At 37.6% G+C, this 69,475-nt stretch overlaps 8 protein-coding genes across 22 annotated transcripts in view; 5 read left to right on the plus strand and 3 right to left on the minus strand.

Annotated features, from left to right (window-relative positions):
- Positions 1-2,002, plus strand: part of LOC112274327 (uncharacterized) — a 2,418-nt gene extending 416 nt beyond the window's left edge. For 2 of the 6 annotated variants that reach the window (XM_090245629.1, XM_090245628.1), the window contains 3 exons: positions 91-344; positions 828-940; positions 1,137-1,389. In XM_090245629.1, the coding sequence (XP_090101755.1) occupies positions 91-344; positions 828-940 (367 nt within the window). In that variant the 3' untranslated portion in view covers positions 1,137-1,389. Of the gene's footprint in view, positions 1-90; positions 345-827; positions 941-1,136; positions 1,390-1,454 lie in introns of those variants that run through there. The other 4 variants (XM_073530002.2, XM_090245627.1, XR_016499654.1 and 1 more) reach the window with 3 other exon arrangements.
- A 59-nt stretch (positions 2,003-2,061) lies between these two features.
- LOC112274324 (uncharacterized) lies at positions 2,062-5,217 on the minus strand. Of its 4 annotated transcripts, none has more exons than XM_090245626.1 (5): positions 4,865-5,217; positions 4,265-4,664; positions 3,333-4,059; positions 2,658-3,206; positions 2,062-2,445 (listed from the first exon to the last, which is right to left on the minus strand). In XM_090245626.1, the coding sequence occupies exons 1-4, from the start codon at positions 5,215-5,217 to the stop codon at positions 2,719-2,721; spliced, it is 1,968 nt and encodes a 655-aa protein (XP_090101752.1). In that variant the 3' UTR covers positions 2,062-2,445; positions 2,658-2,718. The 4 variants fall into 4 exon arrangements, with proteins under 4 accessions (XP_090101752.1, XP_024359491.1, XP_090101751.1 ...); XM_024503723.3 differs by having other exon boundaries at positions 2,552-3,206; XM_090245625.1 differs by having other exon boundaries at positions 4,265-4,667.
- A 274-nt stretch (positions 5,218-5,491) lies between these two features.
- LOC112274325 (protein CONSERVED IN THE GREEN LINEAGE AND DIATOMS 27, chloroplastic) lies at positions 5,492-8,370 on the plus strand. 5 transcript variants are annotated; one of them, XM_024503724.3, is made up of 7 exons: positions 5,492-5,687; positions 5,841-5,886; positions 6,328-6,541; positions 6,669-7,012; positions 7,183-7,211; positions 7,386-7,442; positions 7,745-8,370. In XM_024503724.3, the coding sequence occupies exons 3-7, from the start codon at positions 6,342-6,344 to the stop codon at positions 8,012-8,014; spliced, it is 900 nt and encodes a 299-aa protein (XP_024359492.1). In that variant the 5' UTR covers positions 5,492-5,687; positions 5,841-5,886; positions 6,328-6,341; the 3' UTR covers positions 8,015-8,370. The 5 variants fall into 5 exon arrangements, with proteins under 5 accessions (XP_024359492.1, XP_024359495.1, XP_024359494.1 ...); XM_024503725.3 differs by having other exon boundaries at positions 5,503-5,649; XM_024503727.3 differs by lacking the exon at positions 5,841-5,886 and having other exon boundaries at positions 5,501-5,798.
- Positions 8,371-11,661: 3,291 nt separating this feature from the next.
- LOC112274419 (uncharacterized) lies at positions 11,662-15,058 on the plus strand. Its single transcript, XM_024503906.3, has 6 exons — positions 11,662-12,207; positions 12,428-13,312; positions 13,466-13,585; positions 13,696-13,896; positions 14,110-14,305; positions 14,423-15,058. The coding sequence occupies exons 1-6, from the start codon at positions 12,025-12,027 to the stop codon at positions 14,614-14,616; spliced, it is 1,779 nt and encodes a 592-aa protein (XP_024359674.1). The 5' UTR covers positions 11,662-12,024; the 3' UTR covers positions 14,617-15,058.
- A 3,480-nt stretch (positions 15,059-18,538) lies between these two features.
- Positions 18,539-27,726, minus strand: LOC112274034 (uncharacterized). Of its 3 annotated transcripts, none has more exons than XM_024503169.3 (12): positions 26,668-27,726; positions 26,143-26,343; positions 25,679-25,790; positions 25,505-25,550; positions 25,156-25,208; positions 24,970-25,025; positions 24,623-24,775; positions 23,016-24,376; positions 21,784-22,262; positions 19,647-21,477; positions 19,396-19,482; positions 18,539-19,109 (listed from the first exon to the last, which is right to left on the minus strand). In XM_024503169.3, exons 1-12 carry the CDS (start codon positions 26,724-26,726, stop codon positions 19,057-19,059), a joined length of 4,491 nt encoding a protein of 1,496 aa, XP_024358937.1. In that variant the 5' UTR covers positions 26,727-27,726; the 3' UTR covers positions 18,539-19,056. The 3 variants fall into 3 exon arrangements, with proteins under 3 accessions (XP_024358937.1, XP_024358936.1, XP_024358935.1); XM_024503168.3 differs by having other exon boundaries at positions 24,623-24,778; positions 26,668-27,687; XM_024503167.3 differs by having other exon boundaries at positions 24,623-24,793; positions 26,668-27,687.
- Positions 27,727-31,263: 3,537 nt separating this feature from the next.
- Positions 31,264-35,010, minus strand: LOC112273945 (5'-deoxynucleotidase hdd1). The gene is made up of 8 exons (XM_024503027.3): positions 34,737-35,010; positions 33,786-33,910; positions 33,164-33,201; positions 32,883-32,993; positions 32,603-32,682; positions 32,369-32,405; positions 32,133-32,174; positions 31,264-31,769 (listed from the first exon to the last, which is right to left on the minus strand). Exons 1-8 carry the CDS (start codon positions 34,857-34,859, stop codon positions 31,699-31,701), a joined length of 627 nt encoding a protein of 208 aa, XP_024358795.3. The 5' UTR covers positions 34,860-35,010; the 3' UTR covers positions 31,264-31,698.
- Positions 35,011-41,341: 6,331 nt separating this feature from the next.
- Positions 41,342-45,190, plus strand: LOC112274149 (vacuolar protein sorting-associated protein 26A). Its single transcript, XM_024503386.3, has 10 exons — positions 41,342-41,587; positions 41,853-42,002; positions 42,193-42,265; positions 42,467-42,511; positions 42,653-42,764; positions 42,992-43,058; positions 43,363-43,407; positions 43,739-43,794; positions 44,022-44,197; positions 44,407-45,190. The coding sequence occupies exons 1-10, from the start codon at positions 41,357-41,359 to the stop codon at positions 44,574-44,576; spliced, it is 1,125 nt and encodes a 374-aa protein (XP_024359154.1). The 5' UTR covers positions 41,342-41,356; the 3' UTR covers positions 44,577-45,190.
- Positions 45,191-45,614: 424 nt separating this feature from the next.
- LOC112274148 (aspartokinase 2, chloroplastic) lies at positions 45,615-50,318 on the plus strand. Its single transcript, XM_024503385.3, has 13 exons — positions 45,615-46,181; positions 46,475-46,557; positions 46,857-46,897; positions 47,132-47,286; positions 47,409-47,570; positions 47,756-47,851; positions 48,293-48,409; positions 48,523-48,642; positions 48,987-49,079; positions 49,240-49,356; positions 49,608-49,724; positions 49,868-49,930; positions 50,089-50,318. Exons 1-13 carry the CDS (start codon positions 45,723-45,725, stop codon positions 50,200-50,202), a joined length of 1,737 nt encoding a protein of 578 aa, XP_024359153.1. The 5' UTR covers positions 45,615-45,722; the 3' UTR covers positions 50,203-50,318.
- The last annotated feature ends 19,157 nt before the right edge of the window (positions 50,319-69,475 follow it).

Raw genomic sequence — 69,475 nt, forward strand, 5'->3', positions numbered from 1 at the left:
TCTAGCTTCTTCCGAGCAACGGTTTTGAATTACCTTCTCATGAATTGGATGAAAATCAAACTGCTGAAACGATGTTTTTTCTTGCAACAGCCGCATTTCTGGGTGTGGAAAGTTGGGGAACGATCTAGCAGTGGCGGGCAATCAGTATACAGAAGCACGCAATCGGGCAGGGGCAGACACTGAGCTGATGTTGAACCCCCCAATGCTGATTACGGTTATGAGGAGGCATCCTTTGGCTCTAATTCTGTGGATTGGCGTGCTTGCATTTATGACTTACCTCTTCGTGGATGCCATCAAGACTAACTCAATCGGATACGCCACAGTTCGCATTGGCTTCGTTTATGGTAAGGCCTTTTTCTTGCTCGGTCTTGAATGGGACACAGTGCTGGTGGGGGCATCCGTGTCTGTGTCGGCATGTCAGGCTCGATCTGGCTACCATCATCTATGAATGGCGCTGCTAATTCTATTATCAACTCGCGAGTTTGATGTCCTCGTCTTCCTCTTTTTTTGCTTCTCCGCCTTGTCTGTCGATATTATCATTGGTAGGCTCTTATTGTTTTTTTTTTCCCATCCCCTTCTTTCTCTCATTATTGCTGAATCAAAACAAACTAGGATGGAGGGAGAGATAGATTAAGTAGATCGAATGATGGATTGTGTATATCGAATTGGTAAACCTCTTGCTCTATTTTGCCGATTGTCCTGTTCATTCTCCGTGTCTCTGTTGCATTATCGTTGGAAATCTCGTGATAATTTTATACCTCTTGATACTCCTGTGCGTGCATGGGAGGTTATAGCGTTGACCTCACGTCGTGATTGTGTCTGCACAGGGATTTTGATGATATTTTGGTTGGGCACGATTTTGAGGTGGGTGTTGAAGTATTGTCAAGAACGTCGTCTCTGGGAAATGGATATGTCGCCTGAGGCTGAGAATCCGACGTAGGTATTCATCACACCCATTATTTTATGTTGTCCAAGTTTGCGTTCAAGTCTTATTATCTGTCCTCTTGACAGATGAGGTTGCATCCCTTCAACACTTGACTCAGCCCTGGGCGGATTCTTTGTTTCTTCACATACAAGGCTGTCTCTGATGTCGGCCCCCTACTGTTGGCTGTTAATCTTCACTCATTCTGTGGCAGAATGGATTGTTTCACGCGCAAGTTTCACAAACCGACGGAGGTAACAACGGGAGCCCCCGTCTTGTAGAAGTTCGCCACTTCTACTTCAACTACGTTGATTTCTGCTGAAGTGGCTGTAGTCTACAATTCCTTCGCTCAATTTTGCTGATTCTCAGATTGTTGATTAGCTGACAGGTATGAAATTCAATGACCTTCTACATGTTTCGTCAAGCATGGCTTGACTGTCCTATGTATCAATTTGTTTTCACATTGAGACTTAAAGGAGTCTGTTGACCCGTGGTGACCATCACTGCTGTCACCGCATGAGTATGTCCACAGAGCCTACGATTCCCTAGTTGGTGGTCAGGAAAAGTGAACCGCATCAATTCTGGCAACGACTGTTTCTAGGTTACTTTGGATCCAGTTTCTTATCTTAACGAAATCGTCGTCGCTGAGCCCTTCAGAGTACTGCACTCCACAACTTCTACACAAGCTCATTGTGGGCAGGCAGATGGATGAATTGGTATACCAGGGAAAACTTGTCACCAATCTCCATGGTGCGCATCTCCCTTTCACAATGTTTCGAGGGGTACGCAAATCGTCAAGAATTACTTTGAACCTTGAAGAAAGACCATCACCTATTTGTAGGATAAATCTGTAAATTAGATGTCTTTCTCAAGTTGAAATATAAGTACGAACGCCAAATTTTCATTAAAAAATGACAATACAGAACTTCGTATACATCGTTGAGTTCAAATCTTCTTAGTAAGTTCTTTTCTTACTTAGAGAGAAGAATATGCCTATTAGTGATACCAAGGTCTTCAGCCTCAGAAAAGGTTGCATATTTCGAAAGTTCAATTAAAAAAAATGTTGCTTCAGGAAAAAAACTATTCTTCTTTTAAATTTCAAATATTTAAAACCTTCATAACCCGAGAGATACCTTTGATACTTTTGACACATTTGACATGTTTCGTAATGCAAAATTTGATACCACCAAACATAAGCAGCAGAAATGGCCATTCTTCCGATCAAACTTCATCAGTCCATTGTCAAAAACCCATTAGTCACTATGAACAAACTATCAATCACGTCAATTTCGAGCGTGTCATATTCCCTCTAATGTTGCTCTTTTAACTTTTCTCGACCATCTGAAAACTTTACACATGCCACGTAAACCAGAGGGCTTAGAAGTCACAACCTTGACGATGAGTTGAATACTTTTAGCATGTCAAAACAAGACAATCTGATTACTGACCCAATCTCATGCGTTGCTCTGAACTCTGGCAGGCTCCCAGATCTCAGTGTGCAGTGAGGTCTTCAGAGACTGCTCCTGCAGGTGACAAATAACGTGTCAAAATGGTCTAAGATAGCTCTACAAAAGTAGAAGACTACACAGAGAACAGAGGCAATTCACAAAGAAAGAGTTCTGCATGCACCTGAACTGTGGGAGAACTGACAGCATAACCTTTTCCACGTTAAAATCTCAATCCCATCCTTTGCCACAAAAACGTGATGTAGGACTAATAGGTTCCAATATGTGACCTGCACTAACATGTCATGACACCGCATCTGTCATTGGGGTCACGGGAAGGATGAAGTGATGTCAAGTTTTCGATTTCATTTGAAGAAGTTGCATCGCCCAGGAAATTTCAGAGGATCTAAAAAGCAAAAGTGGCGCAAAGAATGACGCAAATCCAAAACTTGTCGCCAAACCAAGAGCCAAGAAATTCGACATCCCAGAGTTGATGAATGAAGACAGGAGCAGAAAGATCTGGTCGTATGCAGCTTCCGTCACAACGGCTGTATAGATACCGCAACCCATTAGCACTAGTAGTGGCGGGTGCCACGCCATTCGGAATCCCTCAAGCCTCTTTGAAAGTATGGAAAGAAGCAATCCTGCAGAGGCAAAATTTACGGTCATAGTAGCTATAACCAATCCAGCAGCTCCGAAACCTGAGCAACGAACCAGAAGCCAGTCGAAAATGCCGTTGGCAACGACACCAGCCAAGGTGATGTAAAGGGGTGTGCGTCCGTCACCCAAGGCATAGAAAACTTGAACTAGCACATCCCTCATTAAGTAAAACGTCGACCCTGAGACAAACCCAAGCAAGGTGTCACTACAGCGCAAGGACATGCAAATGACGCCAATGTAGCTGACACAAGTTTCTCCTAACTGTGACAAAGAGTTAATCTGCAAACTGATGACAATTGTAGCACCTGAAACATAGCAAGTGAGGAGCGATGACACCATGCTGGTGGCTGAAGCATCAAACGTCCTTCTCTGAAACGCAAATCGAACTGTGGGCCGCGCTAAAGGAATCATGACAGCTGTCAGGGACAACGTAAGTGCCATCGATAGCAAGAGTCCTTGTTGTACACAGTCTCTCAGGGCTGGTCTCTGCTCATCGCGAGTGAGCCGGGAGTAGATAGGGAGTAGAGAAAGAAGAACTGGGCTGGAGAGGATCCCTAACGGTGCCATAACTAACAGGTTAGCATACCCAAGTGCCGCAGCTGCACCAGGTATATAAGAGGCAAAGTGAAGATCCGTGAATGTTGCTACTTGCGTCATCCCAGAATTTAGTGCAGCAGGTACCATAACTGCCAGAACTTCATAAATCCCCGTTTCTTTGAAAGGGTTGATCCAGGAGAGATGTAATCCATGAATACCTACTTTTTGCTGGGCAAAGACTTGCACCCCCCACTGTAGGAAGGCGCCACATGTGGACCCGATCGCCAAGCTAATGCCGCCAGCTAGAGCTTGTTGTGCAGGCGTGGCATTTAAATGACTGAAAATTGAAACATGGAGAGCGACTGCAGCGAGGATGGAGATACTTGACAAGGCTGGACTCAGCGATGGAATCCCAAATATGCCATTCGCACTCAAGGTGCCAAAACCTAATCCAATTAGGGCTGCAAGCAATGCGCATGGAGCCATCATTTTTAGCTGGAAATGATCATGTCCATGCGCATCAACATCACCACAACAATAATTATCACGTGCACAGACATACATGAGATGCAACAAAGAGTAGTTTGACACAATAGAATCCCTTCAATTGTTTGCTGACACGAAAGAAGTGCTTCTTTCTACCAGTGGGTCTGCAAAATGTGGTATAAGATTGATAATGGTACTAGGAAAGCGGAAGCACCTGTATAATGGCAATTCTCCTTGTGAGAATTCCGTCAGCTGCCACCAACAGGCCGGGGGCTAGTGTATCAATAAGAAGGCCAGCGTTTAAGAAGATCAATATACTGAAGCCAGTACACGCCAACCCAGAGAGCAATGATACGCTAGTGAGAAGCTTCTGCCCATCCTCCTTCCGGCGCTTACTGAGAGCGGCAGTCATAGCAGAGTGAAAGGGTCCATTGATTCCTCCGAGCATCGTCAGGAAAAAACCCGGCACTATTGATGCATAATTGAATGCATTCATCACTGGACCCACTCCGTAAACAGCTGCAAGCGCTGCTTCCCGTGCTAACCCTATCACCTTGCTTACAAGCGTGGCCGCCCCGATGAGCCCCGCAATCTGGAACAAACCTCTCTCTGAACTGCTGAATGAAGGAGGACGTAGTCAAAGCGTAGAACAGATGATTCAGCATGCAGAATTTAGAATGTGGCTGAACACGACCCAATTTCTGATTGTAGGGTTTCCCCTCACATTCATAGCGCTGGAGCAACAAAAAAAAGAATTAAAAATGCCGAATCTTAACACTTCAATAGAGCAGCAAAGATTTAGTTTGTGATTTACCTTGCCAGGCACTCGCTCGTTGTAGACTCCGAATCGGTCAGAACGACTTGCGCGCACCGCACAGGATTCTTCTTAACAAAATGTCTATCTGAATCACGTCCCGGTGCATGCAGAGCTCTCCAATCACATGCACAGCAATGATGTTCCCAGCGACCCGCCGGCCCATCCCATTTCCGACCAATCTCCAAATGAAATTCCATCCGCCGCATCCTGCAACCATATTTCGAAATTCCTGATGACCTCGCAAGTTCTCCATTACGGTGAGCGAAAACTCGCCCACGAATTGGGTTACAGAGCACCTCAGATTGACCACCATGCGGTACAAGGCTCATCACCTGCGACAGGCAATTCATTTCCTCGCCCCTTAATTCACGACACCTCTAGTTAATTTTGTGACTCCTTGTGCATCATCGTCGCTGCAACACCAAAAATCTAGGGGAACGTGTGAAATGCAGCATTCATGTTACACCCGCTATCGATTCCATCTTGTGTTCGCGGGTCGGGGACTTGGTACCGCCACGAGTTCAAAAGTGGTTGATATTGATATCCTTTCCTTTATCGTTGTACCCACCAACCGGGTTTGTGCGCGGAGTGTTTCACTCTGTCTGGACTCCAGTGCTCCACCATACCCATAGCTTTTCTCTTTTGGCAAACTTCTGCCCGCTTCCGGAGATCTCCTAGTTCCGATTCGTGCCGATTTCTGGTACTCTCAGAAATTTGCTCACCTGGATACTGTATCATTGGGAATTTGAAGCCGCTGGCGACGCCGAACATTCCGTTCAGAGGTGATTTGAATGCTGCTTTGAGTATTATAAACTTGGGGGTAAGCAGCTCATGAGGTTGTTGGTGAGTTGAGTTGGATTTTCATTGATCAAGTCATGACTCCTCCATGACCTTACCAATTCACTGAAGATGGAGATAATTTTGTGACGAGGTTCGTGACGGTTTTGTTGAATTTAGAACTGCTCTGTTACAGGTTGGGAGGACGGAAGTTTGTAACGTCAAATTTTGTGGAGTCTCTGGTAGTTTCTTTTGCCAAAGATGTTTGGATTTTTGTGGGAATTCTGGTTCGAATCCTAGCAGTTTGGTTTGGTTTGGTTTTGAAATTGAAATATGTGAGTTGATTTGTATTTTCACAGTTTTATTTCTTTTTAAAGGACGGTGTGCTGTGCCTGTCTTCTGTAGGCTTGATTCGCCGTACTGGCTGTTATGAGAGAGAGAGAGAGAGAGAGAGAGAGAGAGCTGAAAATCTGAAGCAAGTGTTCAATTATTCACCAGATTATTTTGACGAATAGGCATTTCGAAATAGAATTGCAGTGATTGCTTCTGGATCATATTCCCGGCTTCAGTACAGATTTCTTCGTAAATCGAGTACTTAGACGTAATCATGTCTCAATTTATTTATTCCTGCATACTTTTCCCAAATACTTCCGCAGCTGAGAGTGAAAATTTTCTGTTTGCAGTATAATTTCTGGACATGGCGACTGCTCAGCTCGGGAACCGGAATGCAAGCACGGCTTATTCCTCGCTTTTTACCCTGAAGCTTACGTCAGGACTTTTTGAGCCTTTAGGAAGAATTAGGGTGTCAGGCCCAGTAAAAGATGTACTTACAAGTCAGAGAAGTCCTCAACTTGTGAAAGCGAAAAAAGGTGGAAACTCTGGAGACAAAGCTCCAAGGTATGTGCAACCAGTCGATGTTAGTCTCTTCGCTTCAACTCACGTTGCACGATGAAGTTTTTTGTGGTTCAGGGTTACATTTGCATAATCACGTAGTGCTCATTTACATGAAAATTGTGAGTTGCAGATATGACCCATTGTTCGCAAGGGACGGGAGTACTGTAGACTGCCCTGTTCCATGGGAGCAGCAACCTGTGAATGAGTACCAGATGCTGAACGAGACAGGGCTATTTGCATGGGCAACTGATGACATCCTATCCTTTACAATACGACTTTCAGCTGTTATAGCCGGCATTTCTGCTCTAGTTGGCTACCCTGTCGCTTCTCTGAGTATCAACGCTCAGCAGGAGTTTTTGAAGTGCGTATTGGGAGCTTCTTGTGGCGGAGTAATAGCTGCCACCGTAGTGACCCTTCGCCTTTATCTTGGTTGGGCCTACATCGGCAATCGCCTCCTAAGCGCAACAGTAGAATGTGCACTTCTCCCTTCATTCTATTGCCTGTCCTTGTCATCGTATTGCTATTTTGTGCATATTTTGAGAAATCAATGATTTTGATTCAGTGTCTCAACGAATTAATCATCTGAGCGACAAGTATTGCCCACCTACTAACTTTATTTCGATGTGATATAACTTGACTTGTAGATGAAGAGACTGGATGGTATGATGGTCGGGTGAGTGCTCCTACACGACTTGCATACATTTTTCAAGGAAATTGATAAAGAATTGCAATGTTGCGTGTGTTTATTTAAAGTAGCTGTGTTCTATTTTACACGGATTGGCACATTTGCACATTTTAACAATACGATTTCTGTTCTGATGCTGCCATTATTCACTTGTGTGTGTAGGTATGGGTTAAACCTGCAGAAGTGTTGGCTCGGGACCGGTTACTGGGCTCCTTCAAGGTTAGAGTTGGTCAGGATGCAACTACTGTCGTTTCATTTATGAAATCAATCACTACTTTCTTAGGACACACTGTACTCGATCGTGGTATTATGGAATACTTGTTCATGCATGGTACTCTGCCATGAAAGTGCCAATGGCATTGGACGCTTTTAGGTGTCAACTGGCTTGAACTAGTGTCCACGTTGCAGTTGTTTTTATTTATGCTCTCCCTGTCAAGGTACATAGTTTAGAATTTCAGATGTGCTGCATACTGAAACTAGAGTTGTGTTACTTCTGGTAATCGATGTGTACATGTCTGCAGGTTAAGCCTGCATTATTTAGAATGAAGGTCACAATGGTGGGACTCGCCATCTGCTTGGCTACCCTTGTGGGAGTAATTTTTGTGTTGCCTGGACCTCCACTACCCATTGAACCTGCGGAGGACATTGGAGATACCCTGCGAATAACCTCCAAACTCTCATACAGTGAGGCAGCAGCCCGACGTTACGAACCCCAAGCATTTGCTGAAGAGGACGATGTTTCAGACACCAACACCCACACACCTTCAACTCTGTTTGATGTCTGCCTCTGAACCTGACATTTGATCTCTTCACAGAATTTGACGACAATTCATTCTCTCCTTGTGGGAATGTAATCCACCGCCTGCTGGACTCCCCTTTTTGTGTTCACGCATCCTGGACAAGTTGTTCTCAATACTAATGATTCAATGGCAGTGTTGCCTGATCAGCATCATCTCTTTGGCCCCAGTTATCGTCTTCACACATTACATCTGCTACTTGACATTTGGTAGTTTGAAAGTTATATGTAAACTAGTAAGCATCTAAAATCTTTTTACTGGTTCTAATGTCGCAATAGACATTACAAGCCTATGTATCGCAAATCCTATGTTCAGATAAGGTAGAACTGATGTTTATTTGTTTGTCTTTATTTTCTTTCTTTCTCCTTTTACACAAAGGGGTGTACCAAACGTATTGATTAGTTTGAGTGGTGACAAAAAAGTATTTTACATCCTCTGATAGGCACACATTAAAGCATAACAAATTACTTATTGTACAACGACTACTAGTACAACTATTAGTTAGTGTGTTTATTTCAACTCACGTATCAACATTTCTTAATGTCAATTTTTTTTTTATAGCAAGTTCTAAGTCATCTCAGTCTTATTTCAACAAGTAATAACAAACCTTAGAAACAAACTATAAGATTATGGCGATATCATAGCATTAAGGATCATTTCTGTCTTCTTTTTTGTTTTCGTTTATTTAAATATCCAATCAATTTTCATAAGACCAAATCTCAAATTTTTCCAATCTTCTATTTTCTTTGTATAAACTTCTAAAAAATAATCAATAAACGTCTCCACTTGGCTCTTGTAAACATAATCTATTCCCAATTCTTTCTTATACTTTGTATTAATCATTTTTGTTAATATTAGTAATTACTTATTTATTATTTTGACTTGAAATAAAATTTTAAGTATTATACTAAAATATTTTAATGCTTTTATATGTTTGTGTTGTTAAGTTTGTTATTTTTTATTTTTTAGTATTTATTTAATTTTACATTATAAAATATAAAAATAAATATATATTAATGAAAAGTATGATTTTTAATTTAAATTAAATTAAATCTATTACTTTATTAAATTATTAGTATAATAATTTTGTATATATTTAAATTATATATATATATATATATCACTTTAAATGTATATTTTTCATGATAGTTAGGATGGATGGATCAATTAAGTAAAAAAATTGGATCTATGTAATATTTTTCTATATATATTTATATTTATATATTTTTATATAAAATATATATATATATAGATATATACATTTACACCTACATATGTATACTTATATTTATCTAAATATGCATGTATATAAATTGTAATTTAAGATTTACTATAAATTAAGAATAGTAAATATTTCTTTTAAAAAATATATTTAAAATATGATAGGTTATCCACTTCAATAAATTTTAACTTTTAAATTACTCAAATAATAATCTAATGTCTAAAAGATTTTTAAAAGTTAAAAATTAAAAAGTAATTTTTAACTTTTAAAAATCTTATAGACATTAGAATTTCGTAAGATGCAAATATTACAGCTATGGCCAAAGATTTTGATTGCAAATTATACTTAAGAGCGGTAAGAACATCTTTTATACTCAACCATCAACTTAAAATATCTAATAATATATTATGACTAGATTTTAAATAAAAGATAACTTTTTATTAGAGTCTCTTCTTTTAAAATTGCATCTTTATTACTTTTTGGTGGAAAAACAACTCATTTCACTTTCATGGTTTTTTTTGGTCTATATAAAAAAATAAACTTTTTGAATACAAACTCAAAATAAGAAGGATTACTTAAAGTTGCTAAGATATATTTATTAGACATGGAGCACCATTAACTAAGAAGGCAATGTTTAAAGTTGTAAAAGGTTGTTATTTGATATTATAAGTATTTAATAAGGAAAAATTAGTGGAAAATTATTTGTTGAGGTCAAAACATTTTTTTTATTTTTTGTTGATTCTTTGTTGTAGAACAAAAATAAAAGTTGTGATTACAAATTTAAATTACTCTTGTTTATGGCTATTTATACAAAAAAAATGATTATCACAATCAACATGAGATTGTACCAAGCTAATAATACTAAAAGGATATGACAATAGAAACTTTGTATAATGTATGTTTAGCATTGATAATAGAATAAAGACTATTTATGTTCAAAATTTTAAAAATGTAGTTAAAATCCTTAATGAAGTTGATATGCATAGATTAGTAAATTAATTAAGAAAAAAAAATCTATGGAAATATCATTAATTATATAAAAAATAAACAATATATCAAAAATTGTGTAATTTTATTTGCTACTAATATATGCATTGATGAGTTGAATCTTCTTGTTTTGTAATTTTTTTCTCAATAAAGGAGCAATTTTTTTTTTTCTATAGATTCAAATTAAGTTTATAATGAAAGTAATTATATCATCCATCTAATTGAGTTTCTAAATATTTTTTCTATGAATGGATGTTTTATCATGATGTTATGGAATTTGGCACATGTTTACACAATATAATATATCTAATTGTAAAAGATTTTATACCAAATATAATTAATATTGAAATTATAATTGGAGCCCAACTTTATATATAGGTCTTTATTTTACCAATTAAGTTAAATTTCTTAAATTTTGAAAAAAAAAAAAACAAAAATAAATTACAACAAGCACAATTTCTATTAAAGATTATTTTTTACATATCAATTAATAAATCTCAAGGACAAGAAAAATCTATTTTAAGGCTATATTTACCAATACTATTTTTGTTTTTTGTTTTTTATTATTTTCTTTTTCTATCAATTACATGTTGTTTTATTACAAGTTGAATCTACACATAATATTACTATATCATTTTATTTTAGATATTATGGACTTAATAAAATAATTTTTCTTATCAAAATATATTTATAGACTAAAATTTATGTTTAATATTTAAGATCAAAACAAAGAATCTTCTAAAATAAAGTAAGATATATATATATATATATATATATATATACAATTTTGTTTCTCTATCCATATTTCTATCCAAACTATATTATACTTTATTACACATCAATTACTAAATATAATATATTACTTCTAAAACAAAGCAAAGAACTCCAATGTCAGTTAAATATTTAACTAGCATTTGTAATTGAAATATTTAACAAGTATATCTTCTTAAGAGAAGAAATAGGAGGAAAATCCAAAATATTTTTTACAATTAAAAATAATAATAAATAATCTGGAATTTAATATTTAAATTACTGTTTAATTTTCACTTTTTAAAGTGAATTGTTGATGGTGTCCAAGAAAGTCCAATAAGTTTCATCATTTAGGTGCATGATAATGTCTTATAATTTCAGTTTTTATCATAAAGTTGATAGCACTATGGTTTCAAGAAAGCAGGATTTTCACAAGAGTACAAATTTGAGACTATTGTTACATACAAGAAAGATGGACGTTAAAATGTTGGGATTGTGACATCACCATCTGCGAACTGGTAACGAGAGATTGGTTGAAGGCTGGGGCGATCAGACCAGAGAGGAGGATTGATGCTTGGGTCAAGGCAGGGTCTGATCGAAAGGAAGGATTGAGGACTGGGTGTGGGGAGGGGGGTTTGAAGGGAGGGTATGGGGGGGTTGCGATCGATCGCAATGCGTGCGTGCGCTACGCTACGCTAGTGTCTCGTGCACCATACCTTACCTGTTCCTCCTCCTCCTCCGGCGCGATTGCCCGCCCGCTATGCCTTTGCCTTTGCCTTGACGAGCAATTGCTCCTTTATTTCTTAATTGCTTCATTGCTCTGCTTTGCGTCCCCTTCCTCTTCCTCCCTTCCTCTCTGGCTCTTCTTCACTTCTATTTGCTCTCCTCATCTTCCTTCTCCTTCTCTTTCTATTTTGTGTTCTTTTTCTGCTGTTTTCTTGCGATGAATCTCGTGTATCGCCTCGCGCGTCCTTTCCCTTCCTCCTCTTCTTAGCCCCTCTCCTCTGCCTCTCCTCTGGGTGAATTTTCTGCACTGATCTGTTGGATGGATACCCCTCCTCACACGCGCACCCCCACCGACATGCTGCTTTCGTACCAACGACCCCACTCGCAACCTCTGCAAGATGAAGTCCCCACCTGTTCTATGTGTATGGAAGTCCTCGGCACCTATGGTGGTCCTGCTTCCCTCCCCTGCGGCCACAACGGCTGCCTCGCCTGCCTCCAACAGGTTCTTCACATTCCCAATCTAGGGTTTTCTCTCCCCTGATCCTGCTCGGTTGCTTTTGCCTCCCCTTGCCGCTGTGATGGTGCTGGCGGTGTTGATGTTGACGCTTGTTATGACGATGGTAGTGCTATGCTGGTGGTGGTGATGGTGGTAGTGCCTGCTGGTGCTGTTGCTGATAATGATTTTGGTCATTCTCTTTTTGTGTCTTCCTCTCCTGCTGCAGGTGCAGATGCACTCCGCTATGCCCCTCTGCCCTCTTTGTCGAACGCCCTTCGAGGCTGACGTCAATTTATGTCTAAATTTAGACTTGAGAGATGCCATTGATCGGATGCAAGCAGCCGCTGTTGCATCGCCTTCGCAATTCAAGGCTGCTGAATCGGAGCGTCTTGCGGTGTCCTACAACCACCCTCACGACGGTCAAACATGGGATGCAAATTATCAGGGGGACCCGCCATGGCAAGAGGAAACAGGACCATGGATTCCTGTTTCATCTGCCAAGGAGCGAGTGCATGCCTCCGCCGGTAGCACCAACAACTTTGAACAAGGTTACTGTAGTAGTGAATACGAGGAAAGGTGGGCTGGGCCCAATACTACCCCCAATGTAAACGTTTGGAACGTCTTGAGGGGGGCTCTGTCCATGGTCGCCGGAATTGGTGGCTGGGTACGTGGTGAGGATGATAATTCCTCCGATTGGCCTTACGAGGGTCAAAATCATTCTGGCATGAACATAGGACTTGAGAGATCAGATTCTGGCAATTCCTGGAGGAATCAAGGTCATGTACCTAGTGCCCCACCTCTTCTTCATGGGTCTAATGGAGATGACGTTCGTTCATTGAGAGCTCTTCTGGAAGCGGAGCCGCCGCAGTGGATGCCGGACAGCTCTTCGTATGCGTGCATGCAATGTGGTGCCAACTTCCGTCCAGTTACCGTGGGCCGTCATCATTGCCGATTTTGCGGGGGCTTGTTCTGCAGGCGTTGCTCTTCCGGAAGGTCTTTGTTGCCAGTCAAGTTCCGGGAGCGAGATCCACAGAGAACGTGTGACACATGTTTCGAGAGGCTCGAACCAATTCAACGAACCCTAGCTGATCGAGTTAGCAATGCTGCTCAGGTCTGGTCTCGCTGCGATTTTTTCGTTGCATGATTTGAGGATCTGGCTATCAGGTTCCCTTGAAGACATCAGATTGTGGAAAGGAATTACGTATTTTTCTTGAAGTTCTTGTCATGGTACATTTTACCGACTCAATGTTTGCTAAATTTACAGGTGGCGACTCATGATGTGACTGACTCGACCTGTATGAGAGGGTGGCTTAATAGCCCTGTCGGTTTATCAATGGAGCAGGAGATTTACAAGGCAACAAACACTGTGCGGGCCTACTACAAGGTACTTATTGTAGTACTTCAGATGGATATCTTTATAAATGTGTGCCCCAAATATTTTCGTGCTTGAAGGATGTTTCGGTGGTTTAAGCAGACTTGCATTTGTCTGCACAGATCGGCAAATTGAAACCAGAGAGGTCAATACCAGATGCAGTCTTAAAGGGAGCAAGAGGCCTAGCTATTCTAACTGTCTTGAAAGCTGGAATGATGGTTACGTACAAGCTTGGCACTGGGCTGATAATTGCTCGAAAGCCGGATGGCTCCTGGTCTGCACCGTCGGCGATGGCCTCGTGCGGACTGGGATGGGGTCCTCAGGTGAAATTCATGATCATTTCATTTATACTTTGGTGCTATTGATCGCCTTCTTGGACCACGTTCAAAGCTTATCTCTATGTGAGGGTTGTTAGGGTTAGCTCTAAAGAAATACAATTGCTCGTATTATTTCGTGGAATTTTATAACTATGATTCTTCCTTATCATTTTCCCCCTCTCTATTTGCCTAAATAAACCACTTTAACGATGTGCATAGGCTGGAGGGGAGCTCACCGACTTTATTATTGTACTCCGAACAATGAAAGACGTGAAAACTTTCTGCAGTCGAGTCCATTTTTCTATGGGTGCTGGTGTTAGTGCGGCTGCCGGGCCTGTTGGTAGGGTTGCCGAGGCAGATATTCGTGCAGGGGATCGAGGTGCAGCTACTTGCTATACATACAGCTGCAGTAAAGGTGAGACTGTAGTTGGTTCATGTGTCTTGCTGCATTCGACTTTTACATACTTTAAGTTGCCTTGAAGATGTGTACCTGTACTTATATATGATATATGGTTGTTGATTTCTTCAACAGGTGCATTCGTTGGTATCTCACTAGAGTATAATTTGGTGGCAACTCGCACTGCGACCAATGCAAATTTTTATGGCGATCCTTATCTTACAGCATCAGATATTTTGTTAGGCTCAGTTTCAAGGCCTAGGGCAGCTGGACCTCTGTACAGCGCACTACATGATTTATTTGGGAAAGTGGAATCTCTTGGCGAGTAGGGGCTTCCCGAGCATCAATGTACAGGCTTGGTGGAGATGATGCTCCCATTATGTTTATATAGCATTCAGATGTTTGTATATAGCTTTCAATTGAAAACTTCTGGTACGTTCGTGAAATAGCATGAAGCATGTCGGTACTGTCTTCCACCTTATGGGAGCCTTTTACGGTAGTTCAGGCTTTCAAGATATATGCAGCAGCCTAATGAAGATAGTTTGATCAGAATAACATCAAGCAATTGGAATTTGTGAGAGTTGGAAGTTGTAACCCAGTATCTCTTATTTAGCAGCATTTGTTTTTTTACAGGATAATTCTAGGGTTTGCTTAGGTGTTGACCCATCTGGTTTGTGTCTAAGATATTGATTCCTAGTACAATTTGTTATGTGCTACTAAGCGAAACCTCATTCAGGGGGTTAGACATGAATCCGGTGCTTTCATTTTCTAGTCCGTTGGAGGAACTATTGAATGTTATGATTTTGCTCGATGATTGTTGTCTACATTACAAATATGTTACTGTCCGCGCTAGCCACTGCTATGACTGCACATTGTCATGGCCCTGGATGGTTTTTCTCAGTTGGATCCGCTGTTGTTTTGGAGTTCTTGATCCGAGGCTTCGATGTAACCCAACTTGGACTTTCAAGCTCCAAGAAGGGGAAGTGCAGACATCAGCTACTGATCCGTTTTGGACTGTTCGTGCTTTGCGTGTGGGGAAGCATGATGACCCGTTAGTGGCGTTGAACTTAAGGAGATGGAACAGAGGATTGGTATTTGTGGTAGTAGATTAGAGATCTAGCGTCGTTGTAGTTGTAGAAGTTGCAGCAGCGGCAGAAGTAAATAACAATTCTGGATATGGTCTTTGAAGATAATGACAGAAGATATGTGAAGGAGCATTCATTTGCTCAAGAATCAATAATGTGCTCTTGCCTTGAGAAAGTTAATCAAAACTTGTTTTAATATTTGAAGTAATTTTTTAGCACTTTTTTACTCATATTTCTTCATTTTTTCTTTCTTTACATCCCCACAGTAAAGCTTATTTACTAATATTTGTCTTCCAATTCATATATATGAATATGTACTCTTTTTTTCATTGCAATAAATTCAAAGGAAAATACTGAAAATAGGCCTGACAAATAGTGATATATCAAAATAGGTGAAACAAATTTTTTAATTTTAGAAATAGACCTCATAATTTGCAAATTCAAAATGTACTAAGTATATTTTTAAAGCATAAAATGTTTATGTGTATCTGAAGTGTTTTTAAATGTATAATGACTTGATAGATGTAAACATGAGGACTATTTTGGAAGTCAAAATTTTTTTGGCCTATTTTATATATATCAGCATTTGTCAAGCCTATTCCCCTAAATTCAGTATCTAAGATATTTTTACAGTTGTAAATTACTTATTAAACTTGTATTGTTTTCAATGTATACTTCTTATTAAATTACTATGTTTAGAAATAAATTACATTGTTTTATATTTTTAATTAAATTTGACATTTATAAGTAATAATATATTTTACTACTTCATTATTTTATATGTATAAATAATTATATATCTTCTTCTTATAAAAGTAATTGTAATTTATTTGTATAATTACATGTATAATATACAAAAAGTTCCAATGAAATCAAATCTAAATAAAACTAAAAATAAAATAAATTATATTTAAAAATCTATTGTAATGAGAAAATATTTTAAACCAAATATCAAAATTATCCCTGAAATTTTCTGAAATATAAAGAATATCCCTATATTCTTGATATAAAATACATGCATACCCCTCTATTTTGTCATAATATCAAATCTACCCCTATATCTGATAATGTAAGCTACATATCACATGCAATATTTGAAGTCATCAATAATGAAATGTCAAATTCAACATGAATCACTTATTTAAACATACATGCATTCATGTAGTATGCATGTAAGATTTATTTATTTCCCAAGTATTCAACATGAATCACTTCCTTTAATTTGTTAATACTACTAAAAATATAATACACAGTAAAAAAAATGTCATTTAGAAATGTAATTCCTCTTCAAAAATTTCTCGACATATGGTTCTTGCAAAATAGTGTTTTTCCTTGTTTCACTCTACAACATACTACTCAAATTAGAAAATTAATCCAAGAAGTACCTAATCAACTGGATTACAAAGTCATGATTAATGGATATGAATTATTGCCATCAATAATGAAACGTCAAATTCTACAAATTAATGTGGAATAACTTAAAAGATCCACTTACTTAACCCGTACATCATGTCCAAGTTCTCTACGTCTTGAGGTGTCAAGTGTGCTCTCGGCATCCCTTGCAGATCAAGAGGAGCAATTATTGATCATGGTCGGATTAGCAGCACCCCAAAATAAGGAAGAGCGACTGTTCATTATGTCCGGCTTACTACTGATCGTGACACTTGTATTACTACTGATCATGCTCGATTTTCCTCCTCACGAAATTCGAAGAAAACCAAAAGAGCAAGACCACATCCTCGGATACTCTACAAACCGAAACAACTTCCTGCGAAGCACGTTACAAAGAAAATCTACAGAAAACAATTTTTGAGAATGTTCTACCGATTGGTCAAGTGCCTCGGCGGTTCACCCATCTGTGAAGAACCGCTTGTCGTGGACCTTTGACCGCAGCTTACATGCTTCACCCCCCCCCCCCCCACCCACACCACCTCCTCACTATTGCCCGACCGTGATCTTCTGTGACTTGGGTATAGGGGCGAGAGACTAATCGAACCATTTAGTAGTTGGTTCCCTCAAACACCACTGAGGAGCTTGTTGAGCGACTAAGAGCACAATTAACAACACATAGGATAAAACTCTGGCAGTCATGCGAGCTGTGGCAGACGGGTGAGGAGAAGAACCTATCAAGAAACGCGAAGAAGTTGAGAGGAGGAGGAGGCGCTGATGACTGTGGAGGACGAGAAGCTCCTAAATCTATAGGAAGAAGATCGAAAGCTCGAGCCACAACTCGAAAATTATCATAACCCCGAGCACCTCACCGCGGTGAGGCGTAGAGGTGGTGGCATGTTGTTGGCGAGCACTTTTTAAGTTTCTACCTGCCATAATCAGTAGCGGTGAGGCTCGCATTCATTTTTGCAGTTGCCTCTTGTAGAAGGCTCGAAAGCATGGTGGTAGATCCATCATGGAGTGATGTATCAATCAGGTTTAGGTCTGTCCTCGGTCCATGGTGGTGGATCCTTGATGCAGTGACGGTAGATCCTCGATATGGACATTCGGTAGGATCTACCACCACCGTGCTGGCTGCAGTGATCCTCGATGCAGAGGTGGCAGTGAAGGTCACGATGAGGGTGTGAGTATGGTGGGGGCAGCGAGGACCGCGGCAGGGAATGCGCGTCGCGGCTCAATTCTTGAGAGATAACTGCAAAAACGGCCAAAATGAGCAAAAAAAGGACCGCGCGATACGCTGCTCGGATCCATTTCAACCTAAAATCGGAGATTTTGTGATAACTTATCAAACCTAGGGGTAGATTTGATACTATGACAAAATTGGTGGATATGTGTTTGATTTATTTTTGAAAGTATGCTCAATTATTCTTGCATATTTGAATTGTATGTATTTTTATATTATAGAGGTCTAATATAGCAAATGAATCATGAATCTATATGTTTATTCTATTTTATTTCGCTTGCTGAAATTATGTATTTTTGAAATATACTAACACAGTCCACTTGGCCAATTTTCATAATTTTATTATGCAAACCTAACTTATGGATGTAGACAGGGTGGGTACTTGACCATTGAATGGATGTGAAGGGGCCTCCTTAAATTTTCTTCGAAGTTCCTCTATTTCTTACTGACAAGGCGATACATGCAATACGGCACTTTGACCAGGTTTGCATGATTGGAAATAAGCTCTGCTAGCTTCCAATAGTTCAAAAAAGGTTAACAATGATTCTCAAGTCCCTAATAGGGGCATGAAATTTTACTATAATCATCAATTTGATGCAACGGGCAGACTGATAGAGAGCCTTGCCACAAGAAGCTGAGAGTCATGCTTTACATTCCATGTAAAACCCAGCAACCAAGAGCTGGTATCAATTTCTACACAAAATTAAGTTAACACACTCTAAAAAAACCACATGCGCAATTCATGCATTAGTGCAGATTGACCTCGCAATGCAATTGCGAATGTGGTTGCGGAACTTCTTGGAGGACTGCAGCAACGTCCTAATATCCTGGAACAATCCAGTATCCGCTTGAGCAACAGCGCACCAACGAACTCCAGCGAGAGTTAACTTTCTAAATATACTTGGTGGACTCGGTAACGACCTGCTGGTCAGAGAGATCCTTGAAAGTCACTGCCAGGCAGAACCTCCAAGAAATACATTAACATAAGGCTCTCATTTTTATGCTACAACGTGGCCCGCTCGCCAAGATAAGTAAAGCTTCGGCGTCTCCTCTTACTGCTTCACTTTGCTCCGAAAAGATGACAACGAGAAGAACGATCGGGGTGCTGTACCAACAGAGAGTAACTGATCAGCAACCCAACAACATTCGCAGAGGACACCTCTATTAATCACGTTTAGGAGTTTCCTCCAATAGCGCTGGCAAGTGTACAAATCTAGAACGTAAACCAATAACTGCATTGGACATCACAAATTGCGGCATGCATTACATTCGTTCATCCCCCATACAGTGGAACATATCCCACCCAACCATTCTACTAGCCGATGCCATATCAAAAAAATGCTCCGAGGCAAATAGAGAAACAGAGCGAGAGCGTCGATCAAGAGCGGGACCTTTCAAGAGGCCACTTCCGGCAACATGTTCATCCCGCGTCTTATAATGTGCTGGTGCTGTGGGTACTGAATTTCTAACAAAAGGTACTGCACAATCAATACACTACGTTAGAGGATTTTTGACCAGACGTATGAATCGAAGATCTGAAATTCTTTGCATGTACACAAGTACAAGCGGTGCGCAAACATCTATTTCACTACCTTACATTCAGAGCGAAGCACCTGCAGAAGTGGTAAACGAAATTGCTTACTTGAAACTAAGGGGGTTCCAGCAACTCCGTCTTCAGTTGTAGAATCCTCGGGAATCGCGGGAGGTCCTACTAGACCAGAAGCCTTTCCAGGCATTCGAGAACCAAGGTTCTTCGCTCCAATATGAGGCAGATCCTCGGTCCGTCCACCATGCTCACTTATAATATCCAAGTCATCCTCAATATCCGAGAGACTGTCACTTGTTGTCGAAGCAGCGCTGCTCTTATCCTTTTTCTTCATTCCAAACTTCAATAGCCTTTTCAAACCTCGTGGAGATTCCTTCACAGTAGACGGGGTCGAGACCTTCTGGGAACTAAGCCACTTCTTACGAACCCTTGAATTTGTCAGGACTTCGGGAGAAAGAAGCACTTGAATTGGAGGAAGAGGGGCAGGGTTCACAGCATACAATGACCCAGCACTTTCAGAACTTGGAACATCATGAGAAGGAAAACTGTCTGAAACGGATGAAAAAGTAACCCGAGGCGATGTTGCAGCATCACCAGATGATGCTAGAGGGGATTTGAATAATTCCGGTACTTCAGAGCCTTTGGGCGATAAGGACCTCAAAGGAATGGAGTGTATTGGAGAGGATCTTAGCGGGGGTGTTTCAGTGCCGCTGGGAATCGCATTCACCATAGAATCGTTCTCTAGTCCCTCACTCAAGAAAGGTCTCAACGTTGATAAGTGCAGGTTTTCTGGCGAAATATCTGCATGCATGGATTCTTGATCTCTCTTACAGTCAAGAAAATCCTCAGAACTGCACACAGCATCCGCAAGTTCAGGTTCTTGCCACTCCTCAGGCCTTATTGTCTCATCATCGTCATCTACAACCAAAGCTACACTTTGGGGAGGTGCGCTAGGTCGTGTGGTCGAGACACCAGCTGCCTCCTCAATGGAGGCTTCTGATGCTTCAGTAAGATCTGAGCGCACAGTTATTCCCTTATCCTCCTCGTCAAGACCCCCATCTTCTGTCTTGACAAATTTGGGTTCTAAGTCAGAAACATGCTTCTCTACCTCCTCTTCGTAAGCTTTAGAAGGCTCGGGAGCAGCAGCTACTTTAGATTTGCGAACGTTGGTTCCTGGTCCAATCCCTCTCCCTTTCCGTAGAAAAGGTTTAGAGTCTACATTTGCACCTGGTGCAGGTGTAGGTTTCTTGTTGAGGTTGCTTGTAGCACTTAGCTCAGCTGGAGAAACTTTGGAAACCTTGAGAGGCCCCGAAACTGGTGCCTCAGGGACAACAGTTTCTGCTGTGGCACCAGTTTTTTTCGTAACAACACGTCGCTTCTTGTCGTCGATAGCAGCTCCTCTGGGACCAACAAGGCTCCCGTTGAGTTCTAGAGGGGCTGGAGCACCACGCATACCAGGAAGTTTACTACCTGTACTGCGGGGTCGCTCATTGTAAGTGCTATTTCGTACTAACGCGGGCTTCGTGTTCTCTTTCCGGAGTTCTGCCAAGGAAGGCACCGATCTACTCAAGGGAGACTCAACCTCTTTGGTTTGAGGTGAAGTCTGAAGCCTCCGAACCAACTTCGGGGCAGAGGCAGGAGCTGCGGGTGAGGTCGCAGTTCCTCGGGAAGTTCCAACAGACGGTTTTTTTGGAGGCGATAACCTTCGAGCGGCTTTGGGCTTCGCTTTAGGAGTTACCGTTGGAGTAGGAATAATTGCTGGTTGGGAAGTTGGCGTATATGGTTGCTTTACGGTGACACGTAGTGCTGATGCAGTGGAAACAGTAGAAGCCGTCCCTGCCGATGAATGACTAGGGCTACTTCGGGCTGCTATTCTTTCTCGTCTCTGGTTCCCGATTTCATCTAGCCGTCTGGCTCCTTCATCATCCTGCAGCAGATGTCATGAGGTTCGTAAGAAATTCAAAAGATTCAAAATGCAGTCACCGTCACGTAAAATCAATGCTGGAAATTCTAAACCTTTCGCACTTGATGAACTAGTTTTAAGCACCAGATCAGATCAGATCAAGTCAATTCAGGAACGCAGGCACATCCAAACTCACGGCGAGGAAAATACCCTAAATCAACATATATACATGTAACAATCCTTTTCATCTATTCCATCTACTTTCCACACTTGTTGCGTTCACAATTGTACGTCAGAAATAGAAGAATATGAGCAAATATATGCAGAAACCTTAAGCTTCTTGCTCTTCGCTAGATCGGACTTGGGGCTTCGTAATTTCTCTGCCAGAACTCGGACTTCCCCATCAGAGTTCGCTTTTGCTGTACCCCTTCCTTTGCGAGCAGCCATTTCGGCCTTTCGACACTCCAAAACCTCTTGCATAGACTTCAGTTTAGCGTTTTTATCAGCCTTTCTTGATTCCGATTCGTCCCGCAGTTTAGCATCTCTCTTTTCCCGGTACTGCTCATAAAATCGTCCTTTAGGTTCTTTGGGTGAAAGTAGAGTTCCAGAGTGCCCAGTCGACATATGCTCACTACCGTTTTCGGGATAATCCATTTCATGATCCACTGACCTATTCCATTCAGAAGGTGCGCGGCTGGGACTTTGATCAGGTAAAGACTCGTGAGCTAGATTCGCAAAAGAATCCTGATCAGAGTCCGTTTGAAGCCCGTCCTTCCTACTGAAACCTTGTTTCTCACCTTCAGCATGAACTGCAACAGTAGGAAAATCAGAGTTCTTCAGAATAGGTTAATGTTCACAAAACTTCACGACGTAGTCCAGGTTCTACGGCATTTTCTACCTCGTCAATAGCAAAGTTGTTATGCATTTCAAATCTACAACTAGTTCCATTTGACAGTTAAGGCGGTTTAATTAACTTCATAAATATATTCATGTATCTCATGATAATAACGCTGAGCTCAGTCAATTATTAACCAGATAGCCCAGTAAACTACTCCATCCGCTCTACAATTCCCATGAAGGAAGATTCGACTGTACACAAATCAATATCGTACACTTGTATACAAATTTGCCAGTTTTACAAATGGATTTTTTCTGGGAAGACCTCACACCCCTTCATGCTGATTATCTTAGAAATGTTCTCAGTAAGGACAGCATCGATCACAGAAATGCAGGGATAAAAAAACACTGAAAGATTTCCAAGCACAGCATCGCTGCTAGTCATGCAAGGAGGTGAGAAACACACACGCACAATCTGTATCAGTATGCAACATGTAAATCCTTCTTTTATCATTCCAAATTAGATCGCTCTTATCCTTTTGAGTAATGACGTGAAAATAAAGAAAGGGCAGTATTGTCGTGGTGGTACGGATTATCTCCAATGAAAATTCACAACTACGCAAGATTATAAACAAACATCCCAAAGCGAGCGATCGAATTTCTATCAATCATATGAGATTCCGAACTCTCATCCGGGACTTGCATTCCGAAGAGAACATACTGACCTTGTTGCAGAAGCGAACCATTCTGTTCTCCAGGAGCATCATCAGTCTCCTCATCACTTGGTTCCAACTCCTTCGGAGTAATTTGTGAGCTACCAGCTGGCTTGGTTGAAGCATAATTCACACCCTTAGCTATCATGACTCCAGACCGCCGCATAGTATTCCGCCCTACTTGAACCCTTCGCATTGGAGAAGATGAGCGGCGTCTAGGTGACGAGGCCCTTCGAACCACATGTTTATTTTGGGGTCGATCAGTAGTCCTCCCGGCTCCTGGACGACTTTTCAAATCTCTAGCAGTTGCCAACTTGTTCCCATTGGCAGCAACAGATGCAGGGGTTGCGCTTCCAACTGCCTCCTGCCCTTCCACTCTCTGCCTACGCTTGTGCTCTTGCCAGTTAGCTGCTGGAGAGGAAAGAACATTCCCATTAGCTTCTGGAGGCTTGATCACAGGTTCAGCACTCAATGTTGATTGCAGGTGCCCATTCCCTGCAACCACATGTGCTTGAAATTTAGGCACCATCAGACGGGGAAGTCCATGCCCAGTAGGTGCTGTTGAGCCAGGGTGCCAAGGCTGATCAGATTGGCCTGCAGCAGCAGCCCAGCTGGGAAGGCTTTCCCCAATCCTGTGTGAGGAGGCACTTAGACCGTTGCTGGTATTAGGGGTCCCTTGCACTGCCATGTGATAACTGTCACTTCCAGGCAAGAGAGGGCCACTTTTTGTCTTGAGACCAACAGATATCTGATGGGCTAAGAACTGAGGAGGAGGACCCCATGCACGCCGTTGACGTTGACCCAGACTGCCGCGATTAGTGCTATCTAAATCCGTTCCTAATTCATTAGTATTATCCCCACTATATATGATGCCTGGATGTTGAGAACCAAGTGAAGGCAACCTTCGAGAACTCCCATGGGGGTAGAGAAAGCTATCATCGGCATATGGCCTAGATGCTCCCTCTCGGCTCTGAGCAATTCTGGATCCTTCATCCCAACTTGTTTGCTTCGACCCTCCCCTTGATCGCGAAAGCTCCCCATTAAAGTCCCTCGTCCTACTGGGACTCAACATACCCTCGAGAGGACTCCACTTTCTAAGAATCTCTCCCCCAGAATAGGCCCGGAGTGACAAGTCCTCACTATAGTAGTTGGTATAGGATCTGACACTTACGTCGTCTCTGAGTTCGTCCAACCTAAAGTCACCTGCCTCGCTATGCATATCTGACCACAAGTCGGACTCTCGTGGTCTGAGCTCAGGGCTTGTGGGAACATTCCGAAGGCTTGTTGTGTCAGATAAAGGCCACTCATTCTCGTCCCAAAGTCCTGATTCCTTGCTCTTCTTAAATATGCTTGTGTACATAACGCAAGCGTCACTGTACGAAGGAAAGCAACAAAAGCGATGAGATCCTAGGAACATAGAGTAAACAGTGAATCAATGCTAGATCGGCATCCGTAGTCAGATAACGTCTAGAACCCCCCCCCCTGCCGCGACACTTGTACCATTAGCTGGTCCTGGGAATTCACAATCAACAAGCATACTGATATAATCTGCAGGCACTGCAGAGTTCTAGTCTCAAAGCTACATTCTAGCTGAAAAGAGAAGATATCAGAAGCCATACCCCAAGCGATTTGCACCGAAGCAATCTGCAAACACCAGTAGATGTTCCATTTTCTGCATGTCAAACCCTGCCGCAGTTGCCCGTGCAAACGCCATGCTCTGCTCCTTGTGCAATAACATCTTCCGAGCTTCCATGGCTCGCAACAGGCGGCGCCTGCTATGCGAATCAATGCTGTCAAGATTTTAGTATTCGCTGAAATTCTAAATCACTGTTTGGTTGATATGAACTCGAACAGGTTTTCTAACACGAGAAATACTCACGGCACGACAAGAGAAGCGATGCTAGCAGAGAACAGAACCAGTCGATATGGGTCTACGGGTCTACGATTAGGCACAGGACTGACATACCTGGCATTGTCATCAGGAGCAGGGTTCTCGGTCTCATCTAAGGAATTCCGCCTTGACTGCAAAATAAACAAACAAGTGAGATACGAATAATTTTAGTAGATATCCTCTACTGGGCACAATGAGATTGCAAAATTAAACTGAAATGCCACATGTGCCATTATGCTGGAGGTAGAGTTGAGAGCTTACTGGAGTCGGTGTGGGTGCTTGGTCAGTGGTAGCTGTCAACAGAATGCTGCCAGCTGCGTCAGCAATCCCACAATTGTTATGGCTACGTTTTGTGTTAAAAGTAAGATAAGATTGTACCAATTCATAACTACTTCATACTAACAAATCTAACGAAAAGAATCACACAAAGCGCCCACAATTGAACTCATTGCGCATCCGACTGTACTTGGGACTTAAGCAGAGAACATTATACTTCCGCCAATGACGAACATGAACTCTTGGAGGAACATCCAGTCAGAAAATGAAACATAAAGTCACCGTCGCCATGAAAACGCAATGTTAGCTGGTTCCTAACAGATGTAGTAGTAACCTGCTGGTGGCGCTCCAGCTGCAACGCTGGATTGTGACGCATCAATCTGTGGAAAACCATCAGTCACACTGTAAGTGAAACTCAGGGCAATATGGCGTCGATACCATGAAATGTAGAGAACATCTGCGCAGTCCTCGGTTCTAAATATGAAAGCCACGATCCAACAACACTCACCTTCGTAGTTTCAATTGTGTGCTCTTTAATGGCTCCTTCCAACTGTACAAGCTCGGCTTCCACAGTGCCAACGCGCTCAAGCACTTCCGGAGTGCTTACAAATCGGACAAACCTAAACATTGACCCCCACATACGACAGGTGAGAACAATGCACTCGATCCAACACAGTGAACCAGTTTCCATGCCATCCTTGGGATCGACAACTTCCAGTCCCAGTGATAAGGCCGATATACAAGAGTAACGGCGTCTAGTAATGCAGGAAGGGAATGTAAACATGCGTCTCTCTTCGTTCCAAATTCGACCCCACTCATCCCCGATAAGATCCATAAACCTTTGCTATTCTTTTGAGAACTCCCGAGACGCTTCAAGATTAAGATACCAGCATTGTCCACATCATTCACATAACAAGAACAAAGGCATACAAGGTCAAGCAAATCCTCAGACACGGTACTGAGTGTGGCAACCTTTCAATGGTTCCCTTGGTAAACCACGCAGACGTCTCGGGCTTCGAAACGTATCCATATCCAGGAGGAGGCTTCAACTTGATCTCTTTTGTTCCAGTTGCATATTGGTCTTCAGCAGCTTTTACGTGAACTAGAAAAGGTTTTAGTAAACCAGAAGCCAACCGTTCTGTCTCCTCTCCACAGACTACCACGAGCTCGCACCTGAACAGGCCCAAAATACTGTAAGTGACTTCTCCAAATGGGTGAGCATCTCTACACTCTTATGACGGCTTTCCTCTAGATTGTAAAATATACACTTACACCACTAACTTACAATGGTAGCTGTCTAGCATGAACATTTAGAGCAACACGGACTAAGAATACGTTCAGGATAATGAATCCCATCGGGAACAGCACCACGAACTCCAGCTCTCTTCTTTTTACGTCACCGCCTTCTGAAAAGCAAGAGCTGGATTTCTACGATAAAATAAAAGGCGAGGACTTTTGGCAAGAACAGACGACACAGATGGGATATGGCAGCTGGACCTGTTTCGAGATGGCGTAAGCTGGAAAACAGCATGGTCGAGAGCAACATCCGACTTCATCTTCCTTCCTATACCCACTTGGTGAGAACTAAAAGATGAATGAGTCTACAGAGAACTGCCTACAGATTCTTCACTTTGAGCCACCGACACGAGCATATGATAATGCTCACCATAGTTAGGCCACTGTTGGTGAGAAGATGTTCACATTTTTCCCGGTTCTCTCACTCACATTCCAAGTACATCTTCACCTTCATCTCATCGACTGAATGTTTGCAGTGAGCAGAATCAAGTGCACTCCGCTCGCACAAGAAGCGACTTTCGCGTCGACGTATTTGCTAGTGAAGGGGAGTGAAGAATTCATTCTTGCTTGGCCCGTGTTGTTGAGATATCCAAAGGTATGACGTCGTCACCTTCGGAAACATTAGAAGATAGCCGACCTTAGTTGCTGCTGTACGCAAGTGACAAGAAAAAGCATACCTGAACCTAGGAAGTAGAAGAGTCGTATGCAGGAGCGTATGCCGCAAAAAACAAGTTAGGGTAGAGAACGAAATTCAGAACTGAGGAGGCATACAAATACTCAAAAATAGCATGGCCAGGGAAGAGATGGAGACGAATCTAGAAGCACAGATCTATGGAAGAGAGGAAACGGTCACCGGAAAAGACAGCAGGCAGGGCAGGACTGGATCTGGGCAGGAAGGTACTAGAGCAACTGTAGCATGACGATGGAACAGAATCAGGTGGAGGGAGAGGAGGGAGGAAGTGAGGGAAATGAGAGAAACACAGGGAGACGGCGAGCGGCGCAGGGCCACAGGGCGGAGGAGGGACGAGGAGGAGGAGCGATGCAGGGTTATAGACATGTCTGCAGCGACACTGGACCAAAACACAAAAAATGAAGAGCCGCACGAGCACAACGGAAATGCAAAACGGAGGAAGGGCGGAGCACGACACGACGACACAGAGAGAGAGAGAGAGGCAGAGAGAGGCAGAAACGACGACAACGATGGTGATGCTGCCGGGTGGAGAAGAGCGGGGCGAAGAGCCGGGGGCGGGAGGGCGGGCGGAGCAGCGTCTGATGCGGGGGGGGAGGGGAGGGGGGAGGGTGGGGAGGGGGGCATCATCCCCTGTTGCACACGCAGAGAGAGAGGCAGAGAGAGGAGAAACGCACGCCGCCTCAGCCGCAACCGCAACCGCAGCCTTGAAGAGGCACTTACTCAGTCGCTGTGCCCCACCCCCAGCGGGACAGGGGAACCAAGAGGGAAGGACCGGGAGGGAGAGGAAGGAAGGGAACAACGTTCCCCTCCCCTCTTTCTTGATCCGTGTTCCTTCTGCATCCTTTTTTCCTTTTCTTTCTCTACCTTTTCTCCTTTGCATTCGTCTTTTTGAATTCAAATCTGTTCTTCCACCCTCAACATTTATAGGCGTATGTCATGGTTCTCAAATTCGAACTTAATCAATGATTTACACCCAATAATAGGACGTACATGTAAGAAAGTTTTTTCATGAAAGTACACATCTTTGCTTAATAAGAAATAAGATATTTTAAACATATATTACTCCGAATTTACTGATCATATCACTATAGATGTGAAATAAAAATATTATAATGGAGTATATTTCTATATAAAAACACTATTAACCAATATATAACATATGTTATAATCACATTCGTATTGGCATTCGTATTTTTGTTCTTATGTTTTAAATTACAAACTTAACTACTGTGCATGCATGGCTTATTTATTGTTAATGAGCACATGAATATATATATATATATATATATATACATTAGAGCCTCATGTTGCTTTATCCACACCTTGCATCTTGATATTTAATGTTTGCCCAAACAATTATTAAAAAAATCACTGTCACTAAAAGAAAACTATCAATTTTTTTTATTAGGAGTACAATATTAATACAAACACATGATGATTTTAGCATCAAAATGTCATTTTGAAATACATATAAGTGCCACTTCTACAAAATAGAGAGTCTGCAATATAAAAATTGCTTGATCCATTGTATAGTTAAATAGATTGCAATTAGATCTATTATAATTGTAAAATGTGTGCTTAATATAAAAACCATAGTTTCTTGTTTAATTTCCTTCAACAATCTATTATATGTTGTGGATTTTACTTTCCCCTCATGTATGTAAATCCAAAAGGACATTTTTTCTAGTAATTTTATAAAGTTAAGGTTGCTATTGTTTGATATTTTTCTTTTGACTTCATAAATTATGTGACTTCAAAACAACAATATGCATATATCTTGCAATGCTTGAAAATTTATTGAAGTTGTTGATGTGATTTGGAGTATTTGTGTACTTGGTTGTATCTCAATTATTGACTTATAGATCTAATAATCTAATAATTAAGTGGATGTTAATACTAATGTTAATTATAGATTGAGGTTTACATCTATATATATATATATATATATATATATTGCATGCACACTATCAATACATATGTTTCATAAATTTGTTACATCATTGTTAATTTTGTTTGAATATTCTTCATGGTGTTGTGTAAAATAGTGGAGTTCTATTAGATTAATGACTTACAATTAGTTGTAATTAAATTGACAAAGATGCCATTAAACAACATGCATCCCAATATTTGTGTATCAATTTTGCTACTTGTGTAGAATGTTCGGCAAAATTAATGAGAGAGAACATCACATCTTGTTGGTTGTAGGCTATGATCATTTGGCATGTGTGACACTAGCAATATGTATGGAAGTCAAGCTAGGATGCAGGATTTTACTTTAGAGTAGAAATTGAAGCTGTAGTATCTGTCACCTAATCATGGGAATTAACATTGGAATGCAAGCTTCATGTTGCAAAAAAAAAATAGACTAGGTATGTGTTGATTTTGAGGCTTCTATTTGTTGTTGGACCTACAATTTTCACATGACTACATATGACTAGATTGATTATTTTATGCAATTGTTTATCTAAGTGCTTTGCGGTTGTTTATCTAAGTGTTAAATATTAGTTTGGAGTGTTTCAAAAAAAATTTGAAAAACTTTGAGGGAGTTCTTTGAGGATAGCATGGCGGAGGGGCTTGGATGTTGCTGCTTAAGAGGAAGTTTCATGCATTTATGAAGGTTTTTGGTTGTTTGGTTTAGAATGTAGTATTAAGTGGAGTTGTATTGGTTGTGGTATGGATTAGCAAAGATTTGTGGAGCTATTTGTTATATTTTCATCTAGATGCATATGTTGTTGTGAATGTATTTGAATCATAACAAGGAAGTTGTGCGATTGAGATTTGATCAGTGTGACAACTGGTATTAGATTTTAAGTGATTAGTTGATAGGAGGGAGTTGAGTTGGAAGTCTGTGAAGTATTTTATTGGATATTATGGCTTGCAAAAGCTTGTCTTTGCAAGTTGTTTGTACACCAACAATGCAAGTATTTTGATCACCTAAAATATTTTCAACTACACTTTCATTGCATGCATTTACTATCTATTGCAAAAACACAAAGAATTATGTATTAAGACTTTGGAGATTGAGATCTACAATACCTTGCCGAAGACATGCAAACCTCTTGAGTAAATCTTCTATGACCCTAATTCAACTAAATTTGTCCACTGTACCAATTTTTAGCACATGCAATTATTTGTATTTGATGTTCAACTCACCTAATCATGTTGGTGTTTAAGTTGCAGGCTTGTTTTTATTAATATCATGATTGTGTTATCTTCTCTTATGATATCAACTTTATGGTCAGTTTGTTGTTTATGAAATCACTCATAAGTTGTTCTATTTGTGTGACAAGTTGGAGACAACAAAGAGTTGCAATAAGGGCAGGTGAACACCAAGATAAAAAGTTTGCATGGTGGTTGTATTTGGATGAGCAAAGCAAGACAGTGCGAAGTGCCATTGAAGGAACTGTGCATATGCATTTAGCAAAAAAAATTATTGCATTTTAAATATTCACATTTTGTACATTACTTCTGTGTGTGATATATTTACATATACAAAAATTCAAGTATTATACGTCATGCAGTAATTTGATTGTCATCTATTTTTTTCATTAACAATCTTAAGTTTTATGACATATAGTTTGTAATTATATTTTGTTTTTTTCATGTTTCCAGTGTAATATATTGTTATTTTAGACAAGCTTAAAATTCTACATTTATTTCTCTAAATTATAACATCTCTATATAAACACACACATACACACATAGCCTCCCAAATTCATGAACAGCATATTAAACATGGAGAATTTTAAAACCACAAGGTCAAAGTGCTTCTCAGACTTGATATGAGAAATAGATACCAGACAAGAGGAGTCAATTTGTTACGCTGCAATATGCATTCTGTAATCGCCAGTCAACACAACAGAAAAAAAATTGGGATCTCATACACATCTCACTGAGCGACACAACCAGCAAGACAACATCAACATCATCATCATAAATTCCTGCCTAAAAATTCCTGTACAGCAACATGCAGTCAACCAAGTCCGTGAAGTTGGAAACCACACATAACACAATTCTTGATATTAGGCAAAGACTTAAGTGAGAGAAAGGGCTGCAGGATCGAACATTCCTTCGTAGAAAGGGCACTCAAGTAGCCAATTTGCCTATTTAGATATCCAAAAGCTGTCGCGTTGTCATTGTATGTTTGAAACAATCACCCGAGTACACACAAAATTGCGTCACTGTCAAGAATCGGCAACTGAAGTTGAAATGTGCCCTTCTTCTAAACGAAGTCACAAAGAGCCAGCAGGATGTACACTTGCGCTCACACGAGAATAATTTCAAGACCCTTGTCAGACTTTGATTCTCTGTGCTAGCTGGTTCGTAAAAAATAGCGCCGTAGGAAGAGTACACCACAGCCCCCTTTGGTACATCACCTACAGTGCCGCTTGATTTAAGTCTCTTTGCATGATGAAAGCCTTCACGGAGCCGGCAATGGAAATGATCATATCATCATCAATGCACAATTCATCACCATCCACAACCACAATCCAACTCTATGGTGTTCACATCCTCCCTGCAATTGTAACTTATAGATCTTTTCAGTTCTGTTTGGGCCTTCTCCTCGTGATTTCGGCAGCCCATGCTTTACCCAAGTCGGTTTGAAATTTTCCTGAGAAACCAAAACGTGAACACACTGTTACTTTGAGTACCCATGAGAACTGGAAGATAGAAGGCGAATAAAATCAGACATTTCTATTGACTCAGTAAGCTCTAATGAACAGACATCGGCCCCTCCGCACCACAAGCTCTGACAAAATCATCTCGTTGAAACTCCTCAACGTCTTTAGTGCCTCATCCTAAACTAGCAACGCATTCAAGTTCCAAATTACTGCCTGCAGATATAATACATTGCACTCTTACTGCACCATTTCCAAGATTCCAAAACCCACATCTTAACCCGACAAACTGAAAAAAAATGAAAAGCATCATAGACAATAAACTATGTTCACACGCTAGGAGAGAGTCTGAGTACCTTTGGTGGATTGAAAGAAGCCATCCAGAGATTTGTCTTGCTCTGCAACCATATCCAGCATCGTAAAACCTCTAGATCAAAATTAGGGGAACCTGTATCTTTCTTGTGCGTATTCGAAATAGGCTTTCCTCACATCGTGCAATTTAGTCATTGCATTACATGTGCAACAGTAACAGGTCCCATTGGAAGGAGTGCTTCAGCAAATCAAAACACAAGATTAACGAACTTCTACTCACCAGTTTCGTACTCCGCAGCTTGTAAGATCATCTCCAACTGCACACATGGTCACCGTCAGGATTGTCATCTACTCCACCTGAAAATTACACTAATTTCGCTTATGGCAGAAAATAAATATTTTTTATAGACGTTTGCGTACATATACCAATTTAGAAAGTCAAGGGCGTCATTTTCCTAAGGCCATTGTTATCTTCTAAGAAATGGCAGTGTATTAAGTATTTGTTTGTGCATACCTTGTCCAGGTCTTTAACAAGTTTAGCCTCAGGAGTACTGTTATTCTCGTACTCCTGCCACAGCTCTCTCACCTCATCCGCTACAACATACAACATCCAACATCAGCTGATGTATGAATACGATACGGTATAGTGCAGGACATAATGGTGAACGACTTCTGTGGAAAGGTACACTACTACACATCGGCATCTAAAAAAGCTGGTGCAAGAGAGAGCACAAATAAAACAGACTGTTTTTCCATGATAATTTCAAAATTAACCACAATTAATGATTTCTCACCTGCCATTCCCCCTTCAAGCAACTGGCACATTTCATCAATTGCCGCATTTTCCAGTCTGTTCTTCTCTTCTTTTGAAATGTTATCATTCGGCGTAATGTCACCCACAATGGCTGTTGTGAAAATTAGAGTTTATTATCAGTCAGGAGCATAACTTGTGCTACACCTGGACAGATTCTTTACGACCACAAATGACACAGAGAAAGGAAGCTTGAGAGATTTCTAAACTGAGAAACAAATACTAACTAGTAACATGCACTCGAAAGAAGAAAACTGGACTTACCTTCAGCAATATCATGCACGACGGCCATTTTCACGCACCTGCATTGTCATCAAGGTGAAGAAAATAAAACGGGCTATTGGTCAAAATTCTCAAATAGCACCTTCTCTGTCCATCTGTTTATTTCCAAGGGCTACTCCAGTTATGATGGTATGTTCGAAATACAGGTTAATGAAATACTTTGGTGATGACTTATGAGCATAGATAGAAGATAGTGAGCAAGCATCAAATCCATGCAGTTGGATCAACCATAATTAACACCAATGGTTTAAAATAGCTATTCTTCCAAAAACAACCACATATCAAGAAATAATTGTTATCATTTCGGTTGTGGTTGTGCTATGGTCGAATTGTGGAGCACAGAAAATGTTGGATTTTAAAGCGATTGGTTTTTGAGATTATTATATTTTAAAACTAGGGGGCAAACTTGACATATTTCTAAATAAATGTTTTTTTTTACCAAACATCTGCTAAGAAATTGTGGAAATCCACACCATATTACATTTAATGACCTAAAACTAAGTATCTTTAGGATGAATTGAAGCTGACACCAAGAAATCTATTCATCACCCCCTGTACAAATGCTGGGGCCTGAAACCATCAATGAAAGTTAGATGAAACCCACCTGTCTTTATTCACGCCTGGTAAGTCTCCTGAGATGATAGCCATCACTGCCATGCGGTACATGTGATCAGCAATAGATTCCGACTCCTTCACCCCATGATTTACCCATCCTGTCCTCTTTGTAGTCTGCATGGCGAGCAAGAGAACAGGCAGGTTAAAAACGAGTATTTTCTGTTCGTATATTCCAGATGCTTGATTGGAACTTCAATACCTATTTTTGCGAATATCAACCACAGGTATAGCCTAGAAATGAGCCGGGAACCCTGCGAGGAAATGATCAAATATTTGTTCTGACTAAAAGCAGCATTGAAGTGCACCACATCGTTACTTGTCAGCACCTTTCTCAAGCCCGTCATGCTCAGATACAAACAGAATGCACAGCTATTTATAAGGCAAACGCCTTAAGCGTCAGAAATAATCATGGACGCCAAAACTTCAGACAACAACTTGGGGATAAATTCACATAACATCAGCCTCTGAAGTGAACGAACAAACGTAGACGCACTGCGCATCCACTCTGGTGACATCCAATATTTGCTCCAGTAAGAGGAAACGAACAAATAAAAGAAAAAAGAAAAAACGAAACGCTTCCATGATAAACTCCCCTGACTCCAAAAGATACGGGCTCGTATTTGCTAAGATTGAGCACATGTAGCAGCGTAGAATGCATAATGCGGTCAGTGAACAGCATCTCAAGTCACTCCAATTTCCCAATTACATTCCAATTCATCGATATTCAAAGTTGTGAGTGCAAGAGAAAAACCTAAATCGCCCAGACGTGATGGTGCTTTCAGTTTTTTGTTTCTGTTTCTTTTCACCATCGCAGGATTCAGGACTCGTGAAAGAAACACCCCAAAAATTCAGAACCAAAAATCGGCACTCTTCACAATTGATCAAGAGTTGTTCAAAAGCAACAATGGGGGCAATAGGTAGGTAAAAAATTAAGACTCACCTTGAGCCGCTGAATAAGCGTGAGAAACTGGATGGCGGCAGCAGGCGACAATGAGTTACTACTACTACGAGAATTCATGTGCACAATGGGATTGGTGCCATCATCCCCGGCCGAGGAGTCCATGGCAGCCACTGCATTCAACACCCTGGTCCCCTCCCCTCGCCACCCCACCCCTGGTCCCCGTATCACCCCCAAATCCTTCCTGCGTCCGCGACGAGTCGAGTCGAGTCCAGGAGGACCAGCAAACCAAAGGAAAAAAAACACACATGTACAAGAGAGCACGACGTCCCCCCCCCCCTCCCCCACACACTCACCCCCTTCATTCATTCGGACGGAGTTGGCGAAGGACGGATGTGGCACATCGTCACCTATGTTCATCGCCGTTCAACCGTCCAAGCGGAACGCCTCATTCATCTCAGATTTCATTCATCTCTCACCATGTCATTCATTCATTACGCACCCCTCGTTCATTCCTTCATCCAAATCGCACCCCTCATTCAGTATTTCATTCGTTCATCCCCTTTTCGTTTTTCATTCATTGATTCCATATCTACTTTCCTTCCTTCATCCCATGATTTTCAGGTTAATTGGAATGAGTGGGAGAATAGTATCTCCCATATATATATATTTATATATGTATTAAAATGTTTAGAAAGACACAAGAGTAATAGTAAGTCATACACACACACAAGAGTGATAGTAAGTCATACACACAAGAGGGTTTCTAAGGAGAGAGAGCTTCACACATTAAATTCTATTGATCTGGTTGTGTCTCGTATATAAGAAGAAAAAAGGGGAGAGGATAAAGAGTACTTCTCCACTAGACTCTAAATACTGTAGCTACAGTATTTACTGTAGTCTATAGTAAATATTATGGAGAGCGCCGGCTACGTTTAATGATCTCAACACTCCTCCTTGCTCATCATAATATTTACATAATATAAAATTTGTATAGAATTATGATCTATACTTTTCTGTGATCTTGTAAGATCAACAATTGTTGCCTCATTAAAATCTTATCTAGGAAAATCTTATTGCATTTAAGGACAAAACCATAGATGAAGGAAAAAGAGTACAACATCATTTTCTTTAATTATTTAAAGAGCTCATTAACTTTTTTATTTAAGAAAAGCAAGTTGCCGCATATCAATGCCACAAGTAAGTAGACAATGGTTGCACAATGGGAGAGCTTTGGTGAAGAAATCAGCAAGGTTATTTGTAGATTCAATTTTCTTAATTATAAGTGTTTAATCAGTAATCAAGTCATGGGTATAACTAAAATACTTTGGATCAATATGCTTTGTCCTATCGCCTTTAATGAAACCAACTTCCATTTGTACAATACAAGCACTATAATTTTCATGCAAGATAGTTAGAGAATCATCATATGAAAATCCACAAGTTGTTTGAATGAATTTATCAATTGATTGCAACCAAATACATTCTCGAGATGCTTCATGTAAGGCAATAATTTTTGCATGGTTGGATGAAATTGCAATTATTGTTTGTTTCACTGATTTCCATGATATTGTAGCTCCATGTCTTAAAAATACATATCCTCTTTGAGATTTAGCTGTTCCAATATCAAATTTATATCCTACATCACAATATCCAACTAATTTTGGATCTGCGGATTGTGTGTACTATAATCTCAAGTCTTCAGTACTTTTTAAATAACGTAATAAATATTTGATGCCATTCCAATGTCATAGTGTTGGACGTGCACTATGTCTTGTAAGAACACTAACTACAAATGCAATATTTGGTCTTGTACATGTAGCTAAATACAAAAGTGCTCCAACCGCTGTAAGGTATGAATATTGATCTTCAAATATTTCTTCCTCCTCCTCGCATGGACGGTATGGATCATGACCATCATGACCACGTCCAACCATTGGTGTGGACAATGGATAAGTATCAATCATATTAAATCTTCACAAAATTCGTCTAATATACATTAGTTGGTAGAGAAAAATGCTACCATCTGTTAGAAGCATAATCTAAAGACCAATGCAGAAAGTTGTTTTTCTTAGCATTTTCATCTCAAATTTACATATAAGTAGGTTAATAACTGTAACACATGCAAATGTAGTACCCACTACGTTAAGATCATCAACATATACAGCGATAATCACAAAACTAGTTTTATCTCGTTTGATAAACAAACAAGGGATTAATGGATCACTTATAAAATTATTTGTAATTAAATAATCTCGAAGATGTTGATACCACATGCGTCCAGATTGTTTTAAACCATATAAGGCCTTACATAATTTAATACCATGATATTGTCCTGGAGCGGGTCTATTTGGAATTCCTGTTTCTAAGCCAAGTAGAACTTTCATATAAATATTTGCATCAAGAGAACGATATAGATATGCAGTTATTACATCCATCAGATGTATCTTTAGGGTAGCATGAACTGTCATTCCAATAATATATTGAAATGTAATTGAATCTATGACTGGAGAATATGTGGATTCATAATCAATGCCAAATCATTGAGTAAATCCTTGAGCATCTCGCTTGCATATTAATACCATCTTATATCCCATAGGGCGAGATGTAAGAGTGTCTACAATTGAACCATAGATTGTCTTGTTACACAAAGAGGTATACTCCTCCTCAATAGTAGTTTTTTATTTTAACCAATTAGAGCGATACATTGTCTCTTTGATGGTTTGAGGTTCAGGATCGTCTTCCTTGCAAGAAAGGGCTTTTATAATCATTTATGCAAATGATTCATATACTGTAATAGATGGTCTGTCCCAAATATCATCTGTAGCACAATACAGAATAGATAATTCTTTACTCAACTTGTTCTTATTCCTTCCAATTCCAAGATTGTTTTTGATAGGAATTGAAGGTACATTATGCATAGATATATCATCTTGAATTGGTAGTCCTGTAAGATGAGTGGCAATTTCTTGAAAAATGATACCAGGATTAGTCAATTTTATAGCTTTCTTCTTTCGTGGTTGCTTATTTAGTCCACGATTTCTTTTAGTTGTTGTTGTTATAACTTGAGGTATTGTAGTCAATGGCACTGCAATCTGAGCAAGTGAATTCTAAGCCTCATTAATAAGAACTCTTGTAATTCTAGGTGCATCATTGAAGCCATCAGGTGTTTCATCCACGATCCGTTTTAAATGCAAAATCTTAACAACTTCAGTTTCTGCCAAAGATGTCCTAAGATCAGGATTCATTCTAAACGATTCTAGTGCTTTAAATATGAGTACTTAATTTCTTTGTTGATTGGATATTCCTCCTTGAAGAGATGAAAATATATTTTCTTCAAAACGGCAATTTTGCAAACGTGCACGTAATAATGTGCCAGTTGATAGATCAATAATACGAATAATGCTTAGTGAATCAAAACCAACATATATGCCTTCCTGTCGATGACCTCCAATGGTATGCCGTTGAGGTTCTGGTACTGGAATCCAAGTACAACAACCAAATACTCATAAGTGAGATATATTTAGAATGCATCTCGAAATGAGCTCATGTGGTGAAATAATTTCAAGAGAAGAAGGGTGGAGGCATATTAATGCTGTAGTATGTAAAACTGCATGACTCCACATAGATGCAGGTAAATTTGCGTGAAGGAAGAGTGGCTGGGTAATGAGTTGTATACGCTTTATAAATGACTCTGTAAGTCCATTTTGAGCATGTTCATATGGAACACAATATGTCAATTCAATTCATGTTGCAGTACAATAGTCTTCAAAAGACTTTGATGCAAATTCTTTTGTATTATCCATACGTAATATTTTTATAGGATAATCAAGAAAATGTGCCCAAAAACGAATAAGCATAGATATAAGATTGGCAAACACCATGTTTTGAGTTGATAATAATGAAACATGTGATTGTTTACCTGATGCATCAACAAGGACCAAAAAATAATGAAATGGTCCTGATATTGGATTAATAGGACCACAAATATCACCATGCAATCTTTCAAGCAATGGTGGTAATTCTTGTGGAAGTTTCCAAATTGAAGGCCAAGTAATCATTTTACCTTGCACGCATATACGACATAATTTCATAAAGTCTACATCTCCAGGCTTTAAATTATGCCCAGTTATACATGGAACGATCTTTTTAAATAATGTGGATCCTGCATGTCCCATTCGTCCATGCCAGAGAGAAACACGACTCTCTGAGATAGATGATGCAAAATTAAATATAATGGGAGGCCGAATCACAATTCCGTATAAATCATTTTTTTGTAGCAAAAGCTTTTTCAACAACTTTATGGTTCTTCGCAAGAACCAAAACTTCTTTTCTATTTAAAATGGCGGTAGAGAGGTGATAACCATTAATACGTTCATCTCGGTAGCTGATCAGACTCCGAAGTACTGAGGGTGCAAACATCGCATGTTTACATTTTATGATGGAATCCGCAAGTAATTTTACCATCGCTGTGCCCTCTTGGAAACAAAATGTATTTTTTCCAGCCATGGTCATCATATTTTTAGTTTGCCAAGTTGAAGATTTTTCAATAAAAAATTGTCTATCTCGCAAGATAGTATGTATTGTTGCAGAATCAATGAACGCATCATTTGATTCATCATTAGAGGTTCTATCATTCATATAAGCTTCTAAGTCATCAACACTAATTGAATCCATGGATGCATCCATGGTATGAACTTCACGAGCATCAGCTCATAATTTCTTATTTTCTTGGAACATTTTAATAAAATATTCTGAAGTACGGCACGCATGTGCTAAATGTCCAATCATTCCATACTTATAAGAAGAATGCATCTCTGATTTTTGTTTTCTACTATAATTAATAGTAGAATGTTTATTCTTTCCATATGGATAGAAATGGTCATGATTATGATTACCCTAATACTTATGAGCACGTTTTCCATGTTTATATAATTTCTTCTTAGACTTTAAAATATTAAGTGCATGAGATTATGGAATTGTAGTTCCAATAGGATGAGCTTGCGCATTACACAAGAGTAGCTCATTTTGCTTCTCCCCAAGAAGTAGATAGGACATGAGATCAGAATGACTCTAAAATTTCATGTTCTTATATTGTTGTGCAAGCACAACATATACAAGAGGAAATGTAGAGAGAGTTTTCTCAATCATTTCTTCTTCAGAAATGCTTTGTCCACATAATCGTAATTGTGAGACAATACTATACATTTCATTATTGAAAGAATTTAAATTTAGAAAATCCAAGACATGTAAATATGTCCAATTATGATGTGCACGTGGAAGAAAAATGGTCTTTTGATGATCAAACCTAGATTTAAGATTCTTCCAAAGTTTTGCAGGATCTTCCATTTCCAAATATTGATGTTGTAATGCAGGTACAAGATAATGATGAAGGAGAAGAAGTGCTTTCCAACGAATAGCAGGAGGTATAGAAATACTTATTGTAGGAGATTCTTCAAATACAATGGCATCCAAGAGTTGTTTTGCAAATAAATTTGCTTTTGCGATTTTTGCCCATAATAGATAATTGTTTCTATCCACAGTCAATGGTGGAAATAAAAGAGCTTGAAAATGTTGGTATGCACTGGTAATAGTTGGAACCATAATAGAAGTAGTTGAAGATGTTGAAGCACTCATTATAAATAAATCTCTGAAGAAAATACAACATCCAGTAGAAAAGTTGAGTAAAACGTACCTTAAAATATAAAGTCAAATAAAATGATAAACTTGAACTTGAAAATATATATATATATATATATATTAAGGAGATTGTGGATTAAGGCAGTAGAACAGCAATAAGATGGTGGCAGCAGGCATTGGTAGGATGGCAGCAGTAGGGCGTCAAGTTTGCAATGACGGACAGTAGTGGCAGTAGTGATAGGGCGGTGGCGGCATCAGCGGCAGCAGGGTGGCAGTAGCGACAGCTCGGCAGCAGTTTGGGGCACAATAGGGAGCAAGCTGGGGTGAAGCTAGATCAAGTATTCTAAACAAGTATTCTAAGCAAGCAAGGTAGAGAGTGGAACAAGTGCTCTAAAAAAGGAGCTAATGTATGAGGGGCGAGTAAGAAGAGCAACAAGATCATGACGTAGACATTGAGCAAGAGTAGCAATAGGTTTGAAGAATCAAGACTAGAGCAAAAAAATTTGTGATAGTGTGTAGAAGAGAGTCATGCTGATAACGTGTTGAGAATGTTTAGAAAGATACAAGAGTAATAGTAAGTCATACACACACACATGAGTAGTAGTAAGTCATACACACACACATGAGTAGTAGTAAGTCATACACACAAGAGGGTTTCTAAGGAGAGAGAGCTTCACACATAAAATTCTATTGATCTAGTTGTGTCTTGTATACAAGAAGAGAAAATGGGAGAAGATAAATAGTACTTCTCCACTAGACTCTAAATACTGTAGCTATGGTGTTTTATGATAAAAAGTGATAAATGCGGTCCCGCCTCGCTGCCCAATTCACGCTGCCCTGCCCGCTCATACCCCCGTTCCCTTGTTCCCTTCTGTCGTTCCCAGTCCTTCTTGTTCCCCATCGCATCGATGGCTCACAAGAAATCTCCGGGGGTCCAGATCGCCTGAGCCAGTCGATCAGGTTCGGAGGCCTCGAGGCCTCTGTTCTACGTGGCAGGCATGGAGGAGGTAGACACTGGATGAATGAAGACGTCATCGGACGGAATTTATGGATGGATGAAGTCCGGGCTGGGGGCCTTCGTTGCGGAACCCTGTTTGGGCTATGGAGGGGAGGAGCTCTGCCCTCGTCGACTCGGAGCGTTTTGCTCGCCTGCTCCGGACGAGGCAGACTTCTGCGGCGTTTCTGAGTTGCAGAGTTGTGTGTGGAACTGCTGCTATGGTCGCTTCTGCATCGTCGTCGCAGAATTCAAAATGGTGTGTTCTAACCTTTGAGTGTAGGGTGCAAAACCCCAAGCTGCGGGGAGTACGCTTGCCATTAGTGTTGATGTGTTTTAGCGAACTCTCTAGTGTAGTGAAATTGGTGGGGGAGTTGGCCTGACTCTTCAACCAGTAGATCCATCCATAGGACCTGTGCATGTAGCGGGAATGAGATCGAGTGTTTGGATCAGATCACATGAGTTTTTCTTAACATTTTGGTGGCATCAAAGCTTACGCGTGTTATGCGTTAATGGTGTTTCAGAATTATTTGTATGGAGCGTTCGGTTCCCCATGTACTGTTTCTATTGATTTTGTGGACGCCGAGACTCGCAAGCAGGCGAGTGTGAAGAAGGAAAATGGTCAGACTGTCTTGGTTCCCCTGTTTCTGGGGCAAGACAGCGTTGTTGGGGAGGTGGTTTGCCGTGCTCGTGACTCATCGAATTCTCTGTTAGATTCAATTATGAAGAGTGCAGGCATTCCTATCAATGATTTGACTTTCCTGTTATATTGATGATCATTTATGAATTACCGTTTGTAGCTTGATCAGAACGTCAGCTTTGTTTGGCCCTTCTCGCGTTAACGATTATTGAGATCGTTTACAGGTGCGAATTGATCCCGTGCCCGGGAAGAAAGTTGAGCACACGGGTGTGAAGATTGAGCTCCTTGGACAAATTGGTATTTCTATCATAACCTGTGTTTTCATCATTGGCATGTTATACATGGAGTATTATTATTATTATTATAAGAATCACCGTCATCATCTTCATTATCATTATGATGTAAATCAAGGTTTTGTCTCTATCACTCATGCAAGTATTTTTGAGGACATTTAGGTTCCGGAATTCTCATGCAAAATTCAATTTGAATTTGGTGCAGAGCTGTATTTTGACAGAGGCAATTTCTATGATTTCACATCCCTTGGTGAGTGGATGCGTGCTTTTTATGTTTATTATTCTTATTCTTATTATTATTACTACTACTACCTCTACTGCTTAGATTGATATGGGTTTTAATCTTGCAGTGTCTTTATTGTAGTCTGATGTAGAGCGTATTGAAACGCAGTGAGAGAACTTGATGTTCCTGGTGAAATCTTGGAGCGAAAAACATACCCCTTTGAGTTCTCCACTGTCGAGATGCAGTATGAATCTTACAACGGTGTCAACGTGAGATTGAGGTAAAAATCACATAATCAGTGACTCGCAAGTCTGTTCATTTCAGCATGATCACGGGGAAGCAGTTAGTTAGTAAAATGCTTTTTTGAAACAGTTTGAGCAGTTTCTGGTAGTTTTTGGCGTGATTTAATTTCACTGTTATGTTTCCTGGTTTTAAACTCATACATGGACACAGAGCCAATTGAACAAAATATCACATCCGCTTTTAAATTTTTTAAAATTCTGACAGGTATATCCTGAAAGTCACGATCAGCAGGAGTTATGCAACCAATATTGTGGAGTATAAAGATTTCTGGGTATGATATTTCCATGCTTACATCTGTTCTGTTATGAAAGCATGCTGAATTGCTTTGGATCGTCCAGGCCATGAATGCGATGATGCAGATGCAGATTCAGATCTGATAGCACCCATTTGGTCGAGTTTTGGTAGTAAGGGGAATGAAGATGTTGTTTGTTACTGCGTGTGAGACATGCTCGTTATCATGATCTTATGGGTTAGACGTTTGTAAAAGTTCCAAATTACATGACGTGCTGATTTGCATGGTTTAAAGTGATGGTTCCATGCTTCTATGTGAACTCTGATTGTTTAAGAATGGGCAGGTGCGGAATTATTCACCGCAGCCTGAGATCAACAATAGTATCAAGGTGAGCATTATTTATGAAGCCAACACAATATCTGCTTGACGTCTCTACCTACCTTCACATGCTTTAGGCCAAGTGCACTGGTAACGAAATACGTCTACGCTCTCTGTCATCGGGGGAGACTTCGACCAGATTTTGAGTACTCGACTTTCCTAGGATTTTCAGGCCTTGGGCTTATCTGGCAACCCTTTTTCTTCTGGCATGTTTTGAGCCATCTTATATAAACTTCCAGCATTCTGCTTTCTGTCTATTGTAGATGCTGGAATCAGACTTTGCAGTAAGGGGATTGGTGGCTTAGTTTCTTACCGTCATAATTCTGTTATGTGGATTACAGATGGAGGTGGGAATTGAGGACTGCTTGCATATCGAGTTTGAATATAGCAAGAGCAAGTAAGCTTCTTATAACTCGAAACCTTTATCTTGTTCAGTAGATTCAGTCCTTAAGTGCTATGAACTATCTCTGATGGTCACACTTGACTGTATCAAGGAAGTGATGTGTCCTGTTTGAACTCTTAATGATTGGAAAAATGTCATGGTTGTGATTGGGAATATTCTTTGACAGCTTTGTCATCTTCTGCTTGGTATCATTTCTTAATTTGTTCAAATTGAGCAAACAGATACCATCTGAAGGATGTGATTGTGGGCAAGATCTACTTTCTACTCGTCCGAATCAAGATCAAGCATATGGAGCTTGAAATAAGAAGGCGAGAGTCCACTGGATCAGGTCCTAATACTTACAACGAAAGCGAGACACTAGCCAAGTATGAAATTATGGATGGTGCTCCTGTCCGTGGTAAGATTTTTGAATAAGTCTCTCGCGGTGCAGTGATTAGGTTTTTTTTTTCATTCTTCTTATATTTAGTTACATACAGGTCAAGTGTACTGTCTTGAATTGACCTCATTCTTTACGCCGGAACGGTGTTCCGAGTGTTTTTTTTCCTCTCGGTTGCCTTAAGAAGAATAAACAGTACAAATGTCTAATTTTGGTTTAATCCGTTGCAGGAGAATCGATACCAATCAGGTTATTCTTGAGTCCTTATGATTTGACTCCTACCTACAGGAACATCAACAATAAGTTCAGCGTGAAATATTATCTCAACCTTGTCTTGGTCGATGAAGAAGATCGACGGTATTTTAAACAGCAAGAGATAACCATGTATCGAGCAGAGTAGTTACGGAGTTTCAATCTGGCTGCTTTTGAGGTTTTCGATCATATTTAAGTCCTGGGCTCCGGCTTCTTCACATACCTGTCAACAAGCATGGATAGTGCCTTCAATAAGTCCAAAGTGAGGGAACTAAATTGAAGGCCTTATCTGCAGGCCAGATGAAGATATTTTATTGCCTGGGGAGAACTATCCGTTCTGAACAACTGTCAGGGAAGAATTCTCAAGTCGTAGTGTCCACCTCTCTCTCAAGGTTAAGACGTGATTTAAGCATTTAGTTAGCAGAATCTCACAGTAGCAGTCCGTGATTTATCACTGTAGTTAGTGAGTCTGATCTGGAGCCCTACGTTTCACATAGTAAGCGTTTAGCATGCGCTGTAAATTCCGGTGAGTAGTTGGTGTTGTTCCTGTCCATACTGCAGCATTTGTCACCGACAGGAGGATGTAGCCATAATTTAGTGCAACTCAATTTTTGTGCAGTTGCTCATTTTGCTAGCAGTGCATGTTAGTGCTCGTCTGGATCAGAACAGACTCATTTCTTGTTTTTGGCTCTCTGATTGTTTGTATTTCAGAGGCTTAAAGTAGTAACATCGAATAAATTTCCATGATGATTTCAGTTATTACATTCACATGTATTTGTGCGACATGCAATATCCTTTTGTAGGAAGCCTTGATAAAATACGTTCATAGTCACAACTACAATCATCAACTGACTTTTGAACTAATGTATACATAACATGGAACCTGATTGTTTGCCTCTTCGATTTAGTATCATCTCAGTACTTCAACTTAAACCCACATTTGAAATGCTGTTTTTCCAAGTATGGAATGTAATGAGAATTTATGTTCAAGGAATTCGCATGCCACCGTGTTTCTGAAATTTGCAATAGGTCCACCGGAGTCTTAATCCATCAGGACTTCTTATGCCCCAATTCAGCTTTTCAAAATAGGCTGGGTGTCTCAGACGGGGTCTAGAGCTACGGTGACCGAATCTGAGGGCTTAAATCTTCGGATCCCCAAGTTGGTTTGATTCGTTGCTAAACTTCGTGGTCCTGCTCCTTGAGCATGTACTCGTTTTTGCTGGTGCAGCATAAACCCTAGCATTCCTGTGGACTCCTTGTTACGTGTTGTAAGGCCAGTTTGAACACTGAGAGCATGATGGAGGTCGCAGTAGCCATGGCTATCCCTACCTTAACCCTCTCCGCTGCTGCTTCTTCATCTTGTGCATCTTCTTCGACGTGCAGGTCTTTGAATTTATCACAGGGCCCTAGATGGCGGCGTTTAGAGTCTTCCTCCTCCTCCCACTTCATGCCTGCTGGTAGCTCTTTGCTCCAGGAGTTTAAATTCGTTGAAAATTCTCGAAGGGACAGGACGAGAGTGTGGTCGCTGCAGGTACGATGCGACGCGGGTGTATCTGTTGTAAAAGAGCTAGTAGGAGAGGACGAGGGGCGGCGGATAGTGCAAGATTTCACCACCGTCATGAAGTTTGGCGGATCCTCTGTTGCCTCTGCCCACAGAATGAAAGAAGTGGCACAACTTATTTTGAGTTTTCCGGAAGAGAAACCTATCATTGTTCTGTCTGCCATGGGAAAGACAACCAACAATTTGCTGAAGGTGTGCATGTGTTGCGGGGTGCTATTATGCAGAGTTCAGGAAGCAACGAGCGATGTCGTAGAAAATTGTACGTCTTTTCAATGTGCTGTCTCTCGCAAGTTGCGGGCGAATAATCGAGATTTGATGAAACTGGTGTTTGGTTGGTTCTAGTGGCGCTTGGTTTTGGCTTCGGGCGCAATCTTCAACCTACATTACTTTCATCCTTGGTTATAGTTATGGTGCAGATGAGATGTAAGATCTACTTACAGTCGAGCTTGGAATGATCTAGAATTTTGGTAATATTTGATTGACAGGCTGGAGACAAGGCAATTTCATGTGGTGTGAAGAATTCCGGTAGAATTGAAGAGCTGCAAGTTGTCAGGGATCTACATAAAACGTATGAGTCGTCCCATCTCTTCTTCCATGTATTTGGAATAATGGTTGTGATCGCAGGGTCTGTTTGAATTTCTTATGTCAAGGCGTTTGACGATTGAGTGCGAAGAAAACCTAGACCGAGAAGTTGTAAGATTTTGTAATGGAGGAAGTTGATTCTTTTTTTTCATAGCAGTTCAAACCAATTGTGGTGCATGAATATCTATGTCTCTTCATATGTAAGTGGAAGGTGGGAAATCGTGTTACTTTCATTAAGTTGTGAGTGATGCTTACAAGGCTGTCTGGTTTTGTGAGATTTGGCAGGACAGCACGCGAACTTAAGCTTGACGAATCCTTAATCACAGGTGTGCAATATCTAATTTTAGTAATGCAATTATGTGCTCATGGTTTAGTAATTTTTCGTGGTTTGTGTTTAAGCGTACTGGCCTTACGCGTCCTTACGTCTATCGACGAAATTGCCATTAAGCAGGTAATTTAACTGCTGCGTCAATTCAAGGTCTCGCCAATGATCAGTATCTCCGTGATCTGTTAAGGCAGTTAAGACATTAACGTTTCTATGTCGCAATCCTCTGGTGTAGGGCTTTTGGACGAGTTGGAACAACTGCTGATGGGCATTGCCCTGATGAAGGAGCTGACGTCACGGACTAAGGATTACTTGGTTTCCTTTGGGGAGCGCCTTTCAACCCGGCTATTTGCAGCTTACTTGAATAGTATCGGCACCTACGCACGGCAGGTACGCAAGTTTTTATGCTTGTCCGGACCAATTACTGGTTGCGATTATTCTGCGTGCGGGTAACTATTTACACTTTTACTATCGCTTGCGCTGGTGTCCGAATGATGGGATGAGATATGCAGTACGACTCTTTCGACCTTGGGATCATAACAACCGATGAGTTCACAAATGCTGAAATTTTGGATGTCACTTACCCAACCGTGCGAGAGCGTCTTTTTAACGACCTTGAAAAAGACGCAGCTAAGGGTACACCCATATGTATTGTTACAGGCTTCCTTGGTAAGGTAAGTTGAAAAAACCATCCGAGCTTTTAGATGCTGCTCTCATGATCAAGTACTCATACTGGCTCTACCACATCAGATGTCTTTTGTGACTTGTTTAGTGCCCCTCGTATGTGCCGAATATACCTTCGCACGCCATGCAGTGACATAAACAGTTGTGTTGAAGACTTTTTGTCATTTTTGGGCAGGGCATAGAAACTGGGTGCGTGACAACCCTTGGACGCGGAGGGAGTGATTTGACTGCCACAGCCCTCGGCAAGGCACTAGGTCTCCGAGAAATTCAGGTCTGTATTGTGCATAAGCTAGAAATATCATGCAGCTAAAACCCAATAGTATTGCGAAGAAAAGTGTCGGTTCCTTTATAGAATATGACCCTGGGTTCCGTTTATAGCGATTTGCACTTTTTTCACTGCAGAGTTCATAATCTCTTAGACTTATTAATGTGTACATTCTCTTCATGGTCAAATTCATGTATACGCAATCGATTTGTGTAGTTTCACGTTTCGGCTATGCTGACTTGCTAAATGATTATGGAGAGCATGAGGCAAGATTACCAGTCTTACCACCAGTTACATTTAACATCATAGTGGTGGTAGAGCCCAGGGTGGAACTAATCATAGTCCTCCCTCACCCATCTTTCATAGGTACCCGGGATTGAAATGAGTGGGCATACGCTTGTCAGATTGAAGAATCGGACTTAGTTTAAGATATTCGCTTGTGAGCAGGTGTGGAAAGATGTCGATGGCGTCCTGACATGTGATCCCCGTGTGTTCCCGAGTGCCTTATCAGTTCCATTCTTGACTTTCAATGAGGCCTCTGAATTGGCCTATTTTGGAGCTCAGGTATTACATCTCTTTACAGAGTTGTGCATGATATGGTGTCCATTTGCTACTGGACGAAAGATCAAATGTATTGGGGTTGAAAGCTTACAGTTTGCTGTACTTTACGCCCGTAGGTGTTACATCCTCAGTCTATGAGGCCAGCCCGCGATGCTAACATACCTGTTCGTGTCAAGAATTCGTATAATCCAAAAGCGCCTGGTACACTCATAACAAGAGAACGTGATATGAGCCAGGTACTAATAATTTCAATGCTAATTTTGAAGTTGCCAATGGGGGTCATTGAAAAGTGATAAAAGTGATGCCTCCCTTCATCACAAAATAAGTTCATGACGGAAGAACCCCTAAAGTTCCTGAGTTGATGTTGCTGAAGTACAGGTCAAGGAATCTGCTAAAAGAAACATTATTCCTGAGTCAGCAACTTAGTTTACCAAGATTTTTGTCACATAACCCTGAATTTTATCATAGTTTTTTATCATGTTGATTAAGCAGTTGCTCTTGAACCGGAAGTAGAGCTCCTAGAGTCTACACCCCTTTGACACCAGTAGTGCCTAACTCTGTGTCCGTGTTCTGTTTTCAGGTAGAGATGACAAGTATAGTGCTCAAAAAGGATGTGACAATGTTGGATATCCAAAGCACACGTATGCTTGGGCAAGTTGGGTTTCTAGCAAAGGTATGGAAGTGTAATCTCATTTAGGGATTTGGTTGATATGGTTATGTGTTTGCTTCATGAAATACGGTTTACTTGAATTAAGCTTAAGCGTTTTGTGCGATTGATCGTCTTTGGACTAGTAACTTTAGTCTGATTGTTTATATATCGTCATTCTTATCAGGTATTCACTACATTTGAAGAATTAGGGATCTCTGTAGATGTAGTGGCCACAAGTGAGGTCAGTATATCATTGACATTGGACCCAGCGAAGCTCTGGGAACGGGCCCTAATTGAGCAGGCGAGTTCGTCATAATGCTCAGTTATCATGATTTTCGTATTTAGGGGAACTCACTTTCTACTTTGTCCTGGAATCATGAGTATTCAGAGAAAATGAATTAGTATCTATGGAAATTCTGGAGATTGTCTCCTAGTTTGTGTAGATTGCATAAGTCTAACTTGATAACCTTTTTTGGGAACTCCCTTTTTCATTACTTGTACAATGTACTTAAGATGCACCAACTTGCTTACTAACGTTTTTAGTAATAGCAGGAATTAGATAAAATGAAATCAGAATTGTCAAGGATCGCCAACGTTCAGCTTTTGAAGAAAAAGGCTATTATCTCTCTTATTAGTAACGTGAAGCAGTCATCAGCGGTTCTTGAAAAGGTATTGCAAAGGATATTTTTGCTGATTTCAAACCTGTACCTCCTATATTTTCGGACAACGTGTCGTGACATCTTATTTGAAATTGTGGACTACAACAGACTCTGAATTGTGCATCTAACTACCTATCTGCTCAACTTGCGTAGGTTTTTAGTGTTTTCAAATCGAACAATATCAATGTACAAATGATCTCACAAGGTGCCTCGAAGGTATGTCTAGGGTTGTGTATTAGCTGACAAGTTGCAGAAATCTTTATTGTAACTAGATGTTACTCCAGACCGATACCTTTGCTTCTGTGTTTGTAGATTGGAGAAATTGTTTTCCTCGTGCACTTAATGTGTACTCTTGGGGTTTGGCATGTGAACAGGTGAATATATCCATGGTGGTGGATGATGATGATGGTCCAAAGTGTGTGCAAGAGTTGCACCAAGCTTTTTGGCCTGATTCAGATGAGGTATTGGCAGTAAATGGTCATTTGTAGGAACATGAATTTTTATTGCTGTGCAGCCTTTGTAAGGTGATGAAAACCTATAATTGGTAGCCAAAAGCTTTGGCCAAAGTGGCTGTATAATTTATGGTTTTAAAATTTCTGGTCAATTTTGGGTTTTTTTTACATGTAGAGATGGGTATGCTTTCCTTCTTAAACTGGGATGATTGTTGCAACCTCTGATTGCAATACAGAAGTCCGGTTGAACAACTTGAGCGGTGTGGTATACATGTGGATGATAAAATTTTGACTACGATGTTGATTTCCATGTTGTCGACTACAGTGTTGGGATTGTTTGTATTGAATTGGTTGTAAGTAGTTGCTAATGCGTTGTGTCACATGAGGCATACCATAACTTCTATTTCAAGGCGTGAGTTTTCTCTGAATCCTTACGATCTTGTGGTATTTTTGTTTTTATATGTTTTCTGTTTTGATTGTTTATTCCTTTGTTTTTTTTCTTGCAAACATATATATATATATATATATATATTTTTCCTTATACTTTGAAGATAACTTAGAGTAGAGAACAGGAAGGTGCCATTACACAGAGAAAATATGTTCGAAGCAATTTTATTTTAAAGTGCTTACATGTTTGACAACAGTTTTTATGAGGACCGTTTCCCGATACACTGTTTCACTGTGCACAAGTAGTGCAATTAGCACAGAGTATGATGTTAGTCTCGACCATGAAACCAATTACTCCAGAAGTGGAATATTTGGACTTCTAGACTTCTTTCAACCATTGGTGTACAATGTCATGATATCGGATCTTAAATCCAAATTTTCCTGTCTGTTATTGATGTTTGTGTTCATGAAAGATTTCTAAAAAGTCTATGAATATTTGTATTCATTTTATCAATTGACTTTCTTTGGATGAAACTTAAATGAACTTGGCTTATTGACCAACACGTAATGGTAAATATCTCAATAAATAAAAAAATATTCTATGCACTTGGTTTGTTTATTCTTTATGACTATGTGGGACAAATTAAAAACAAGATTGATAAATTTTTTGCATCCGAATATAGCAATGGTATTTTTCTTCAATATAAAGTTGTAGAAGTTATTTTAACAATGTATTATATGCTTTTACTAGACTGTATTTATTTCTCATTCAATTCAAATCCTAAAATCCTATAGACATATATAACTTTATATTATTAAACATTTACAAATGCATTATTATTGTACAATAATCACATTCTTTCAATATAATAGATATACATATATTGAATGCCTCAAATTGAATAATTTATTTTTACAAATGCCATAATTTAGAATTACAAGTGAAGTACATATGATAGTATTGTATACAATTATATAATGTTTTTAGAAATAAATATATTAAAAAAAATATAAATGTGAATATAATAAGATGAAATAGCATGGATGATTTGTAAATACCAACCTAATACTCAACATATTTGCATTTAAAAATAAATAAATAAAAAAGCTAGTATTTTTTCTATAATAGATAGTTCGTACTTATGTTGTAAGTTATAATTGTTGATACTTTATTTTTTCTTTTCAAATAATAACCTTTACATATATATTAGTTTTGACAAGAACTTTCTAAGCATTAATTAAAAATCTCATATAATATTCTGAGAGGTATTCTTAAGGAGTTTAGAAAGAATTAATGAAATATCTATACTCTTAAAATAATTCTTTCACAAGCTTTGTAAATCAGATTATAAATTTCATCTACTTCTAAAGTACATATATAGAATTATAAACACTATATATATAAAATAAATTATTATTAAATAGTAATGAACTTGTCTAATTAACTAGTTATATTAGAGTTTACAATCCATGTATTTTTAAAACTGTTCTTTAAGCAAATATATTAACTATCAAAGATTTATATAGGTTTTTTTTAGTGATGACTATTTTGCAAAAACATTATGTATAATCACATTTCATAAATTGTTTAATTTTTTATTATTTTTAAAAAGTATTTAATATTTATATTGTAATACTTAAGAGTTCTAAAATTAACAAGTAAAATTATGAACATGCTATTTCAATAACTACTTAACAGTAGTTAATATTAATTTATAAAATATCAATCTATTTTATTAGATTCTATTATTTTATCTATTGTTTAGATTTATTTTCCTAGAAAGTACTTGTCTTCCTATCTAGATTATATTCTATTTTGTGAAAATAATCATTTAATATTTTTACCTAATTACTTTCTTTATTTATTTTCTTTATTTTTCTTATTTTTAGTAATTATCTATATGTCATAAATATATATCTACTGTAATTGTTACCTATATAATATGAATAGATAGAAGTGGATAAAAATAGATTCATTTCATAATACCTTCTAAAAAAGCTTCTTAGAAGCTTTCTAGACATTGTTTTGACTTTACATGTGTTTATAGTTGATTGGTAGGTTAGAAACTTAATCAACAAGTTAACCACATGCCATATGTGTTGATAGCTTAAGAAACAACCTAACTATGTGGCATCTATATAAAAAACTTGTTTTGTAAGTTAAGATATGTGTCATGCAAATTCAACATGTTTTTGGAGGTCCTAAAGAATGTTGCCACATAGATCATAAGTAGATAGTATATGTAGATGTAAGACTGAAGCCTTCTTCACTCTTGTCAATTTATTTCTTGTTTCTAGTCTAGTATCAAGAATCTTTAGTTTCCTTGTCTTTTGGCAATACATTCCAGTTTCCTTTTTAATATACATACTTCTCTACTTCTATTTTGTCATATTTCTTTGAGACAGCTTCACTTATTCATTTCCTTTATTAAATTCTTCTTCTTAATAGATTAACAAGAATACACTTGTAATATCAAAGCTTTGATTTTTTTTGATTAAAAATAGATTATTTCTTTTTCTTGATAAGATTTAAGTATATTAGGAGTTGCAGATTATCTTCTTCTAAATTGATAATGTCTTTAGTATTTCTTCTTTGTTTTCAAGTCTTCTCTTCTATTTGTCTTGAGCGATATTAAATATATATATATTTTTTAATTTTTTTTTTTAAGTATTGTTATAGCAATGCTTCTTAAAATGAAGACTGCAGTGATTCAAAAGCAAGAGCAATTAAGGGAGTTAATGCTTATAATGCAACAACTCAATTTATCACCAGAAAGAGCAACAAGAATGGCAGGGAACAAAGATATAGAAATGATTGAAGCTCCTTTAATATTTGCATCAAATTACATCCTTTCTTATATGTTGGAATACTATTTCAGTATTAAAAAACCAACAATTGTACTATCTAAGAAGTTTGATGGCACAAGATCTAAGTTTTGAAGATTTATTAATCAAGTAAAACTTGAGATTGAACTTCAATTCCAAAGCTATTCAACTCTAGGATTGCAAATTACATTCTTTGATATGTTCCTTTCAAATTCAGTATTATCATGGTTTTCATCTTTTTTTGAAGGATAAAATCCAATATTAGATAATTTAGAGGTTTTTTTGGCAGTGTTTTGATCCATGTATGGAAAAAATGATGCAATTCGTATTGCAATCAATAAGATCCATATTTTACAACAAGGCAACCAATCAATAAGGTTATATGCTTCATAATTATGCTAACTTGTAACTAATATTAAATCGGATGACACTGCACTTGTTAGCCAATTTCTCTATAGATTATAATATGAGATAAAAAAATTGATTCTCAACTTACTTGATCCTCAAACATTGAGTAAAGCAATTAACTTTATTGTGAGGTGTGACAATCAACTTTTTGAATTTTGATTTAAGAGTTATACAACTGCACCTCAACATTAGTATAATTCAATGACAACATCAATGTCTTCTCAATACATACATTTGGAAGTAGATAATATGTAAATTTATGCGGTATGTTTCAAACTTCTTACTGAGCAAGAAAAGAGTCATCATTGTTAGGAAGGATTGTACTTATATTGTAGAAAACTTAAGTACATTGCTCAACATTGTCTAAATAAATGATGCAAACACAAAATGAAGAGTACAATTATAAAAAAAAATAGTATGTTAGAAAACAAGGTTGTCTAGCTATAATAGAAATTGTGCGATTGGAACATTGTACAATACCTAATAAAGGTCCTATTCTCTCTTTAGAATCTTCTCTTTGTTTTATAATAAATATTATTTTAGGACCTAAACATCACAAAGCCTCTGCCTTATTAGATTCAAGAGCCTCAATATGTTTTTTAGATGAAGAATTTGCTAAAAGATATAATATATCTTTGGTGAAGAAAACTAAACCTATTCAAATAGAAGTCATAGATGGTCATCTATTGTCTTCAAGAAATGTTACCCATGAAACTCTTTATATAAAAGTAACAAATAATGGTCATAGTAGCTTTGTAATATTTAATATCATTAGATCTCCCTGTAATCCAATCATTTTAGGTTTATCATAATTAAAAAAGTATAATCCAAAAATAAATTAGATTTTTTATAGTCTTAATTTTTTAAAAAGTATAACTACGAGTATAGTTAATTAAGTAAAAAGTCATAAGTCTAGAGCAATTAAACTTGTATTTGTAAGTACAAGAGATTTCTTGCATACTATAAAAGAAGGATTACCTTGTGTCATTTATGCTACATCTATTTTTAATGGTAGAAAGCCTTCAAGTGGCATTTCAAGCCAATATTAAGATTTTTAAGATATATTTGAAAAAAAGAATGCAAACATACTTCCAAAATATTATCCCTATGAGTGCTCAATTGACCTTTAAGAAGGAACTCAACTACCATTTGGATCAATTCATAATTTATTACAAAATGAGTTAGTTGAATTCAAGGAATATATTGAAAAAAATTTGGAAAAGAACTTCATACGCCATTCTAAATCTCCAGCAAGAGCTCCAATTTTATTTTTGAAGAAAAATGATGGATCATTGTGATGTATGTTGATTATTAAAGATTCAACAAAATCACCATTAAGAATAAGTATCCACTATCTTTGTTATTTGGACTTCTTGATCAATTGAATCATGTTGAAATCTATATAAAAATAGATCTATGAAGAATATACAACCTGATATGCATCAAAAAAGGAGATGAATGCAAGACTATTTTTTGAACAAGATATGGATATTTTGAATATAACATTGTCGGAGTAGAGAGAATTTGCCTCAAGAAAACAATAGGCTTTTGGTTGTCACTAATTATTCAATCAAGTTTCAAAATAAGGGAAGCCTTAATTTTATATATAATTTTTTTTTTTTGAGCAATTACACCAAATACATAAGCCTCAAGTAACCAAAAACATCCAAAATATGATAAAATCTTCTAAAACCTTGTATATCCTTATGTAGAAATTTTTTTGAACTTCAACATCTCATATCTTCTAATCCAATTATTCAAATAAACTCAAATTTTATATAAATTATTGATATATTCTTATTAACTTCTACAATAAATTTCAACTACAATAAATTTGTTGCGGAGCTTAATATATCTTGAAAATCTTAATAGTCATTTTAAATTCTTATCTTTATACACCTACATGTAATTTTCTTCATATCTCACAAAATATAAGCTCAAATACCACAAAATTTATATATATAGCTTTTAAATACAAAATGTTATATTCTTCAAAAAGTTTGAATTAAAAATTTGTCTAAAAACTTAAATTATGGCTCCAACCATTATTATAAATAAAACTGCTTATTTATTGCCTTTGATTTGGAAGTGCGGCCTTAAATTCTTTATAATTCCTTTATATGAACTCCAAAAGTAACAATTCTTTTGTGAAAGATGTAGGCCTTAAAATTGAGAATTCCAACCTCACCTTCCGATCTTCAAAAGCTGTCGTATAACTCCTCATATCATCAAAAGTGTAATAATATATCTTAGATTAATACCTTAACTTCAAATGGCTATATCTTCTTCACCTTAACTCCAAATCTTCTAATTTTTGTATACAAATTATAATCCAAATCCTAAACTTTATAACTTTAGCTTTTAATTTCCAAATGCTTTCTTTGAAGTCACCAAAAATCCTTGTTAAGGTCGCAAGTAGCCTCCTCAAAGCCCATTGGGCATGATATTTGACCAATAGGGATGAAGTTTTCTATTCTTTACCTTCATCCAACCATGCCTTGCTTTCATCCTTTCTAATTAGGCTTCATACTACACATTTAGGACCCATATATTTTTTTTTAATGCCAAAATCAAAGCAAGTAAAAAAAGCAAAGTAAAGTTTCTTATACCAACTCCTTTTAATTTAATCTACTAATCACTCTAAAATACATCTAGATTTATTAACATATAATATGTTTTAATTTATTTTTACATACTATAAGCATTTACAATATGACAACGTCATGCATTTTAGACTTACAAATACACCAATAACTTTCCAACATCTAATGAATGATATTTGTTGGAAATTTTTAGATAATTTTATTATTTGTTACTTAGATGAGATCTTAATCTATTCTAAGAATACAAAAGAATATGAATTTTATGTTTGTCATGTATTACAAAAACTAAGAGATGCGGGACTTTATGCCAAGATAGAAAATTATGTATTCTACACTACTCAAGTTGACTTCTTAGGATACATCATTTTAAATGATAAACTTATGATGGATCTTAAGAAATTTTAAACTATTATGGTTGGAAGATCTTAAAAATAGTAAAAAATGTCTAATATTTTTTGAGATTTTTCAACTATTACTGGATCTTCATGAAAAAATTCTCTCAAGTTGTAGCTCTATTTACACATTTGATATATAAAGACAAACTTCAATGAAATTAAGAAACAGAAGTAACATTTGAAGTTGTAAAGACAACCTTTATTTTTACACCAATCTTATATCGCATCAACTTTTCTAAGTAATTTTTTATGAAAAAAGATGCATTAGACTTTACTTTGGATGTTGTATTATTATAAATAAAAAAAATAATAAACTTCTTCTAATAAATTTTTATTCAAGAAAAATTTTAGTAGTCGAAATCAATTACATGAATCACAACAAAGAATTTCTTGTAATTGTAAATTTATTTTAAAAATAGTGCCATTATCTAAAAGGTACTTTTAATCCAATCATTGTTTGTACCAACTACAAGAATCTTAAATATTTTATGTGAGCATATATTTTGAATCATTGATAAGTCCATTGAAATATATCTTTGTTAAGATTTGATTTTAAGATCACTTATCAATTTAGAAAATAACAAGGTTTATTAGACACCTTTTTTTAGATATTTTTATCTTATATCAAAAAAAGAAGATGCATCTTTTGATCAATAAAGAATGATTTTCTTGAAACCAAAATATTTTCATCTTTGAGCAATAAAATCAACATTAACTTTTGATTCAACTTTTGTCAAACAAATTCAATCAAGTATGTCCTATAATCTTCTTTTTCATGATATCAAGAACCCTTCTTCTAAGTCTCATGATGCTTCTAAGTTCAAGTTCAAAAATAATTGATTCTATTTCAAAAGATGTTTATATATTCTAGAAAGAGAAGCAATTTAACGTATTCTTCAAGCTTGTCATAACTTTCCAATAATTGAATATTTTGGATATAATAAGACTTTAGAACTTATATCTAGAAAATTTTTAGTAGCCATAAATGTAAAAGGTAGTGAAAGGCTTTGTCCAATTATGTAATATTTTTTTAAAGTCAAAAATTCTTCATGATTGATCTTATGGACTTCTTGTCAAGGATATGAATCTTGAGGAAAGAAAATCCTTAATACACTCATGTATCATTAAAAAGAGCTAGAAAGACATTCAAAAATAATATAATATTAAACTAGAATGGCTATTGCCAAAAATAAGAAGACTAGAAAGTCTTTGAATAAGACTAAAGACTAGAAAGATATTGACAAGACTGAAGAAGGCTTCACTTTTGCCTCCATATATACTCTTCACTAGAAACTACATGGTGATGTCTTATAAGACCTCCAAAATGTCTTGACTTTGCAAGACACGTATCTTAACTTGTAAGACAAGTTTTTTATATGTGTGCCACATAGTTATCTTATTTCACAAGCTACCAACATGTGATTAAGTTATTGACCAAGTTTCTAATCTATCAATCAACTATGAATACATGTATAGTCAAGCAACATCTATAAAGCTTCTAGGAAGCTTCTCTAAAAGGTTTTATGAAATTAATCTAATTTTATTTACTTTTACATATTCCTACCTAACTATATAACTATTTACTAGAATACATATATATGTCGATGATATTACTCCCTCTTCTAGAGATAAATTCTATGAAAAGCGATCTTTACATATTGAAAAAATACAAGATGTGATGGATTATATTTATTACATACTCCAATATTTGTTCTCTTTGAAGATGGTTAATAGGCTCTCTCAACCATTGATAGTATTCTATACTAGGACAAGAAGACTACCTTGTTATTTGGTCATTGTTGAAGCCTTTGTAACTTCCTTCAAATAAAATATTTGGAATATTATCAAGAGTTGTTCCTACCTTTAATAAAATCACCAAACATTGGGAGTCGCTTCCAAGATTGTGATACTAAATATGTTTTATCTCGTCATCTATTTGAGGAAGGATACATTCTTCTTGAAGATCTTCATTTTGATTTCATTATCTTGAAGGTTGTGACAATTGTAATATCTCTTTTAATAAGTCCACAAATAAAAGCTCTTAAGTTGAATCAATTAGTTGTTGATTCTCTATATTTTTAGAGTCACAAATACATAGAAGCTACAAAGAAAGATAGAAGATAGAATGTTATCTTCTTTTGAACTTATTTTTTTTATAGCAAAGATTTGTTATTCTTCATCTTAGTTTTGATGGATGTTGTCAATGAAAGGCTTCAATTCTCTTTGTTACATTTACAAGATTTTTTGCTAGCTTCCATATGCGTTCACTAATATCATATCTATGCCAATGAATAAGATATTCTAACCTAATTTGGTGTTGCCTTGGATTTAAGACTTCTTCTACCTCAAACTCTTAATTATTATATATTTTTATAAGATGAGGTGGCATTTGTCTTCTTTTTGGAATATTCATTATTTTACATGGCTCATGAAGGGACACATGAATTATAGGATTGACCTTCATAGACTTTGGTAGATATAATCGATAAGCAACAAGATTGATTTCTTCACTAATATGAAAAGGTCATAGTCTACAATAGTCCAGCTTATTACAAGGATGAGTAGTCTTGATATTGTCATAAAATAATCATACCTTATCACCTACGTTGAATTGTGGTTGTTTCTTGCGATAGGCATCTATGTTGATCTTTTGTCGTTCTTGAACTTTATTTAATTGTATCTTTATTGTTACATGTAGCTTTGACAAAGAATTTAAAAAGTCAAAAATATCAAATCATAGATGATAATTATAATTGATAAAAAAAAGTGTTTGTTGAGTAGAAGAACATATCAAATTATTAAATTCAGACTTTGCCAATAACAAAAGAATTATCCAATCATCTTAATGATAATTGATGGTATATCTTAAATATTGCTCCAGAACTTAATCACTAGTTCTGTTTGTCCATCAGTTTGAAGATGAAAAGTTGAAGAGAGCTTTATATCTACCTTTAGAATTTTGAATAGGATTTTCTAAAATTGTGATACAAATTGAGTCCCCCTATTCGATATAATATCCTTTGATAATCCATAATACCAATAGATATTGTCAATGAAAAGCTTAGTTATTTCTTCACCTAAAATAGATTTTGTACATGATATAAAATATACCATTTTGATGAAGCAATCTACAATTATAAATATAGAGTTATATAAACTTGAACTTGGAAGATCTATAATAAAATCCATAGAAATAAAAGACCATGGTTGTTCAAGTATAGACAATGGTTGAAAAAGTCCATAAGATCAGTGATGATGAATTTTTGATCTTGAACAAATTTCACATGACTGAACAAAGTCTTTTACCACCTTCCACATTTGTCGCCATTAAAAATTTCTGGATATAAGTTTTTAAGTCTTGTTGTATCCAAAATGTCTTGCAATTAAAAAATCATGACATGCTTTTTCTTCTGGAATATATAAACATCCTTCTAAATAGAGTAGATTATTCTTCAACTCGAACTTTGAAACATCATGAGACTTAGAAGAAAGATTTTTAATATCACAAACAAAAGGATCAAAGGACATACTTGATTGAATTTGTTTAACAAAGGTCAAATCAACAGTCAATGTTGATTTCATTTTCAAAGATAAGAATACACTTGCTTTAAGAGAATTGTTCTTTATTGATAAAAAAATATGTCTCTTTATTTTGATACAAGATAAGAGCGTTTAAAAATAATATTTGATAATTTTTTTTATTTTTTAGGTCAATATGTGATTTTGAAATCAAATCTTAATAATGACATGCTCCAACGAGCTTAGCGACAATTTAAAATATGTGCTAACATAAAATACTCAAGGTTCTTGTGATCTGTATATACTTTGATTGGACTTGAAGTGCCTTCTAAATAATGAAGCCATTATTGAAATGAATCTACAATTGTAAGAAGTTCTTTGTCACGGATCTCAAGGTTAATTTCCGCCACTAAAAATTTCTTGGAATAAAAAGCTACTAGATGGAATTTACCATCTATTTCTATTTAAGACAATTCTACACTCAACACAAAGTTTGATACATTTGTTTCCATAAACAATGCTTTAGAAAAGTCAACACGATACAAAATTGGCCCAAAAATAAATTCCTTCTTCAAAGCGACAAATCATGCTTTAGCTTCTTTATTCTGCTTAAGTTTGTCTTTACAAGTCAAACATGTAAGTAGAGCTGCAACTTAAAAAAAGTTGTTGATAAAAACTTTATAATAATTAATAAAGATAAAAAAGTATTCCATATTTCTTACTATTCTTGAAATCTTTCAATCTATGATAGTTTGGACCTTCTTTGGATCCATCATAAGATCTTTACTAAAAATGATGTATTTCCAAAAGTTAATTTGAGTAGTATACAATACATACTTTTTTATCTTTGCGTATACTCCTACATCTCTTAATTTTTGTAACATACAACAAACATGAACTTCATCCTCTTTTGTATTCTTAGAATAGATTAAAATATTGTCCAAATAACAGATGACAAAATTATCAAAAAAACTCACAAAAGACATCATTCATTAAATGTTGAAAAGTAGCTAGTATATTTGTGAGTCCAAAAGACATGATATTATATTCAAAATAACCATATTCAATTCAAAAAGAAGTCTTCTATTCATCTCTTTTTTTGATGCACACTATGTTATATGCTTCTTGTAGATCTATTTTTGTATAGATCTTTACTTGATTTACTTGATCAAGAAGTCCTGAAATCAAAAGTAGAAGATATGTGATCTTGATGGTAATCTTGTTAAGTCCTCGATAATCCACACACATCTGCAGAGATCTGTCTTTTTTCTTGACAAATAAGATAGGAGCCCCGGTTGGAGATTTAGAATGGCATATAAAGTTTTTAGCCAAATTCTCATTAATGTATACTTTGAGTGCAATCAATTCATTTTGTGATGGACTATAGATTGGTCTAAATGGTGGTTGAATTCTTTCTTGAAGATCAATGGTACAATCCTAAGGACAATGTTTTGGAAGAATATTTGTATTTTTTTTTTTTTTTTTTCAAAAACGACTTGAAAATCTTGACACTGGCTAAGAATACAACTTGATATCTTTTCACCATTAATAATGAATATAGCATATATAGAAAAAGATGACCCTTCATTTGTAACATGCATAAAAGCTTTTGCACCTATCAAAAAAGATTTGAATATATTAGACTTATAGATTTCTACTTACCTAGCAAGATCTTGAGCTAAACTATGGAAAAAATTAAGATTGCAAGAAATCCAGTCCATTTGAAGATTATATCTTTCTAACCACAATAATCCTAAAATAATTGGATTAGAAGGAGACTTAATCATATTAAATATTATTAAACTATTGTGACCACTAATTGTTACTTCTATAGGAGTAGTTCTATGTGTAATATGTCCAAAAGATAATGAACATCTATCTATTACTTCTAGATGTATAGGTTTGATTTTCTTAGTTAAGAATATATTTTGCTCTTTGACAAAATCTTTATCTATACAACAAACTAAGGCTCTTGAATCCAACAAGATTAAGAGTTTGTGATTTTTTGGTCTTAAACAAATTTCTATTATAAAACAAGGTAAAGGATCAAAGGAGAGAATAGGATATTTGCTAGATATTGCACATGATTCTAGTTGCATGGTCTCTATTACAGCTTAAGCAGATCGTTTTTTAATACATTGTCTTCTTTAGCAATCATGTTTTTTATTTTGTAATTGCATTGTTTCTTTGGACAATGTTGAGCAGTATGTTTAGCTTCTCTATACTATAAGCATAAGCCTTCTTGATGTCATCAACTCTTTTCCTAATCTATGACAGATTTAAAAGGTATCGTATCAATTTGCATTGGTTTTGGCTTTAATAAATAAGTTTCTAAAAACTTAGGAGCCATCGTCATTATTTGATTTGTTCTTCTCTAGCCATATCTTTATTCTTGATGTCTTTCAAATAATCGATTGTCACATGCAATGGCTTGAGTAATAAATTATTCCAAAGATTTTATCTTTGAAATTATCAATAATAAGACTTTGACATTATCCCTGAATCCATATCAAAATTGATTGATAAAGACTTTGTTATTCTAGTCCACATTGCAAGCGAGGTTTTAGAATTCAGCAGCATTTATGATAGTTGATTGTAATCCTTGCTGTAAATTTAAGAGCTTGATCTCTACTACCCTTTTTCGATCACTTTCTCCTAATGTGGCTGTAAACACTTCTAAGAATGAATTCAAATCATAAAAGAGTTGTAAATTTTTTTCTATTAAAAATACAAATGAAGAGAGAGTACTTCCTAATAAAAGTGTATTTATGAATCCGACTTGAATAAATCCATTGGAATATTGAAAATGGTGTAACCTTATGTAGAGCTTGAATTGTTGCAAAAATCCTTGAAATTTGATCTTATTCCATCAAACTTCTTAAGCATATTAATTCTTATCCTTGTCATACTTATAGAAGCAAAACTTACTAAATTTGGTTGTGAGATCGATCTACTTGCTTTCTTCAACTACACAACTTCTTGCCACAGATTCTAAACTTCTTCTATATGTGCATGCATAATATCTCCATGATTCATATTGGAAATATGTGAAATTTCCACTCTTAGAGTATTGACAAGCTCATGAAGATCTACAATAGTTACAAATCTATTCTCACTTCCACTGAGAGTAGTATTCATAATCTTTTCTTCTATAGACAACTCAAATAAATTTAAAAAATTAAATTAGACGAGGGCAATCTGCAACCTCTAATAAAAATTTCAATAAAGAGAGATAATCCACTCTCTTTAAAGAAAAGATCAGTGTTAGAAAATAAGATTTTTTATTTAAAGGTGGATAGTTCGCAACCTTCAATACACAATAATAGAACTACATGGCAATGTCCTACAGGACCTCCAAAATGTATTGACTTTCCAAGACACATATCTTAACTTGAAAGGCAAGTTTTTTTATATGTGCACCACATAATTAGCTTATTTTACAAGCTACCAACACATGATTAACTTGTTGACCAAGTTTTTAATCTATCAATCAACTACAAACATATGTATAATCAAGTAATGTCTATGAAGCTTCTAGGAAGCTTCTCTAAAAGGTCTTATGAAATTAATCTATTTTTATCTACTTTTACGTATTCTTACTTAATCATATAAGTATTTACTAGAATACATATATAAGTTCGTGATACTTTTCTAACCATTATCTATTCCAAAACAACCATGGTCTTCTATTTCTATGGATTTTATCATGGATCTTTTAGTCTAAGATTTATATGACTCTATATTTGTGATAGTAGATTGTTTCACCAAAATGGCACAGTTTGTATTATGTACAAAAGCTATCATAGGTGAAAAAATAACCAAGCTTTTATTTAACAAAAAATTATCACTATCATGGATTGCCTAAAGATATTATATCGAATAGAAGAACTCAATTTGTATCAAGATTTTGAAGAATACTTTTCAATTTTTTTAAAATGGACGTAAAACTATCTTCAACTTTCCATCCTCAAACTAATGGGTAAACAAAGCATGTAAATAAAGTTTTGGAGTAGTATTTAAGATGTACCATCAACTACCAATAAGATGATTGGACAACTCTTTTACTATTCATAGAGTTTGCTTATAATAACATGATATATTCTTCTATGCAAGAAACACTTTTTTTTGCTAATTTGCTTATCATCCATGACTTGATATTTTTGACTTTTTAAAAGTTAATAATCTTGTAGTAGAAGATTTGACAAAGAAGCTTAAGAATAATTAAAGAACAACTTAGATGCTCATTGTAAGAAAAAATCTTATTTCTATATTTGGTAATAAAATATGGTTACTTTTCCATAATATTTAAACTATTTATTTTTGTGACTAATTGGATTATTGTAGACTTAGACTATTTCTTATTTGTGAATAAGTCAATTTAGGTACTTATCAATTACATCTATCGGAGTTTATGAAAATCCATCACATATTTTATATGACTCTTTCAGAGCCATATAAGAGAATGAATATCTTGGAAAGAAGAAAAATACCAGTGCCTCCTTTAGAAGTAGATAATAATCAAGAATTTAAAGAAGAAGAAGTCTTAGACTCAAGATGGCATTGATATAAGTTGGAATATCTTATTCATTGGCACTGATATGATATTAGTAAAAGCATATGGAAGCAAGCAAAAAATCTTACAAATACAGCTGAGAAGATCAAAGCTTTTCATCAACAACATTTATCAAAATTAAGATGAAGAATAACAAATCTTAGCTATAAAAAAAATATAATTTAGGAAAGATTATATTCTACCTTTTATCATTATTTGTAATTTTTGTATAATTGTAGCATTAAGAAGATAGAGAACCAACAACCAATGGATTCAACCAAAGAGCCATCATTTGTTGATTCATTAGACAAGACATTACAATTATCACAGCCTTCAAGACAAAATAATAGGAATAAAGACCTTCAAAAATGATATTTTTTTTTTTTTTAAATACATGGCAAGATACAATACATTTGATATCATGACTTAGGAAAAAACTCTCAATATTTGGTGATTTTATTGGAGGTAGAAATGACTCTTGATGGTATTACAAATATTTTATTTGAAGAAAATTATGAAGGTTTCAACAATGATTAAATAAGAGGGTGGTCTTTTTGCCTTGGAATGAGACATTATCAATAATTAAGAGGACCTATCAACTATCTTCGAAAGGAATAAAGATCAGAGTATGTGGCAAATATAATTCATTCTATTTTAAACTTCCTCAATATGTGATCACCGTTCATTGTGGAACTTGTCTTTAGAAGGGAAGCTAATGTCACAAATATGTATCTAATGTAATTTTTATCTATGTAATATGAATGGATAGAAATAAATATGAATAGATAGAAGTAAATAAAAGTAGATTCATTTTATAATACCTTCTAAAAAAGCTTTTTAGAAGCTTTTTAGACATTATTTTGACTTTACATGTATTTGTAGTTCATTGGTAGGTTAGAAACTTGGTCAAGAAGCTAATCATGTGCCATATGTGTTGATAGCTTGTGAAAAAAGCTAACTATATAGCATCCTTATAAAAAACTTACCTTGCAAGTTAAGATATGTGTGTCACGGACACAAAATACAGACTTGAAATCTAACAAGAAGTTCAAGAAGAAGTGGCAGAACTAGATTAAACAGATGAGTACAAGAACAACACCAGAAAGGTGAGCTAGAACTCCAAAAGATGTGTTGTCGAGACTGAAGAATCCTTCAGCCTCGACTCCTATATATACTACTGAATAGGAAGCTTCTCGAGCTACTTCCGCTAACTAGGACGCTTCTCCAACAACTTCTACTAATTAGGAAACTTCTCGAGCAACTTCCTAGAATCTATCAGAATATTCTAGAACCTTCTAACAGAATCTTTAGGGAATATTCTAAGAATCTTTTAGAATCTTCTAAAGGAATCTTTAGAGAATATTCTAGAAGAATATTCGAAGAATCTTCCAATGTATGTCCATGACATCACCTCCTCTTCTAACTTCGAGGTCTCCGAGAAGCAATGTTGTTATCAGTCAATACCAACGCAAGAAAATGAAAATCTGTCGCATCACATCCGCTATGAATTCCAATTGTTGTTCGCGAGGCAAATGATTCATCGGCCCTTGGAGCCAACGGTAGTGACCAACACCTTCAACCTCTGACCAAGCGTGGACTTTTGTGTCTTCATTATGAAACTGTCCTCCAAACACACCTTCTAGCTGACCGTCGTAGGCAGGCTCGACCTCAAATACAATTACTAGCGATCTGTTGCTCGGTATCCTCCGACGTCGTCGTGGTGCAGGCGGTTCTTCATCTCGCGGTCGTCTTCGTGAGCTAGTCGCTTGAGATGACATAACAAGTGTAGTATCTTGACTATCCATGTCCAAAGGCTAAAATGATGAGAGCAAACTATAGTTGCTAACAAAGTTCTACACTATCGAACTATGGGTTTTGGAGGTGCCCTCCCCCCTTTTTATGCTACTTGATGAGCAAGCTTCAGCAAGAAGCTATCGTTGAATCGGCTTAGGTTTATGAGGATATCGTTGATGAAATTCTTGTGCCTTTTTTGGTGCATTGGCAAGATTTTCGGCATGCTCCCACGTTCGTTCATTGATGTCGTATCCACTCCAATGCACTAAATACTCCAATTTTCTCCTATTACGCCGTGAATCTAGTACCTTTTCCACCTCGTATTCCTCATGGTTTTCAATTTCGATACTTGGTGGCGGACTTTGTACTCTTTGGGGAAAAGCTGACTCTCGATAAGGTTCCAACAAAGACACATGAAAGACTGGATGTACCTTCATAGTAGCTGGTAACTCCAAACGATATGCCACCGGATTGATCTGCTTCTCGATAACAAATGGCCCTAATCTCCGATAGTCCAATTTGTCACATGGCCGCTTGGTCTTGATATTCCGTCGAAGAAGCCATACTTTACTTCCAACTTTAAAAGTAGGCGCCTCATTTCGATATTTATCTGCAGATGCCTTGTAACTCTCTTGGGCAGATTGCAATTGAAGCTTCAACGTCGCTTGAAGCTCCGATAGTTGCTTCACAAATCCTTCAGCTGCTGGGTTGTTATTTGCTGAAGAACTCAATAAATCGAGCTTGGGGTGGTATCCGTAGTTGGAGAAGAATGGTGTTTGTTGAGTTGACGCATGAAGAGTGTTGTTGTATGCGAACTCAGCAAGCGGTAGATATGCAGTCCAATCATCTTGTTGATAGTTGATGCTGCATCGTAAATATTGCTCCAAAACTTGATTCACCCGCTCCGTTTGACCGTCAGTTTGAGGATGAAAAGCCGAAGAGAGCTTAATATCCACCTTGAATATCTCAAAGAGGGACCTCCAAAACTTGGATACAAACTGAGTACCTCGATCCGACACGATATCATCTGGTAGGCCATGATAACGATATATGTTATCAAGAAAGAGTCTTGCGGTGTCTTCACTTGACGATGTTTTCTTGCAAGGCACGAAATGCGCCATCTTTGTAAATCGATCCACCACAACAAAGATGCTGTCAAATGAATTTGATGGCGGTAGGTCCGTAATGAAGTCCATAGAAACTAAAGACCATGGTCGATGCGGAATAGGCAATGGCTAGAGAAGTCCATACGAACGATGTCGAGGGATCTTGGATCTTGAACAAACATCACAAGAAAGGACAAATTCCTTCACATCCTTCCACATTTGGGGCCACCAAAAATCTCGTGAAATGAGCTCCAAAGTCTTGTTGAATCCAAAATGTCCCGCAGCTGGAAAGTCGTGGCGAGATTGAAGTACTCGGAGTCGAGTTGGTCCTTTCGGGATATACAACCGCTCCTCAAAATACAGAAGATCTCCCTCCACCTTAAACTTGTCATTATCGACACGTTGTTTGATGTCAAGAGCTATAGAATCTTCAATGGTCGCAATACGTACCTCGCTGAGGAAGCCGTCATCGATAGTTGCAACAGTAGCAAAAATCCTGAATTTTTCTGGTTTCAACAATGTTGTACATTGTTGATCAAACGCTGCTTCTCCAACCTTTGGCGCAAGATACGATCTCCTCGATAATGCGTCAGATAATCCTTGCTGTTTTCTAGGGCGGTAGGTGATAATAAAGTCAAATCGTGATAGAGACATATTCCATCGAACTTGACGACGATTCAAAATTCGAGCTGTCATGAAGTACTCCAAATTCTTGTGGTCCGTATAAACAGTCACTGGATGTGCAGCTCCTTCGAAGAAGTGACGCCACTCTTGGAAGGCATCTACTATAGCAAGCAGCTCTTTGTCGTGGATCTCGTAGTTGATCTCAGCAGCAAAGAACTTCCGTGAATAGAACGCAACTGGGTGAAGCTTCTTATCTATGCCCATCTGTGAAAGCACAACTCCCAAAGTAAAATCTGAAGCATCGGTCTCTAAATAGAAAGCCTTTGCAAAGTCAGGGTGTACCAAGATTGGAGCCGTAGTAAATGTCGTCTTGAGATCTTGAAATGCTTTTGCTACTTATGATCCCCATTCGAGCTTGTCTTTGCTTGTTAGACGCGTGAGTGGTGCAGCAACTTGAGAATAATTCTTGATGAAGATCCGATAGAAGTTAGCAAATCCAAGAAAACACTGAACATCTCTAACCGTCTTCGGAACTTCCCAAGATATAATTGCTTCTACCTTTTTTGGATCCATCTTCAAGCCCTCTGTAGTCGCAATGAAGCCCAAAAATTCCATCTCATTCTGGTGAAATTGACACTCCTCCAACTTGGCGTAGAGTCCTCGTTTGCGTAGTTTTTCAAGAACCAAACAAACGTGCTTCTCATGTTCTTCTTCATTCTTGGAAAATATCAAAATATCATCCAGATAGATGATAACAAAGTCATCGAGGTACTCCCGAAAGATGTCGTTCATCATATGCTGAAAGACCGCTGGAGCATTGGTAAGACCAAAAAGCATGACATTGTACTCAAAATGGCCATACCTTGTACGAAAGGCTGTCTTCCATTCATCTCCTTCTTTGATTCGCACAAGGTTGTAGGCTCCTCTTAAATCAATCTTTGTAAAAATCCTTGCACGTCCAAGTTGATCTAAGAGGCCGGAGATCAAAGGTAAGGGATAGTGATTTTTCTTGGTCACCTTGTTGAGTCCTCGGTAGTCCACGCACATCCGCAGTGAGCCATCCTTTTTCTTCACGAATAGGATTGGTGCTCCAAC

The sequence above is a fragment of the Physcomitrium patens genome, chromosome 21 (genome assembly GCF_059467195.1).
Source record: "Physcomitrium patens ecotype Gransden chromosome 21, ASM5946719v1, whole genome shotgun sequence".
Classification (NCBI taxonomy): Eukaryota; Viridiplantae; Streptophyta; class Bryopsida; order Funariales; family Funariaceae; genus Physcomitrium; species Physcomitrium patens.

Bases quoted from the DNA above. Each gene is read 5' to 3' on its own strand.
- LOC112274419 (XM_024503906.3), top strand. From the start codon at position 12,025: ATGGATACCCCTCCTCACACGCGCACCCCCACCGACATGCTGCTTTCG. The intron at 12,208-12,427 runs GTTCTTCACATT...CTCCTGCTGCAG, and splicing joins GCCTCGCCTGCCTCCAACAG to GTGCAGATGCACTCCGCTAT. The intron at 13,897-14,109 runs GTGAAATTCATG...CGATGTGCATAG, and splicing joins GACTGGGATGGGGTCCTCAG to GCTGGAGGGGAGCTCACCGA.
- LOC112274149 (XM_024503386.3), top strand. From the start codon at position 41,357: ATGAAGACGTCATCGGACGGAATTTATGGATGGATGAAGTCCGGGCTG. The intron at 42,512-42,652 runs GTGAGTGGATGC...ATTGAAACGCAG, and splicing joins CTATGATTTCACATCCCTTG to TGAGAGAACTTGATGTTCCT. The intron at 44,198-44,406 runs GTAAGATTTTTG...AATCCGTTGCAG, and splicing joins GGATGGTGCTCCTGTCCGTG to GAGAATCGATACCAATCAGG.
- LOC112274325 (XM_024503724.3), top strand. From the start codon at position 6,342: ATGGCGACTGCTCAGCTCGGGAACCGGAATGCAAGCACGGCTTATTCC. The intron at 6,542-6,668 runs GTATGTGCAACC...TGTGAGTTGCAG, and splicing joins TCTGGAGACAAAGCTCCAAG to ATATGACCCATTGTTCGCAA. The intron at 7,443-7,744 runs GTTAGAGTTGGT...ACATGTCTGCAG, and splicing joins GGTTACTGGGCTCCTTCAAG to GTTAAGCCTGCATTATTTAG.
- LOC112274148 (XM_024503385.3), top strand. From the start codon at position 45,723: ATGATGGAGGTCGCAGTAGCCATGGCTATCCCTACCTTAACCCTCTCC. The intron at 46,182-46,474 runs GTGTGCATGTGT...TTTGATTGACAG, and splicing joins CAACCAACAATTTGCTGAAG to GCTGGAGACAAGGCAATTTC. The intron at 47,287-47,408 runs GTACGCAAGTTT...TGAGATATGCAG, and splicing joins TCGGCACCTACGCACGGCAG to TACGACTCTTTCGACCTTGG.
- LOC112273945 (XM_024503027.3), bottom strand. From the start codon at position 34,859: ATGGACTCCTCGGCCGGGGATGATGGCACCAATCCCATTGTGCACATG. The intron at 33,911-34,736 runs GTGAGTCTTAAT...CTCGCCATGCAG, and splicing joins CGCTTATTCAGCGGCTCAAG to ACTACAAAGAGGACAGGATG. The intron at 32,406-32,602 runs GTATGCACAAAC...CCATGTGTGCAG, and splicing joins TTGTTAAAGACCTGGACAAG to TTGGAGATGATCTTACAAGC.
- LOC112274324 (XM_090245625.1), bottom strand. From the start codon at position 5,217: ATGAATTGCCTGTCGCAGGTGATGAGCCTTGTACCGCATGGTGGTCAA. The intron at 4,668-4,864 runs GTAAATCACAAA...TCCTTCATTCAG, and splicing joins ACGAGCGAGTGCCTGGCAAG to CAGTTCAGAGAGAGGTTTGT. The intron at 4,060-4,264 runs GTGCTTCCGCTT...GATCATTTCCAG, and splicing joins GGAGAATTGCCATTATACAG to CTAAAAATGATGGCTCCATG.
- LOC112274034 (XM_024503167.3), bottom strand. From the start codon at position 26,726: ATGAAGTCGGATGTTGCTCTCGACCATGCTGTTTTCCAGCTTACGCCA. The intron at 25,551-25,678 runs GTGAGTGTTGTT...GGTTTTCCACAG, and splicing joins ACACAATTGAAACTACGAAG to ATTGATGCGTCACAATCCAG. The intron at 24,794-24,969 runs GTATGTCAGTCC...AAATCTTGACAG, and splicing joins GCTCCTGATGACAATGCCAG to CATTGATTCGCATAGCAGGC.